The 72,089-nt window shown below is 35.1% G+C and overlaps 2 protein-coding genes and 2 non-coding genes across 10 annotated transcripts; 2 read left to right on the forward strand and 2 right to left on the reverse strand.

Annotated features, from left to right (window-relative positions):
- Window positions 1-4,479: 4,479 nt before the first annotated feature.
- On the reverse strand, window positions 4,480-6,179 carry LOC115950681 (60S ribosomal protein L21-1). Its single transcript, XM_031067906.1, has 2 exons — window positions 5,831-6,179; window positions 4,480-4,955 (listed from the first exon to the last, which is right to left on the reverse strand). Exons 1-2 carry the CDS (start codon window positions 6,065-6,067, stop codon window positions 4,698-4,700), a joined length of 495 nt encoding a protein of 164 aa, XP_030923766.1. The 5' UTR covers window positions 6,068-6,179; the 3' UTR covers window positions 4,480-4,697.
- Window positions 6,180-14,361: 8,182 nt separating this feature from the next.
- On the reverse strand, window positions 14,362-44,007 carry LOC115994443. Of its 7 annotated transcripts, none has more exons than XR_004093214.1 (19): window positions 43,472-43,905; window positions 41,887-42,007; window positions 41,590-41,690; window positions 36,432-36,585; window positions 36,194-36,332; window positions 29,685-29,778; window positions 29,130-29,264; window positions 27,528-27,628; window positions 24,463-24,576; window positions 23,429-23,655; window positions 22,246-22,301; window positions 21,972-22,157; window positions 21,752-21,875; window positions 21,456-21,514; window positions 16,367-16,512; window positions 16,077-16,241; window positions 15,024-15,333; window positions 14,838-14,907; window positions 14,362-14,654 (listed from the first exon to the last, which is right to left on the reverse strand). XR_004093214.1 is itself a non-coding variant. In XM_031118603.1 (17 exons), the coding sequence occupies exons 1-17, from the start codon at window positions 43,632-43,634 to the stop codon at window positions 15,031-15,033; spliced, it is 2,388 nt and encodes a 795-aa protein (XP_030974463.1). In that variant the 5' UTR covers window positions 43,635-43,905; the 3' UTR covers window positions 14,833-15,030. The 7 variants fall into 7 exon arrangements, 1 of the variants encoding a protein (XP_030974463.1); XR_004093213.1 differs by having other exon boundaries at window positions 14,362-14,658; XR_004093215.1 differs by adding an exon at window positions 43,914-44,007 and having other exon boundaries at window positions 14,363-14,658; window positions 14,838-15,333; window positions 43,472-43,585.
- A 74-nt stretch (window positions 44,008-44,081) lies between these two features.
- TRNAK-CUU lies at window positions 44,082-44,154 on the forward strand. Its single transcript has one exon. It is a non-coding gene; the product is annotated as a tRNA-Lys (tRNA).
- Window positions 44,155-44,675: 521 nt separating this feature from the next.
- On the forward strand, window positions 44,676-44,748 carry TRNAK-CUU. Its single transcript has one exon. It is a non-coding gene; the product is annotated as a tRNA-Lys (tRNA).
- The last annotated feature ends 27,341 nt before the right edge of the window (window positions 44,749-72,089 follow it).

A 72,089-nucleotide genomic window follows, 5' to 3' on the forward strand; every position in this document is an offset into this window, starting at 1 on the left:
TGAACTCGTCCATTCGTGGACTTTTTAACGAACTCATCCATTTATGGACTAGTCATGAATCCGTCTTCTTGCTGATTTAATTAACTCGTCCACTTGTGGACTTCATTCAAATCATCCTTATAGGATGAACTTGTCCACTTATGGACTTGATAATTTCAAAGTATCCTTATAGGATGAACTCGTCCACTTATGGACTAGTCATGAATCCGTCCTCTTGTGGACTTAATTAACTCGTCCATTTGTGGACTTTTCATTCAAAGCATCCTTATAGGATGAACTCGTCCACCTATGGACTTGATGATTTCAAGGTATCCTTATAGGATAAACTTGTCCACTTATGGTATCCTTATAGGATGAACTCATCCACTTATGGACTTGATAATTTCAAAGCATCCTTATAGGATGAACTTGTCCACTTATGGTCTTGATAACAAAAGTAGCTCAGTAGAGACAAATATACACAACTTGTGTCTGAATAACTCCTTTTATTTTTGGTAAATGCATGCATAAGTAGAAAATTGTTCTTAAAAAGGATTAAAAAAAAACTTGTCCTTTGGGCTTAAAAGGTACTGTAAGCAAAAATTCAACTAAAAGAAATAAACTAGAAATGAGGAGTGTTGCTTTCCCCACCGTCTTCTACTGGTAGTATTTCCTAAGGTGCTCGGTGCTCCACAAATGGTGCAACTTCTATCCATCCAATGTCTCCAAGTGGTAGGTGCCCTTTTTCTACCAAGAAGTGATTCTATAGGGTCCTTCCCAGTTAGGACGAGCTTTCCTTGGGTGGGATCTCTGGCAGTGCCTATTACCTTCCTCAAGACGAGGTCTCCAACCTTGAAGTCTCTGTGTTTGACTCAAGAGTTATAATGTTTGGCCATAAGGTCCTAGTATTGTGTGAGTCTTTGTTCAGCTGTCACCCTGACTTTGTCTATTAGATTGAGCTGTAGACACATAGCCTTATCGTTCTTTCTTTCATCATGATTACCCACCCTGTAGCTTGTGAGTCCGACATTTGTTGGGATGACTGTCTTGCTTGCATATGCTAATCGAAACGGTGTCTCCCCTATTGGAACTAGTATATGTGACAGGGTACTCATTTAGAAATGGACATGGAGTAAGCATCGCAAGTCATATGTCTCATTTGTCGTATGTGTACACACAAATTTCAAAAGAGACTTATCACACAGTCACAAAATAATGTAATAAATGACTAATTTATATTGATTTATATGAAAGTGAGTACAATTCTCTGATTTGATCTTTACAATGAAGGAATACAATAAACTCCTCTGATTTGATCTCCATGGTGTTTTATGATTCAAAAGGCTATGTAGCTTGATCTTGAATTGTGCTTTGATGTCTCCAAGTTGGATATGTGATTGGATGTATTTGATTTGATCTCGAGAGCCGTTGGATTAATCTTGAACTAAATCGAAAGAAACTTGAAGGGAAAATCCCTACTTTGATTTGAAGAAGTAGGAATGAGCCTTGATTTTGAGAGAGTAAGAATGCTCTTTTGAATTTAGAGATGACTCTATTTTCTCTCTAAGTTTCTGTGATTTTTCTCATATATGAGAAGCCTCTATTTATAGGCAACTCAATGGTTTGTAATTTGGAATTTTCTTTCTAACATTTATTGAGAGTAATAAGAACCTTACATGTGAGTCTTTTATTCTGACGTTGCCACATGGCTTTTTTCATTTGACAATGCCACATGGCTTTATGTGACTTGTGCCAAGTGTCATTTTTATGTGAGTCTTGATAATTTAAAGACTTAACATGTGGCTTAATTTCATTTGCTGGTTGCCCGCTATTCACACATCATCAATTAAACATTAATTTGTTCATAAATATTTGATCATGGTCAATCAAATGGTTGAAAATACATCATAAAATTTTGATTTCTACAATATGTAATATACAATAGTTATGGGGATTTTTGTTTTGAATTTGTATCTAAAATAGAACTTCTTTCCCTTCAGATAATACTATTTTTGAACATATATCTCAAAATAATTAGTATAGACACAATTTTTTTTTTTCACAACTTTTGAGTGACAAGTTATTAACAGTAAATAAAAAAATGTGTAGAGAGATAAAGGAAAATCCATTTTTGTATGGAGAGTGACCCATGGCCCAACTTGAGAAGTCCACACAAAACAACAAAGGAAACTAGCATCCTAAATCTAGTTGAGGAGCTCTTAGCAATCAAATGAACAATGTTTCATGAGGTCTTGCCAGGGGGACTTCTCAAACCACTCTTCAAGCTAATGAGCATGGAAAAATTAAGGATCACCTAAGCAAAAAATTCAGTTAGGATAAGGAAAGGCAACATTTGAAATGGGGACAATCATCACCTCCGCATTAATTACACCCACCAACCAATAATTTCCCAACATTAAATGCTAAGTAATCCGTCTAAATAGTGGAATATATAGCCTATGCCCTCCACCTAAAAATTGGCGTAGGGACTCACGCCCATAGTTGTCAAAACAAGAATTGTATTGTAAATCGATTTTTTTTTATATATATATTTTTTTATATCATGTTTTGTAAGTAGACATGGCAAAACAAGTCAGACCCGTTTGACCCAACCTGTTTGACCCGTAATCTGATTGACCCATTTAAAAATCACCCGTTTTGACCCGTGACCCGTTTTGACTAGCGACCCGACTGACCCGACCCGACCCGCCCGTTTTGCCATGTCTATCAACATTGAGTAGATTGAGATTGATGTGTAATTTTTTAAAAATATTTACTTATTCTTTTTTACTTAATATGTTATGTACTCCATTATAATTTGTCATTCTTTACTTGCCACCTTCATTTTCTCTTCCTACTTTAAATAGATCGAAGATTACACCAAGATTAGTTTCTAGAAAGCTGGAACAAGAGTTGCACCAAATTTGGGTATCAAGTCAAGTGTTTAGTGGTAATTGGTAACAATATCATCAGTGAGAATCTAATTATAGTTTAGGAACTCATAAACAATTGACAGATTGCATCTATTTCAAAAAAAAAAAAAAAAAATTGTTCGAAAAATACGGGTCAACTCGACCCGACTCAACCCACGACCCGATTGACCTGTTTAAAAATGACCCGTTTTGACCCGGGACCCGTTTGACCCGCAAACCCAATTGACCCAACCCGACCTCGACCCGCCCCATCCGTTTTGCCACGTCTAATCGTAAGATACACAAACACTTAATAAAATTATAAAAAAATATAGATATACATATATAGAAGTATATTCAAAATATATTCAACTAATGACCAATTTAATCATTACTTATGTAATAATATTTAGCAAAACTAACTAAATAAATCAAATTAACACATGTGTATAACAAAAACATTCAAATGGATTACCCTCAAAAGTGAGAACTCAAATATAAGATTTACTATAGCAAGGTTGTAAAGTTAAAAACTAATATTTTATTCTAACTTTTTAACTCTTCTCTCTCCTCTCTCTCAACTCACTCCCTTGCTACTCACCCAAAAAAATAAACCCTCAAACTCTCTCACCTCACATCCATCTTCTCTCTCATAGTTTACCTATCTATCTCCAGGCAATGGAGATCGGTGTGGCCAATTTGACCTAAATGGGTTGCCAACTCGGCAAAAGGTAGTAGATCTAGAGTGGCCAACTTCGCCCAGGAGGTGGAGATCAACTTTGCTTAGGATGGGTCACAGTGGGTTCGATTTGTTGTGGAGGGGTTTCAGTGGTTTGTTTAGGGCTGGCCAGTGGCTCTGGACTGTGGGTTTGCAATGGGTCACGGTGGTAGTGGGAGTAGTTTGACCAATTTGGGTTAGGTTGATTTGTTTTGGGTTCTGATCTGATGGTTGTTTATTTTGACCTGTTATGGAGGCTGGATTGGCTTCAGTGGTCAGTTTGGTGGTTGTTTCGATGGTTGCTGGTTGGTTTAGGTGGTGTGGGTTTCCCTGGTGGTCATTTGGTGGTGTGAATTTGAAGGGGGAAGAGAGAGAAGTGAGTTGTTTATATTATTTTATGCTACAGTTTATATTATTTTAATGCGTACATAAAGATATAAACTATAATGTTTGCGTTATAAAATAAAATTACAAAATGAATAGAGTAAGTTTTGAGGAAATAAAACAGATGGTTTTTATATCCCCAGATGTGAATACTCAAATGGTGAAAGTGCCACAATTTTCATATCCATTCGGTCCACCTTATTTTTCAGAAGAATAATGCTCCAGTCTATTGCCATAGGAGTAGAGTAACGATGTAAATAAGTTTCATTTTAGTAAACTTTCCCTTTATAATGATCATCATGCCATAAAATAGTTACGAAAATTTCAACCTTCACAGTAGCCAGCCATACATTCGCAAAATATAAAATCAAACTACTTACCTCCCCTCTATTATAATCATCCAAAGTAACAGAGACTAGAAATTTAAGGCACTTGGAAAAGATTTCCAAGAGAGTGGTTTCATCCACTTCTTCTAAAGCTGCAAAAGATGCAAATACTCCTTTTTCAACTCTATGCTTCGGGACAAACTTTAATACCAAAATAGCAAGCCATGAAAGTAGAATATTTCAAAAACCGTTTGAAATATGATTCCAGCATCCAACCAAATGAAAATAAACTAGAGTCTGCCAATGCAAAAATTCAAAATACTGTTTTTCAAAGTTAAGAAACTAACAAAGAACCGACCAAAAAACAGTAGCAATGGCCTAATAACCACCCTTAAGATCATTGACGACATCATACGGAATGGGTGTCACAGTTTCCAATGTTGCACCTTCCACCATGAAACCTGGTTTGGGGCCCTTTGGCTGTCTCTTTGTGCTAATGACCTCACCTTTAGCCTTTGCCTCAGCCTTCAGTTGATCATTCTTCAGCTTCCTTTGACGGAATTCCTCAGTGCACCTTGAGGGCTGGACATGCTCCACACGCACATGGATCCTCTTCCTGATTATTCTGTTACCCACCTGCATTCACATACAAGCATTCCAATTTAATTTGAAACTCTTCTAACATCCCTAGACATATGGTCCAGACTACAGTCAACAACAACTATTTTAAACCATCACAAAGTGACCGGAATGCAATTTGACTAGTAATGATCTATTGCACCATGGAGAAATGAAAGAGCAGGAAAACAATAATGAAGTTAATCCCACTACCACTTAAGTTGGTGATACACAGTTGAGGGTCCTAAATTAAGTGAGCACTCTGCATTGTCTAGAATGCCACATCTTGACATAGGCAAATGGAGTTCGATAAATCGTTCTCCAATAGCAAATCTTAAAGCTGCAACAGTAAATAACTCCCTATAATCAATATATTTAAGTGCATTAAAACAAAAGCAGCTTCATCGGATCATAATAGCACGATAAAATATCACAGGACAAATAACAGAACCATTTTGGGCCAATCACAACCCCTAGTGCTCTAAAATCAATAACACAAGCGAGGGCATCAGCTACACAGATACTAGCAGAAAATCAGAATGATATCCCACATCATCTTCCAGATAGATAGCCATATAAACTTCAAATCAACCAAGACCACAAAACCCAAAATATCTATAGTCAAGGACAGATTACAAAACCATTTTGCACCAATCAAGCCTATTGAGAACACAAGCAAATCATCAAACACAGCGCTGCATCACAACACCCAGAAATATAAACGACAATTTCTAAAGAAAACTTGCCATAATTTTATAATCATATATTTCAAATCAAACAAAACCACAAAACCCAGAAATCTAAAGGACTATTTCTACAAAACCCAGAAAGCTAAAAAGAAAAAGATTACTGATACGAAAAAAAAACAAAGAGAGAAAAGAAAGGAGGGTTACCTGCTTGTTGATCTCGACTCCAATGGCGCGCTTGGTGACATTCCAGACACGACCGGTGCGGCCATGGTAGAACTTATGCGGCATACCCTTGTGAATGGCGCCGTTAACCTTGACATCGACATAGTCACCGACCTTGAAGGTCCTCAGGTAGGTGGTGAGGGCAATGTAACCCTTCTTCCTGAAGGGCCTAGCAAAGAGATCTCGCGTCCGAGAACGAACACCATGACCAGCCGGCATTTTCTCTCTTTGTGTGTTCTCTCTCTGAAATGAAGAGGAGGCTACTAGAACCCTAATTTTGGTGCTTCGTTTTTTATAGCTGTGTCTAGGGTTTCAGAGTTGTGGGCTGGGCTGGGCTGGGCTGGGCTGGGCCGAGCTGGGGTCCACCGCTATCTTTTGTCTCTTTACCTATTTGACCTTCCGCTTCCGCACCAAAAAATATTCTTATAATAATAATAATAATAATAATAATAATGAGCTAAGATATTAAAAATAATTTGTCGTTTAGTAGAGAAGTTTGAGTAATCTTATTTGTAGTTTTTTGAATACGTGTGGGTTAAAAAGTATGTGAAAAAGTGTGTAATATTGTTTAAAAACTAAAAACGAGTTGCTAAAATGCTCTACGAAACGGGCCCATAAAAATCATAAAAATAAAGCACATGTATTTAAACTTTGACTTTTTGTTAACTTTTTAAAATTTTGACACATTAATTCGGTAAGTCTCACAAATTGACATCTCATGTAAATGCACTTTTAGTCTCTACATTTTGCATTTTTTCCATTTTAGTCCTTATATTTTATTTTTACAACTTTTAGTCCCTAAACCAATTAACGCTTGATATTTAGGTCCTTTCCGTCACTCAACTAACAGGAAAAGCTGACGTGGCTAACGGAACACCCTATTAGCTGACGTGGCACTGATGTGGCAATTAAAATATTATTAAAATTAAAAAAAAAAAACCTTAAATCTAATTTATTACTTATCATTATTAATTTTCATAAGATCATTACAACTTGTTCTTCTTGTTCTTCCCAATCAAACCCAGCAACAAGAACTCAAACTCAGATTACAAGAACACAACCTAGTAATAAGAACTCAAACCCAGATTACAAGAACACAAACCCAACAACCAATAACTCAAACCCAGATTACAACAACACAAATGAAAAAAGAAAAAAAAAAACTGAGATCAAACACAAACACAGACCCAGATCACAACAACACAAATGAAAAAAAAAAAAAAAAAAAAAAAAAAAAGGAGAGAAAAAAGAAACAGAGATCAAAAAAGCATCCAAGAACTCAAACCCATCACAAGAACACCAAAGAAAAGAAAAAAACAAATTATCATCTCTCACTCTTTCATTGATGAACCCGACTTCTCCCATTCATTCCCAACAAGAATAACTCTCTCAGTCTCAAGACCCAAACAACATGACCACTCAAAATCAAGATCAACTCTCACGGTTTCAAGACCCAAACAACATGACCCACAAGACAAACCCCAGCAAAACCCAAACAAAATAACCGATCTAAAGAAGAGCGCCGCCGCTTCGATGGTGGAGGTGGACTCGCTGGGATCTGAAGAAGAGTGTCGCCGTCGTCGCTTCCATGTCATCCTCTTTGACTTGGGCACTTGAAGTACGCCTAGCCAACTCACCCTCCACCGGATACTCCACATCATCGTCACAAGCGTCCTCAAATGGTGGCATTTGGTCATCATCACCCTCGCTTTCGATTTCCACCTCTCCATCAACACGTGTGATCATGGTCCTCTTATTTGGGCATTGTGAAGCTATGTGACCTACTCCCGAACAATGAAAACACTTAATATCACGATTACGAGTTTGGGATTCGGCTTTACCTTTGTTGACACCGGGAATTTCATCTCTCCTTTTTGGTTGTTTGGTTTTGGACTTAAAAAAAGCCCCTTCGTCTTTCCTCCCATTCGACCTCCATGAAGTAGAGGAGCCCAGATTTTGAAATGACCAAGTTCCTTTTCTTTTAAGCTACCATTCCACATTTATTGCCATGTGCACCATGTCCTCCAACTCCACGTAGTGTTACAACTCCACCACGTTGGCAATGTCCCAATTCAGTCCATTCAAAAACCTCGCCATGGTAGCTTATCTATTCTCCTCTACATTAGCCCGAATCATGACAATCTCCATCTCCTTGTAGTAGTCATCTACACTCTTATAGCCTTGAGTAAGACTTTGTAATTTCTAAGATAAGTCCCTATAATAGTGATTAAGGACAAACCGCCTCCTTATGTTGGCCTTCATTTCCTTCCATGTCTCAATAGGCCTCGCATGGTTTCTCCTCCTCTTCATCACAAGTTGATCCTATCTTATAATAGCATAGTCAATAAACTCAATGATAGTGAGTTTTACCTTTTTCTCCTCGGAGTAGTTGTGGCACTCAAAAATTAACTCCACCTTCTTCTCCCATTCCAAGTACGCTTCAGGATCGTTTTTCCCTTAGAACGACAATATCTTCATTTTGATTTTTCCTAGATTTCTGTCAGTCCCATCTTGCCATCTCGGATCTTTTCAGAAACCTCTCCCAAGCCTTTCTCCCCTTAGCACAAACCTGCCCTCACTATTCAATGAAGCTTGATCATCTTCATCTTTAAACTCATCCTCATGGTCGAGATCGAAATCATCCACATGCGCAACGCCTTTCTTGCCTTCTAGCATTAGGGACTCTTTGGGGACGCTCCTCACGCAAAGTAGCAATAACAGAGTCTTACCTATCCATCTGATCCCGAATCTCATTAAACACTACGTTCATACGTTCAAATTGTTGTTGCATAACCTGCAACATAAAGGATGACTCCTCCCCTCCTTCCTTGTTTGATGTGTTGCCCTTGGAAGACATATTTTTGAAACTATAGAGAAATGTTAGAAATAATTCCTCACAACACTCCCTCATGTGTTCGCACTCAAATTATGTCATTTACACTCATATTTCACTCTTAAATTGGCTTTTTCCTGATATTAATCTCACACACTCTTGCCTTTTTCCACTCGTAGCTTCCCCTTTTCAGTTTTTTATTAAACTAATAAACTTGATCAAGAAATTCAACTTGTAGTATCTAAACCAATACCGACGGCAAGAAAATATTATAAAAACAACGAATCAAAGGAAGAGGACAAAAAAAAAAAAAAAACAATATTTTGGTTTGAGAGAACTGAAACTACAAACAATTTTTTCTTTTCTAACATCTTTTTTTTTTTTTTTTTTTTTTTTTTTTTTTTTTTTTTTAACTTGGTGTACGGTTTTAACTTAGTGCACAACACAAAGCAAGAATAAGGAATAATGAACACAAACGGAACTAGATAGGATGATAACAAGAAACAAAGGATAAAAGGATAGTAAACCTAATTTTAGAACCTAGGCTCTAAAACCAAATGATGCGAACTTCAATCGACACACTTTGAGACCCAACAAAAAATATTGGAATACTTGCCTAAGGGTGTGCATGGGTCGGGTTGAGTGGATTTTTTGACCCAACCCACCATGGTGGGTCAAAAAAAATTCAACCCAACCCAACCCATCACATAAGGCCAACCCAACCTAACCCAATCCACATGGGTCGGGTTGGGTCAGGTTGAACCCATGGGTTTGACAAATTTTTTTATTATTATTATTATTAAATTGAGTAAAAAAAATATAAATATTAATATATTAAAAAAACTTAAAGATTAATATCAATGTAACTCCTTAAAAGTTCAACACTAATGACTAAACAATAATAGTAATTTATTAGGATTTGTGTGAACTAATTGGCTTTTATATAGGATAAGAAGAATTGGATATTTAAAAAAATTTATTAATTATATAATATATTTTTTATATATATTAAATTAGTATTAGTAGGAGGAACTGAGGAAATGTTGCTCTACAGCTGATTTTTTTTTAAAATTATTAAATATATAATATATATTTAAATATATATAAGTGCCCTACAATTGATTTTTTTAAAAAAAATTATTAAATATAAAATATATTTTAAATATATATTAAATATGGTGGGTTGAGTCGGGTTTGGCAGGTTTGTAATTTTATGACCCAAACCCAACCCGACCCGCTATAAATTTTTTTTTATAACCCAACCCAACCCACCAAGCCTTAAAAATCGACCCAACCCGGTGGGTCGGGTTGGGTCAGGTCGGGTTTGGCGGGTCGGTGGGTTTTCTGCACACCCACTTGCCCAAGGAAGCTAAAATTCATATTTTTGATAGAAAACCCCGACCCAACATATATAAATGAAACATGAACCAAAGGTTAAAGTAACAAACCTCGACCCAATGATTATAATTGAATCATGAACTGAATGCATAAATTTGAACGTCACAAGGAAGAATCCTTGATAAGTTCACAAGTTCTTTGAAGAACAAATAGAAGAACCAAACCTCACGTTTGTCTTGATTTTCATTCAAAAATTAATTCCTTGATTACAATAAGTGCATGCTATTTATAAAACATGGCTAAAAATAGGAAAGCAGATAAAAAAGGACTAAATAATAGAAGCCCAATTAAGGTTGATTTGGTTTGAAATTAGCACCTCTTCCATGCCAAAAATAGACTGAAATGGGCAAGGAAATCACGCCTATGGAAGGCAAGTCAATCAGCCAATTGATTGGTAGGGAACTAGAAAGTCAATCAGCTCCTCCATGTTAAAAATAGACTAAAATGGCCAAGGAAATCACGCCTAAGGAAGGCAAGTCAATTAGCCAATTAATTGGTATGGAATTGGAAAGTCAGTCAGCCATTAATCTACACCATTGCTACGGAAATTACACTCAATTAAGCAAGATCAGCTCTATCAATAGCTTGGATTAAATTTATTACATCTTCATCTTCCTTTGGGCCAAGCTTGGAATGCCCCGTTTTAGTATCAGCCCAAATCTCTTGAATCAGCTCATTAAGTGCTTATTTGATCTTCTTGGATTTTGCTCTAGTAATAGGCCCAACTGGAACATGCAATGGATCCTTTAATGGTGCTTGTTGATTCTCATCATTAAGGGTTAGTAGATTATTATTTTTCTTGTAATTTTCAATTTCTAGATTGTGACTAAGAATCAAAACCATGTACTTTTCTTAGATTATATCTAAAACCAAAACCATGTAATTTTCCAATTATTTTCAAGAGATGTACAATTTCAATTCATAAATAAAAATATGTACTTTTCAATTTGCTTCACGTATAACCAAGTTAAAAGTGATTGGAAAAAAAAAAAAGGAATGCAACCATCATTGTGACTACAGGATCTCTACCAATGGTTAAGCTTAGAAAATAATTGGTGTGATAAAATTGGCTTGTTAAATATCTATAACATTAGTTTGAATCTTGAATTGATTTCTCTTATGATTTTCCTTTAAAATGGTAATACGAGGAGAAGACTGGTAGTGAACCAAGTTCAATCGAATGTTTCAGGTCGATACATTTGAAAAAGGACAATGTTACTTTCGCTAGTAAAAAAGCAAAGGAATAACATGTAGGTTATTAAAAAAAATTTAAATAGTTATATTGAATTTAAAGTTTGTATATATCTAATAAAGAATCAATATTTTTTTTGGAAAATGTGTTAAGTTGTGATTTTTTTCGTAGTGTTTTGTTGGCTTTATTCCATACCAATTTTATTGTAATCCCATTATTTTATTTCCTTGTATTTTTGTGGGTTTTAATGTACTTGGGATGACTCATAAGTAGCTTGGGACCGCAGCACCTGAGAGTGGACATGTGAGGAGCACGTGAAGAATTTCAAAACTTAGTTACAGCGATGATGACTCCCGTGTGACTCATGAGTGGGCCTACCTATGAGTTACCCACTCGTTGCACTAATAGCCCATTTCTTTGATGCAACCTTCCTCCTTTGTTTCAACACTATACATACCCTCATTTCTCACGAAATTGTACGGAGAGTTTCTGAAGAAAAAAAAAAAAAAACCCTAGAAATACCATTGGAGAGTTAGTGAAATTGAGCCTACAAATTACTACTTAATACCCCTATATTTTCTTTACTCTTTTCCCTCTCCCATTGACTTACCTTTAGGAGATCAACCCATACACAACCTACATAATTACTGAGTGTTGAGTGTGTCTTGGACATTGGGAAGCATTTAGCTTAGAAAAAATTCTGCTAGAAAACGTGGTGGTGCAACCGGTTGATGTTACGGGATTTAGAAAGCTAGAAAAGAAAAGACTTCATGAAGTTAGTTGGTAGTTGAAGCTTGGAGGGCTTAAATGCAGTGGATAGATTAGGTTTGAAGGGTCTTTTTGTTATCCATGTACTCAACTTATTCTCTTAGAGTGTCAATTCAGATTGTCAGGCCATAGAGAGATTTTTACATTGAGTTCTCCTCTTCGATAACACATCCACTATTATCTTTGGTTTGCAATCTTTTACTTATTGCCCTTTACTTAATTGCTTTGTTCAATTATGTTCATCAGATTGGTAGTTCAGCTAATTAATTGGCTAATTACATAAATTTAATTGGGTTTAGCCTAAAATTAATTGGTAATTAAGATTGGGGGATCTAAATCAACACCTAGTTATTGGCTAGTACATTTCCAAAATGGATGGTAAGAAATTAGAGGCTGCATTTGTAGGTGCGATTGTGAATGATAGTCAAATATTCTTTGATGTGATTGGACCTCATACTCATGATCATGTGCTTGGCATGGGAGCTGGTATCAAGCTTAGAGATGTGTTTGGCCCAAGTTCATTTAGCCATTGTAGTAAGTGATGTCAAGAGTATAGCCTGAAAGAGAATGAAGATTTTATGTTTCATTTAAAAGATATAGAGTATAAAAGGTCTGCTAAGAAAAAAGAATTAGAGGGAATAATTAGTCAATTAAAAGAGGAGATGCCTCTTATTATAGCAAATGTTTTGAAATTGATGGGCTTCTTAATTCTATGCAAGCACCTACCACACAGTACTTTTTTTTTTAGTATAATCAATATATATATATATATATATATATATTTTGCTATTTTCTTGAGGTTGTTGAAATAAGTGATAAATTTGCTAGATATGGATTGTTGAATTTAGATTAAAAATATGTGATTGAAGTTAGTAACTCTTTGCCTATCCATTCAAAGTACATGATTTGTGGTTTTTTAGATTATGAATTTCTTAATGTTATGGCTTGATTTCTTTCAAACAGCTTATGTTGTAGTTCTCTTATATGATAAACTCTTCTATACACAAAGGGTAAGGGATGAATATAGGTAAGTAAAATAAAAAATCAACAAAAAACAACTCACATCAAACAACTAACATCAAAGAATTGACAATTGCAAGGCATAAGGTACGTAGGGTTTAGAATTTAGAATAGGAGAAAAAGAAAAAAGAAAAATAGATGGGTACACAACAATGGTTTTGGCTTACCTCAAATATTTTTTTAACTAGATATGTCATTTTGTTTTAAATATACAATGATAAATAATAGTTTGTTTTAATCTTCATATTTTATTTAGTTAGTTAGTGATATGACAGTCTCTCATTAAAACAAAAAAATATTCTTTTTAAAAAAACAATGGAGGTAAGCCAAACCCTACAACAGGTACTTGGCAAAAATTGGAAATGACTTAAAAACTGATAAAATTCAAAAACCAGCCGATTCAACCGAAAAATCAAGAACTGGTGTGGTCGAACCAGTTATGACCGGTTGGGTTGAATATTTAGTTAGTTAGTGATTTGATAGTCTCTCATCAAAACAAAAAAAGATTCTTTTAAAAAAAATAATGGAAGTAAGCCAAACCCTACAATAGGTACTTGGCAAAAATTGGAAATGACTTAAAAAATGATAAAATTCAAAAACCAACCGATTCAACCGAAAAATCGAGAACTGGTGTTGTTGAACCAGTTATGACAGGTTGGGTTGAAAACTTAAAACTACACCCTTTTTTGACTTTTTCCCAACCTAAAACTACATCGTTTTGGACAAGAACCTAAAAACTAACATAAAAACATAATATTTAAGTTTATTATGTTAAGGATGATTGTTTTTGTAATGTTATTATATTAAATTCTTTAAAAAGATGTTATATATTGTATTTTTTTTAAGGAAACATATTTATTACTATTGGTTTGTTAGTTTTAGTATATTAAAAAATTATTAATTATTTATATAATTTAAATAAATAATAATTAAATTATTTATGATATCATCAATTTGACCATCGGTTCGGACCTCGATCTGACCAAAAAAACCAGTAATTAGTTCTTTTTTGATTTTTTCACAGTACTGGTTTTTAAAACCTTGGTATTTACCACTTAATTTTTTTTTTTTTGAAATTTTGAGCAAATCTTGACATTAAAAATATCGAGTTTCACTAAAAATATGCACATTACTGATGTTAAGTTCTAGTCAAAACTTGACATCTACCATGACTTTTGAGTGGAGTTGTGGTGTACCTTTGTATTAGAAGCTCTTTCCCTCTCCCTTGTGTTTGTGTGTGTGTTTGTTTCTAAAAAAAAAAAAAAAAAAAATCAAGTTCCAAAATAAGAGTATCTTTTTACATAGTTTAAAAAGTGGACTATTTGGCTATATAGTTCAAAAATTAAAACTAAACAATAATTTTTCCCGTGTACTGTCTATGTTGCATCATTGACAAAAAGTTTAGTTCTTCCTACCAAGTTTAGTTATTCCATTTTTCTAACTTTCTAAATGCTGATAATTTGGCAAAATTCTTTGCTAGATGAACGTTTCTCAATCATTACAATGGGATTCAAAAGATAATCCATTAATGATAATAACATCATTTGTGGTGCCCATGTCTGTAATTTGAACTTCGCTTCCTCTTCCCCTGCCATCTACCTATCAAAAATGAAAAAATTAGCAGTTGCCACAAAAATATATTAAAGGGTAACAACCTCATATTTTTATATAAAATGAAGCTAGTAAACATTGCTCTCTGTCTCTGTCTCTCTCTCTCTCTAACATCATAAATTCAAGGATATTTCTGGAACATTGAGAATACAGTTCATCATACTTACCCTTCAATAATCCAAGTCTACGATCATCCGAACACATTGAAATTCCAAAACACATGACTTTACTCACTCCCTGTATCAGAGTAGTCATTTTCCTTAAGAACAGCAAAACCATTAATCCTAATGATAGATTACAGAACATTACAATAAAATTGAACTAAATGACTGAAAAAATTTGTACTCATCAACCTAAGCATTATGAGTAAAGTGACACATTGACCTCAACGGAGGAGTCCGTTAATATTATATCTTTTGAATTATCAGCTTTTGGGTGATCAGGACTATCAAATTTTATCCTCACATGCAGGGGTTTCATGAAAATGAGGTCTCTCAAATCCTTGTTTGATTTTAACAAGTGAATGCACGACTCTCCTCCTGTTCTTACAGTTCTCTCTGGTTTCAATATATCCACTATCCGTGCTGCGTATTTCTCCTGATTGTCCTCTTCTAAATCTGGGTTTTTTCTTAGTTTTAGATACAACACTGCACAAATAATAACCTGTGGCATTTTTAGGAAAGAAGATGGTCAGTACTAAGTGAACAAAAATGGAGTCTCAGAAAAGAACAAATACAAAGTATGAACCCAAAAATGTTACATCCAAATTTTACATTGTAATGGTAGACAAACGTTTTACAAGCCATATTTATAGTATTATATAATTGTATTACAAGATGTTAATTGAACCTCTGTTCCATTTTTGACCTTTTTGAGAAGATCGTCCAAGAGAGGAAGACCAGGGAAGTCATAATCTAAAAAACAAAATAGGTTTTGGAGTACAAATAATTTTTCTCACACCATATTCTTTTCACCATTTTTATTATTCATCAGATAGACCCAACAAAGGGGAAAAAAGATATAATCATTTGAGCTCTGTTTTATTCACAAGTAATAATTGAGCCAATATAGAAGTAACAACTAATTCATTTGACAGTTCACTGCATCCAACATCGTTTAATTGAATTGAAACATTCACTAGTCAGTAATTCATTTTACAATCAAATTTGAAGCAGACAACAAACTGGTTTTACTTGTCAACCAACTCAGCTGATTAGGTTGTTTCTAAGTTAAATATGGTTATTTCCGGATTCACAATTTATGGGATAGATGGTTCTTTTGCTCCAAATTCCAGCATTGAGCACAGTTGGCAGGAAAACAAAGAAAATTTCTCATTGCTCTTTGATTCTGTTGCTTTCAAACAATTAAACAAACAAATATAAATACAAACAATTGAACAAGCATACCTCACTTGTTCCTGGACTTGTATTAACAGCACAGTTAATGTGAACCCTTTCATCTTGAAATTTATTATCCTTAGTTATATTATCATCTTCAACAGTCAGTTCTGTTTCAGGTGTAGAGAAGGCAAGACTATCCAACTCGTCATACCACTGTTGGGCAACACCAACCTACATTCATTCAAAAGCTGAACTCTTAAGCAACAGGCATAATAGGAGTATGACTAACAAGTTTATGAAGGACCAAAAAAAATATTTCAGAAAATAAAGTACTGCAAAGTAAAGAGAGAGAGAACCTTCTCAGATGATCCAGCAACATCCTCTACTGCTGAGACTTCAGTAGCAGCTCCTCTTGCCTGGTGCCATATACATCCGTCTTGTAATGGTTCTACAAGCTCAGTATCCACAGGGATATCCACATTTAACTGAATATCAATCCTACCTGCCACATATAGGTGAATTCAATGATCACCAATCAGATTAAAATATATTGCATAATTCGAACAATGAGAATATTCTAGATGAGAATCACAAAAATTCTGACAGGTAAATTTACCATTGACATGCAAGTGCTTATTACTTATGTGACAAGCCAGTAGCATGATCTCCTTATGTGAACAAAACAAGTGCTTATTTAAAAAATACTGCTCAGCCAAGGTAAGCACTTTGACTTGATTGGCTGAACTCCCAGAGGAAGAAGAAGAAAGAAACAACAAATTTCTTTAGGGGGCCATCCCCACAACCCAAATTAATAACTAGCACTTCTAAATTGAAAGTTGACCCAAAGAATCTAGAAAATAAAATGGTAACTTGATGCATATGTAATTGGCAATATAGTTTGCTTGTTCAGTGTTTGAGATCCAAAGTTAAAAGTTCGAGACTTGGGTTTTTAGCGATGCCATGCTTCATGGTTTTAGCTTAAGGATTGTTTGAGTTCTTTTTTTGTGTGTTCGGAGTTTTTTTTTTTTTTTTTTGGTGTATTACATTAATATGTTTTTTTTAGTAAGAATATTAGACATATAATGATAAGAAATATGACTTTTAACTTTCGTGATTCTTGCTGTTTCTATCATAGAATGGTTGTACTTCTATTTCCTCTTTTAGTTTTTATTGCAATTATATAAGTAGATCCGATTCATGCGTTAGTTCTCTGCTGCATTGGTGTTTTCACTCCCCACTCTCCACCATAACAAAATGTTTCCATTATATCTTAGGAGTAGTCAAAAGAAGTACTGCGGGTCCAAGTAAGAAAAAATTAACTAAAGTAGGACATACAACAATGAAACAATTCACTCAACAAGATCCATTCAGATAACAAGCATTTTCAATTATGATCAATTTGTTAAACTAGGCTTCACAACAAAATAAAAGATGATCTTTTAACGATTTTTTTTTTTTTTTTGGATAGGTAATAGATAATTTCATTAAAAAAAGTACATCTTGTTCGCGATGATGATGAACAAACTGTACTTGAAACAAATACAAACAAATCAAAGAGAAACGGAAGCAGATTGAATGAAATCAAATACGGAAATACATTGCGTAAATCCCCAAGTACAAGACCATACAAACAAAGTCCCAACTAGCAAAGACTTCAACAGATCTCTCAAAATCGTCAAAAGTGTGGGTATTTCATTCCCTCCAAATTAGCCATATTAAATAGGTTGACACCATATCCCAGACCAAAGAAAAGTGTATCCCCAAATAATTCTCCCATGCAAAAAGAAGAGAAACAACTGTCCTTGGCATCACCTACTGCATTCCAAACATAAGAAAGATTTCACTCCATAAGGCATGAGCAAATTTACAATGAAGCAAGAGATGATCCACTGTTTCTCCATCACAACGGCACAAGCAACACCATTTAACCAAAGGCAGGTTCCTTTTTACAAGGTTATCAATAGCGAGAATAATATCTTGACCTGCTGTCCATAAAATGAAAGACACTCTTCTAGGTACCTTAACACTCCAAATACACTTCCAAGGGAAAGGAAAGGTAGGAGTGTTGGATAAGGAATTATAGAAAGAGCGCACATCAAAAACACCATTCGAGGTTAACTTCCAACAAATCTATCAACCCCCTCACCCCTTGGCATTTTGGAATAAATATGCTCGTAAAAAACATACACTCTCTCCACCTCCCAATCATCAGGAGCACAGTGGAATTGAATATTCCAACTCCTACTACCATCGTCTGATGCAATAGTAACCAACTTAGAAATCCAGACTTCTTTGTACATCGAAGGGGGAAATACCATGATTTTTAGTACGAAAGCAAGCATTGATGATTTTTGTAATTTTTTTTTTTTAGAAGACAAGTTGCATTATGATAGATTCAAATGATTGAATAGAAATGTATCAAGAAACAATCTTTTTATATCTTTTCTTTTGTTTATTTTTTGAAAAAAATGAATAGGCGTTAGTTCTATTTTCACAAAGAAATTTAGTTTTGAAATTTAGTATAATTCTTATTTTTGAACATGTGTGTGTGTATATATATTTTTTTTTCATGTTTTGGCCTCCAATTAAAGCACCTCAAAAATTATGGACACTCACTTTGTATTTTTGTTTTGAGATTCAACCTTGCTGTAGAGGGCTGACTGTTCCCATATGGCATGGATCATAACCAGATAATCTACATGGGCATCATGAGGTTGCCGACTATTCCTCATGTGATGAGGACATTGCTGAATAATCTAGAAGGCAATGAACCTTCTTTTAAAAATATGTGACTAATTATTTTATGGTTAAAGTCTGTTATATTTTAAACATGTGATTAATTATCGTTTGTTATGATTTTAGCATGTGAGATTAATTGTTTTTACATGTGCTAGCTATATAGTTTGTTAAGAGGTGGTTATTAAGGATGATGTCTTAGCATAACCAACTCCTTAGTGTATAAATAGCAACTTTAGTCATTGCATGAGAATTTTACTTTGAAATCAACATCGAGATAAGAGTTTCTCTATCATTTTTCATCACTCTCTCTTTCTTTGAAGCCTCAAATTTTGTTGCATTATTTCTGGTATTAGAACTTAGGCTTTGATTTTCCTTCCTTGAATGTTGCAAAATCTGATAAGAGCCTTCAGAATTCAGCTAGCTGGGGATTCTGATTTGATTTCCCTTTGTTTTGATCAAGTTACCTCCTTGAAGAACTCTGTTTGGCCAAGCATATCTGAATCTACTTGAGAATTCTGATCAGATTTATTTTGTCTTGGCTGAATACAAGATCTTCCGATTTGATTTTCACTTTGATTTCAGTTGTTCTAGAAATCCTTACTTGAGAAACTAAGCACTACTTGTTAATTAATAATGGGGAGTAAGAGCTTGACAGAGTAGGGGATGAAGGAATGGAGAAGACCCCAACCGTGGTACTTTTTACTACTCACGTGGAACAAAATGAGGATCAACAACATCAGCCTCAAGAAAATGAGATTGAGCAGTTGAGAAGGAATATATTGTCTTGACCAAGATGGTGCAACACTTGCATCCTCCCAGTGTAAGGAGTGATGAACCCATTGAGAGTCCCTTTGGACTTCCTCTAAGGAAAAGATTCATTGAGGTATGAGCACAAGTGGGAAAACAACATCAAGGTTGAACTGCCAAAATTTCAAGGATATTTTCATGCAAAGTCAATACTCCCTTTGTCCAATATTGTTGATCTTGATTAGAAAATCCAACTTAAAAAGAACATCATTTAATTCAGTGCCTTTCAAATAAAAAGGCACAAGTTTCCAAAACTACTCTCCTTAATTGAAACTCTATTGGAAGAGAGATATTGAGTTTATTGATTTTTTAAATAAAGGAAAGGGTAAATTAGGAAAGTTATCAATATTGTGTTCATTAACTTTTAAAAGAGTGCCATATTTTGGGCCATCTCAAGAAAAACCAACCCCCCCCCCCCCCCAATCTTTTACACATAAAGCACCATTCCAAAATGATTATACCCCTCTGCCATAGATTATCCTTTGTCAAAATCCTCTTTAGAGCTACACGCCATAGTTTTCCCTTCATGGGACAGGAGTTTTCAGTTTTCCAAATATTTTTCCATAGAAAGTGTGATCCAACCCATCTAACCACCCCCCCCCCCCCCCTGCAGCCAAACAGTCTCATGTGGTGTCTTTGGAGATAACAGAATATGCAGTGCTTTGAGAGACAGGAGCAGAGTGGAGTTCGACTTCACTGTCCTTTTCTATCAAGGGGATCTTAGAATTTATGGACTTTTGAGTTTTATCTAACTGCTTTTAGTTTATTTTTCTTTACTGTTTTTGTGCTTCCTTTATATTTATATATATATATATATATATATATATATATCTCCCACGAACCTCAGTAGTACCTAATTGGGTTTTCAATGAACCCAATGCCCTTTAACTTGAACTCAACCCTTCACATGCATGCGCGCGCACGCACACACACACACACATGTCCAAAGACCTTATGCATAATTCAAAACAAAGACTTATATTTTCTCCAATTTATGGTTTTACCTAGTAAAGACAGAACACTTCCAACAAATATTTTCTGCACTATATTTTTCTTATATATCAAGTTGCCTAGAATCACATAATTGGTAACTTGTATTACACTTTTTTTTTTTTTTTAATAGGTGGAAACTTGTAGTACACTAATATAATAATGCATGCCATACAAACTCTAGTATTACTAGAGTGAACCCTGAGGTGGGATGGAACCACCAGATCTGTGACAGAAATTTAGAATAGTCCTCTCTATTTGCTATGTAGCAATTTTCTACATTTAAATTAAAAACATTAATTAAGAAACTAGCTAACATAACATCACATCCATTGAATAACTCACACCCCACTTCAGAAATTCTTCCACTCTCTCTCTCAATCCAACAATTACTGTAATTCCCTTTTACCCCTCAATCTTAGAAACTATTTCCCGATGGATAGAATGGAAACTTAGCAGTTATTTTGTATGATGAATAACCGTGGAGATGGTAGGATCAAAATCAATGTGTGCACCCTTTTGTTAGTATATATGACTATTAGAGCCTTTTACAAATACAACCCTTGGAATTTGACGTGAGTGTCAATTTGGTGCTGAGACTTTTGATTTGAACAATTAACCCCTTGGACATTAGGTTTGTAACATATCAAACTCTTTGCTAGTATTTATTTTTTTCATCAAAGGTGATTTAATCATGTTATCTGCACGTTGTTTCTAGCACATCATCAATAATTTTGAAATGCCATTATTACTACGTGCACACCACATACCGGGGTGTTAGTTGTTCAAATCAAAGTCCAAAGGCAAAACCCTTAAATGTTATGTCACTTGGCAACTGCCTAGGCAATTGGTAGACCCATCACCTAGCCTTTGCTAAGTGTTTTGGCAACTATAATTCAAACATAATACCTGGCAGCAATCTGAAACATTGAAGCTGATCAATCTGTGCTCCACAAAGTCCATAATTACTGTCAAAGCAGCCAGAAAGTTGGGGGGGGGGGGGGGGGGGGGAGGGAAATATAAGTGGGGTTCAGAATAAAGAAACTCAGCACACTGCCATCACATTAGACAGATATTGGATTGAAAAAATAGTGAGTTTAGCGGGAACCATATCTGCTTTATATTTGCATTTGTAAAACAAACATGGCCAAATATTTATAATGAAAAAGCCTCAACATTTTCAACATAAGTAAACATATACTTACACAGCATAAACTCTCTCTAAAGGGGAAGACAACCAATAAGGTAAACCAAGGATCCCAAAATTTGAAAATTGGAGGTTTGAAAAGACACCAGAATCTCCATCAACTTTCAGAATCCTCTGTCCAACTAGAGAAACACATGAGATGAAATAAGAACAGTACACAACCCATCGAATAAGTTCATAAGAAAGGTAGATGGTCATAATCCAGTAAAAACTGATACCTGTGTCACAAATGAATATGTGATTCTGCAAGGTTGTTAATGAAGACATGAGACGAGCATATGAAAGCTCCTCTTGTGAACAGGAAGCTTCAAACTGTGGTTGCAACCAATCAAATGGAATCCGTTTCAAAAGGGACACTTTCTCCATGATCCACTGTCCACAGGTTTCCAAAATCTTTGGAAATCCTTCGTAAGAATTTTCATGAACTAATATTAGACCTATAAGTTGACACAATTAAACAAGAAACCAGGAGGCAAGAAACTAATTCCAAACCTTTTACAACTTCTATATCTCCTGAAGTCATATCCATGATCCAAAGAGTTTCAAAGCTGCAAATAAAACCAATTTATGATACCCACCCTTTTAGAATTACATAAATGTATGGTCGACAACAAATATGTAGGCCAGTAACTGAATATATTTAAGACATTTATATCTTATTTTAGTGGAGACACATGGACACTGAGCATAATCAGCATGCTCAAAATTATGTTCTATTTGCAAACTTCACACAGGACAACATACTTTTTTGGGCAGTAATATCTTTGCACTGCCTTAGCTGGACCAACATTGGCTAATTGAATTATTGATATGTTTTCACTCATGAAAATGAATATCTATGCTTTTATCCTTTCCCTTGATACAATTGTTGAGATATCTAAAAGGTTATGAATATTTGTGTATACGTCATAACAGTGTCAGTAAGAAATTTCTAACATGTTTTCTACTGCTGCAACTAGTAGATCCAAAAAAGAAAGGCTATACTCATATACATTGCTCCCAATTTTATGCGGCTTTGTAAAAGGTAGTTAGTTAGGCAGCCTTATCTCCAATTTTAGAGAGACTAATTCCTGGACACAAACCCACAAGACATTATTTAAACAAAAGGCACTTGCCATAAAGTCTGACCTCAAAAACAAATTAGTACAAATACTATTTTCCTCATCACTACTACTAATTCTGAGAATAAAGCAGAAAATAATCTCTCTTCATAGGCCCCTCACAACTCCCCCAACACCCCCCCCCCCCCCCCGCCCCCCAATTCACCTATGTTGAAAATCTTTTTTCACTTTTGAGCCTAGATGTAGAGGCCCCTGGGACTGCAGCAGTACAGTACAGACAATACTTCAGATTCTAGTCTCCAAAAATGAATACATAAACAGCTGCTAAATTCAGAAAATAAAAGAACTAAATCCTTGCCCTTCGCCACACTAATAAAATAAAAACTCAAATTAAAAAACTGTGCCAACCCAAGAATACTTATAACTAGACTTTTAAAACCTTACAACCTTTTTTTCAATTGGACTTACATATTGATCTAAATAAAATAATTCTTGAATTGACAAAATTTTGAAGTAGCAACAAATTAGTCTTCCAAGGTTGCAGCATTTGGAGAAAAGAAACAAGTAACTACAATTTACTGTAGAAGTTATAATTACAAAATAGTGTCCTTTACCTGCGGTTTATGATTATTAAAGTATCATCCTTTGATTTCATCAGATGCCAAGGGAACATCAAAGATTCAGAATCCAAATCTTCAGATTTTGTATCGTCACTTCTTCCTAGTCCCAGCTTGTTCATGATCCAGGTCCATAAACCATTACTCTTTTTATAAATGTTGCTTGTTGGATAGAGAGTCTCTAAAATTCTCTTTCCCATATCAGCTCTCCTGATGGCATGGTTCTTAGTAGACAGACAAATGCAAATAAAATTATTAGTAAAAAAAACGTAAATAAAATGTCTTGTGAGAAAAGACAGCATCTCTCATTTAACAAAAAGGGCAGTCATATAGAGAACTAATAGTGAAAAGCAATTTGCTGAGCAAACCTAAAAGAATTTGTGAATTCTAGTTGAGAAGAATTTAAAATTACTATGCCTCAATTATTACTCTTGGTTTGCTATGTAATCTATAGTTTGTAATCTACAGATAATGCAAGTATACATTTTCTAGTACTTAACGAGGAAAAATACAGAATTTATCACTGGTAATAACAAATTTCAGTGAAATATTAATAAGAGTTAATTTGCCGTGAAAAAAGCATCTAATACAAGGCACAAGAAACCTGTTGCCAATCAGAAAGTATTCACAATCAGAGGACTCGTGAACTAATAAATTAGGCAACAATATCAGATTATATGACCTTATTGATATCATTACTCATTTACTCATTCATGTGGCAATTGGTTGATCAACCAGTAGTCTTTATTACCTTACATCTAAGATGAAAAACCAAAAAACTGTGGTCCATTTACAATAAGTAGAGAAGGATTAGATGATATCTGTTACTTTTTCCTCCAAAAGTCTAGCAGAATCCATCAATAATCAGATAGTTGGTGCAGCAGAGTTGTATAAAAGTTTCAAAAGGCGGGGTTCTTAAAGAAATTGTCAATCAGCACAGTTTTATCTGCCTAGAATATATCAAACTCAAGGGTCTTGATACAAAATCTGTCATATCACAATTAGCTATTCAATACGTTCCAAAAGTATACCTCTGAATCCACAAAATATAGGCAATCATCTACAGCATGATAAAATGAAGCTGCTGGACGGACCAACTTCGCAGACTCAAATGCTCCATCCTCAAAACCAGGGGAAGAACCAATCTGACACATAAATATCGAATATCAGAATATAGATTTAATATTTATTTATTTATTTTTTTTTGAAGGGATGAAATTTGGGATGACCAGAACCCAAGGGAAGGAAAAATAAAAGGGTAATCTGAATGCATCATGAAATTTAAAACAAAATAGAGGACTGCATAAAAATTACAAAAATTTACATACTAGGAACTTGGATTGCTTGGTATACAAAATCAAATGAGTTTGACTCAGTAAATGGTAGAACTGCCTAACAAGGGGGGTCAAGTCTTAGAGGAGTGGATTCCAGCAGAAAACAACCCACTGGTGTCTTGCCCCAGCTCAGAGAAGGGCATTTCTGAGGAGCAATGTTCTGTGGGAGGAGCAAGCCACTTTACAGAGAAGCTTCCCTGCCTTGCAGGAACAGCTTCAGGCTTCAAATAATTTCAAAAGTTTGCTTCTCTTATTCTAAGATAGTCTAAGAAGTAGTTCCTCAAGTGATCCTTTTGGTCGTCTCTTTCTTAGTTTATTAATCTCCAGCACACTAATTCTCTTTATAGAATCCTTCATGTCAAGAACTGGTCTTGCTTGCTCTCAAGTTGTCCACATATCTTTCTGATTCTTCTCCTTCTAAAAGAATAACAGATCTGCCTCTAGTCAACTAATCCCATTACCCATATAACTTGAAAAGAGTGTGTCATATTAGAGGAGAATGATCAGAAATGTCCTTTAGTTACCAAAGCCCCAGTCTATTTATAGTAAATACAGGATTTTTGGGCCAACAAATCACAAGATAGTTTTTTTTGATAGGTAATAAGACTTGTTAAATGAAATGAATGTGTTCACGATGATGACCACTTTGAACATGAAACAAATACATAGAACTCAAGAGCTAAAGCTAACAAAATGCAAAAAATCAGGAACGGAAAGACATTGCGTAAACCCCAAATCTGAGCCCACTAAAACATAGTACCAAATAAAAGAGATTTTAAGAGATCTAAGGGTCTCTCCTTATCTTCAAAGGTACGGGTATTACGTTCCTACCAAATTAACCACATTAAACATGCTGGAACCATATCCCAAGTAGTTGATAGGTGCTTCCCAGATCAATTCCTTCATGCAAAAAGAAGAGAACTAACCGTCATCGACATCACCCATTGGATCCCAAACACTTGAAAAACTTCACTCCATAAAGCATGAGTAAACTTACAATGGAGTAAAAGATGGTCCACAGATTCCCCTAAGTGTGATGCTTAGGAAGTCTAGATGTGATTCCTAGAATTTATCTATTTTCTTTAATTTTACTATCCACGATTACTGTTCACATCACTGTTCACATCAACCCAAATCTTGATTTTAACCTTTGTTTTCATTCCCAAACCCTATTAATCCTTGTCCCCTTTGAAAACCCTATAAACCCTATTGTTTTATAGCCTATTCCCACCAAAACCTAACCATAATCCTTCAAAACCCAAGCTATACCAGATCTGCCTTGGTGTTCTAAATCAGAGTTTGTTGTTCCCCCTTGTCCTATGTCAATCTCACTCTTACCAACGTTGACTTTCAAGCCCATAATAGCTTCAAAGAAAATCAACACCATTCAGCATCACAACACCAATCACAAGATAGTTGGCCCTTGATTTGTGTTGATCATACAAAATAGCTGAAGGCTAGGACTGCATCGGTCACTCTGCCTATCTTCATTTTGAAGTATTGGCCATCCATTTAAAATCAAATATAAAATTAAATTAAAAAAAAAAAAAAGTCTAATGAGAGTAGTGACCATGGGGAGGTATTTTTGTCCTCCAAATGAACTTCCTGGCTCAAATTTTTTGAAAGAACTCAAATAATCAGTATCAAAAGTTCAGTAGACAACAGTCTTCAAACCTATACTACTGTCTTTTGACAGTCAATTTTGCACAAATGGTTAGTTGCTGAATGCCTATAGTTGAATAAAAGTAAAGGTGGCTTTGTAAAAACCAAACTCGTTATGTATTTGTCTTGAAATTAAAAGAAAGAGTTAAATTGTGTATATTATGACAAAAACTTGAGATAGACAGCTCTTCTTTAAAGACTCCCACACGTCCTTTTTCATTGTAGTTCTCATGAAAGAATATCATACAGAATTTAACCAGAAGAACAATCATACATTACATATGGAAACATTCCAAGAAATCTAGAAGCACTTATTTGTTTGAATATGCTTAGAAGTTGAATTATTTTGCCTATGAAAAAGAATTTGAATTATATTGTATTTTTAGACAACACTATATTTACAAGTATGACTTCTATTATTTATTATGTATTATTTTTATTTTATAGAAGTGTGACTTTTATTGTTTAAAATAATCTTATACATTTAGTAGCTATAAAATCAACAATTTAACCCTTATGGATAATTTTCTACCACCCCCACCCCCCTCCAAAAAAAAAAAAAAAAAACAAAACCCTTAAACATTGATAAAAATATTTTTGGTTGAAAATAAGAATTTTATTTTTCTAAACTAATTCAATATGGTTACTTTTTTAGAGAAAAGTTGAATTACATATCAGATTAGTAATTTCCATACAAGATACGTGAGAATTAACATTCCTACAAAAAAGTGTGAGTATTCCCTAATTTTATGGTAATTGAGATGATCACAGCAATTGTAATTCTTCATAACATTGTCAAATCAAATGAACAACTCCATTTTCGAGAATTAATAATTCTCATTTTAATTTCATATTTGCAACAAACCCTTGTTTTATCATTAAGTTACGCGTGTAAAATCTGTTTGTGCATGCATGCATGTGAGGGTCCTGTCCTGTGAGAGTGCAAGTGTGTCTGTATGCGTGCATGGGCATATGTCTGTTATTTGGGATATCCATTTTATTTTGTTACAAAAAACCAAACAATAAAGCCACCAGTAAATGAAAGACTAAAAACTGAATTGCATTTTGACATGAACCCATTTAAAGGTTTTCATACATACACAATCCAAAATCTTTCCGTTGCCATTTATTATGATTATTCGATGATGATTGCTGTCTGAAAGGAAGAGACGATTGCTGCTTTCATCTGCAGAGATGCAATCTGTAATAAACAATGGCAGATTTTGAGAAAATTAGATAAGTATTTTATTGCAGCATGAAGAACTAGTAAAGATTACATCACAACTTCTGGTCTAAACAAGAAAAATTAAATCAACTGAACCAATTTTCATTATTTACATATTATCTCAAGATTTTGCCTTGACGTGATCTTGATTCAAAACCTAATTTAGGTTCATTAAAATCTCAATGACGGTGAAAAGTCATGTCAAACTGTTCAAATAACAGGTATCAAGTTGATCCTGAAATATGTTGAACAGCAGCTTGAAATAAATGATATCACCATGTTCTTATTAGTTAATCCAAGCCCTGACTAATAATCCTAGATTTAAGTGATTTCAATTTTTCTATTTCTTGGTGGACAAGAAGACAATAAATTTAAAAAGTCAACAGGAAAATCATCACTAAGATAAAGTGTGTTTGGCATGGCAACAGCTTTTTTTATCAGCTTTTAGCTTTTATATACAACTTTTTAAAACCTTACTTTTTCGAAGTACAAGAATACTTTAGCACACTTTTAGCAAAAAGCTAAATAAGCTGATGTCAAACGCATACAAAATGGCGTTTGATGGTTACCATTAGAATAGGACAAAATTCTGCCTCTTTTATGAACACAAAAGCAAGTCACACATGTGAGTACAAACACACACACACACACAAATGTCAAAATTCTTTCAAGCCTCCCCACACAAAAATATACACTTAGTTCAATAACATATTGTACAAGCCACTTTTTCAAACAAAAAGAAAAGGCAAGTAGTATAAAAGGTATCTTGAACACGCAAAGTTACGGAACCACAACTTCCGTTTCCTAAAACAGAAAGCCCAAAGTACTATGATAGCTACCATGTCTGGTTATCAACATAATTGTCAAAATTCCTTCAAGCCTCCTAGTGGCACTTATGCGCTAGGTCATGGTACATAAATACATACAACTCTTGAATGTATGTAAATATGTATATAAAAGACCGAGTCTTCTACATACGATATAACAATAACAATCTTCCAATCATGCCACAATAAGAGGATGAGATGGTCATTAAAGGTAGGACAAAATAAAAATATCCTATGAATTGGTTGGTCTTATTTTTTATCAATGTGAATAACCAATAAATACTCAGGGATCTCCATCAAAAAGGTAGTCTATAAGAATATCCAAATTCAGATGTAAGTGGAAATTAAAGCAGTGATCAAGAATGATATCTTTTGCAAGCAGCATCTTAGGAGCCAGGCTTCCCTTTAATTTTTATAAGGGAAATAATGCCCTGGTATGCTTAATTCAGAAATCTCTTTTCGCTATTCGTTTGTATACTCCACATGTACTAGGATAATAATACCAAAAAAAATAATTAAAAAGAAAGCAGAAGAACCCTAGTACATATGATGAATATCATGAAGATATTCAACCATATTCATAATATGCCAAAAGGCAAATGAAATCAAATGGAAATTCAAACAACAAATCATGATTTGGAACATTGTACCTGGGAAGTACAGAAGCAAATTCCGCAAAGAACATAAATACGGTTCCTTAGTGATCTCAGCTTTCTTAAACCAAGTGCTTTTCAAGTTGTGGACAAACCTAGACTCATCAGGTTGCACACCAAACTCCTCAACAGCTGCAAACAAGCACACATATTGAAAATGCGTTCATGTAGATCTCCCATGCATTTCAAAAACATAAAGTTGTCATATCAAGTAAACAATAATAGTATATATAACAATTAACCAAGAAAAACAAAAGACAAAAAAGAAAGGGTAATGCATTAATGACCCTGGTATTTGAATTCTTTTAGTTTGTTGAAACATGAAAACTCATTAAAAGCAGCCCAAGGGGGTGCAACCAGGTATAGAGAACGTAAGCAAGGGCAACTCCACCAGAGAAGAAGTACATCAAATTCAAAGGAGGTATTACGTAACAAACCAATTTATAATATACTTTATAATTTCACATTAATTGGAGGATGTTTCTGCTTAAATTTTTTAATACAAGAAGTACAAAGTGCTACGGCGTGGAAGATAACAGCAAACATGCATACCTTTGTTAAGAATTCCAAGATCTAGGCCCTTCTCATGGTAAATGACTTTACTCCTAGAATCTTTAAATAGAATATAACATGCAGCATTTGCCACCTACATACATTAACCAAAAATAATGATGTAAATGTAATCAACAATCAACAGCACTAAATCATCTACAGTTTAAAAAAGAATAAGGCAAATTGCAAAGTACACTCCTAAAGTTTAGAGTTGCTTGGATTTTACACCCTAAAGTTTAAGAAGTTGGATTTTACACTCTAAAGTTTGGTTTCGTTGGCAAAACTCCACCCTCTGTTAGATTAGATTGTTAAGTGACACATTGGTGTGTTGATATGTTTATTTTTTTGCCACTGTTTCACTTAAAAAGAAGAAGAAGAGTTGGCACAAAGTCGTTTCACCCAAACTAAAAACACAAAACTCTAGTGCCAGTATGACATCGTTTTAGTAACTCAACCTATTCCCAAATCCAAACCCCAAAAACCATATCATAACCCATCCAACTAATTTAATGATCTCTGAGTCCTTTGATCTCTCTCTCTCTCTCAATTTAACTATACTATAAGTTGATGATGATGAACATTTATTAAAATTTATTTCTCTAAAAGAATTGGAATTTGATGGGTTTTGCATGTGTGTTTTTGCTAGCTAGGGCTTTGATGATCGGATTGGAAGAGAAAGGACAGGTGATGTGTGAATAGAGATTGATCAGCGGGGTGCACATTACCCTGCGAATGATTGAATTGGGGGTAATGTCAACGTGGCTATGCTTATGCTAAGCTAAGTGGAGCTTTGTCAATTGCAATTTGCTTCAATTCTCTTCTCTGTCTCTTTTCTTTCTTTTGGTTGGGGTCTTTTTCCATTCTTCAAGTTAAAAGGAAAATAGAAAACGGAGGAAAATTTTCACCTAACTGTCCTCTTTTGCAAATTTCTTTGAGCTTTACGACAACACTAGATGGGTTTTAATTTGGCTTCGTGGGTCTACTCTGAAACAGTGTCATACTGGCACCAGTTTTTTTTTTTCCTCTAGCTTGGGTGAAATGTCTCTGTGCCATCTCTTCTTTTTGTTTTAAGAGAAGCAGTGTCGTTTTAGGGCTGATTTGGCTATAAACACACCAACGTGTCACTTAACAGTCTAAACTAACAAAGGGTGAAGTTTTGCTAAGAAACCAAACTTTAGGGTGTAAAATCCAAGCAACCCCCAAACTTCAAGGGTGTACTTTGCAATTTACCCAAAAGAATAAAACATAGAAAGAAAGCAACAAAGCGATTTCCTTGCAGCATTCTGCTCTTACCAAATGCCCCACATGAGACAATGTGAGATCGCTCTCCAAATCGTCACACTAACACCTACTAAACTTTCCTTGCCAGCTTGCTAAAGCTCCACAACATCTTTAGGCATAACCCTCTGAACCTCGAAAATAGAGAATGCCATACTCCAAAGTTTGTGAGCAACAGGGCAATGGAGTATATTATCGATAGTCTCCACATCCCTCTTATACATACAGCACCAATCAATAACAATTATTTGACACTTCTTGAGGTTGTCAATAGTTAGAATTCTCCCCAAAGATGTTGTCCAAATGAAAAATTGACATTAGGAGGAACTTTAGGCTTCCATAGACTCCTTCAAGGAAAAGGCGAATGGGGTGTAAAAAGTAATATCTCATAACATCTTAACCTCAAAGAGATTCTGTGAAGGATTCCAACGCAGAGTATCCACCCCACCCTGCCTTATCTTCCCTGAATAAAGGAAATCCATAAAAGAGGCCACTGACTACAGTTCCCAATCATGAACATATCTAACAAAGTAATATCCCAGTGGGTAAGAGTCCCAATCATACCTTAAAAGACTGCCACTGCAACATCCTTGTCTCTTGCAATACTGAATAGATTTGAGAACCTCTCTTGTAATGGTTGTCCATCATACTAGGAGATATGCCAAAACTTAAAAAAAAAAAGTCATTGCCTACCTTGAAACTAGTAGATTGGTAAAAGCCTTCCCCAACCCTTCCTTATGAATTTGCAAAGACTACCCGTATGGACCTTGAGTTTTGTTTGAGCACCGTCTTCCCCACATGCTTTCATATTTGTGCTCCACCACTATCTTCCACAAAGCCTCTCTCAGTTGTGTACCTCCATAGCCACTTCCTTAACAATGCCTGATTGAACAAAACTAAATTCCTGATAGCCAAAACACTACTTTGAAGGGGCTCACACACACATCTCCAACTAACCAGATGATACTTGAACTCCTTACCAAATCCACCCCACAAGAAATCTCTTTAGAGCTTCTCTACCCAACGAGCAACCCTATAGAAATAGGGAATAGTTAAGTAATAGGTTGAGAGGTTGGATAAGGTGCTCTTTATTAGCGTCACTAGGCCTCCCCTAGAGAGACATATTCTTTTCCAACCAGCCAATCATCATTCCATCTTATGAAGCATTGGAATTCCACACAGCCTTTTCTTTTAAGGCAAAATCCTAGAGGAAGACCCAGATTTCTCATCAATAACTTAGAAGCCTTGCAACCTAAAATACCAACTAATGCTTCAACATTCGACCCATCACCTATTGAATCCAGCTTGAATTTCCCCAATTTTATCTTTAGACCAGAGACTGCTTGTAAACACACACACACTATTCAAATCCCACATTTGTTCATAGTTAACCTCAAAAAATATTGACATATTATCAGCAAAAAGAAGATAGGAAATCGTGATCACAATATAAGATAGGCATCCCACAGTGAATCCCAACAAGTAATGCCCTCGCACTGCCCTCTCCAACAACCAACTCAAAGCCTCTATAATGGAGATAACAGATCCAACAAATCCCCTTGTCTCAACCCCAAGAACTTTGGGGAAAAAAAAAAAAAACTACTCAAACTCTCATTTACCAAAATTTAAAATCGAATTATGGAGATCCATACATAAATCCACCTCCTCCACTGAGGACTAAACCCAAATCTTCGCAATATATAAAAAGATTGTACCTAGTGCACAAATCTCCCACTTTTGTGGGGTCTAGGAGAGGTCCTAATAGATAGCCTTACCCCCAACTTTTTTTTTGGAGATAAATACAAAAATTCCAATGCACATGATCGTAGGATTTCTCCAAGTCTAACATACACAACAGCCATGGCACACCAGATTTCAACCTACTATTTAAACATGCATTGGCAATAAAAACTGAATCCAAGATCTGTTTCCCTCTAACAAAAATGAGTTAGACACCACTTTCTCCAACACCATCTTCAACCTATTAGATAATACTTTGGCCATGATTTTGTAGACCCCAATGATTAAGGCCAAAAATCCTTAATCTCTAAAGCCCCTGATTTTTTTTTTTTGGAATAAGAGCAATGAAAGTGGCATTGATGCTTTTCTCAAACACAACATGTTCATGAAAATAATAGTGAAAAACCTTCATGATGCCCTGCTTCATGATGCCCTGCTAATGCTCCAACAAGACTAGAAGAACACCATTGAGAAATCATTTGTTACTAGAGCTTTGTCACCACTCATGTTTTTTACTGCATCAAAAACTTCCTCTTTTGTGAAGCCTCTATCTAGCCAATTGGCCTCCTCTTCCTCAATGGAAGAGAAAGGCAAACCACCCAGCAAGGGACGTTGATCTCCATCTTCAATGTATAATCATTGATAGGAAGCTACTACTTTTCAGTTAATATGCCTCTAGTTTGCGAATTCCTCTCCCCATTCGCAAACAACCATCCTCTGCCTTGAACCCCACAACCCCACCATCCAACTATTTATTATGCCTGAAGAAAGCGCTAGTTGAGTATATAACTCATTGGCGGTGAAAGATGATTTTACTATAGGGCTCTTTTGTGTTTAAGCAATGTCTAATGAGCTAATTTTTGGTTTTTGGTCAATACCAACTATATAACTCAATTGGTGGCTAAAGATGATTTACTATAGGGCTTTTTTTAGTTAAAGCAATGTCTGATAAGCTATTTTTTGTAAACCACTTAAATATCTAAGACTTAATCAACCCAATCCAAGATTTATTTGGCCTGAAGTAAAAATAAAAATAAATCTAAATAAGCCCACAAAGGCTTGGATAACAGGGAACAGGATCCTACACAATCCAACTAATACTGCCCAGATCCTCGTGCGATTTGGATCATTTGGGTAAAATGGGGTCATAGGATGATTTGAAATGAAATTGTGACTTCATTCTAATTCAATAAAATATGATATTACTAGGATAAATAAGAGGTGGAAAGGAGGTTAGCAAATGGAGAAGGTTGTATCTCTCCAAATGGGGTAGACTTGCTCTCATAAAAAGTACTTTATCCAATTTACCAATTTATCTCCTTTCCCTTTTTTCCTGATTCCGGCGGATATAGTGAATCGTATAGAACAACTTCAACGAAATTTTCTTTGGAGTGGTTTGGGAGATGATTCAAAACGTCACTTGGTGAATTGGTTTAAGGTATGCTCTCCTATCCAGTCTAGGGGTCTAGCAATTTGAAATTTAAGATATTTTAATGAAGCGCTATTGGGAAAATTGTTGTGGAGATTTGGGTATGAGAGAGAAGCATTATGGAGAAGGGTTATAAGGGTTAAATATGGAAGTGAGGAGGGAGGTTGGTGCTCTAATTATGTTCCAGGCTCCTAGGGCGTGAGTTTATGGAAGACTATTAGTAGTGGCTGGTCTACTTTGGAGGCAAGTGATAGAGATGAAATATGGATGTGTATGGGGTGGCTGGTGTACCAGATCTGTTTTGGGTCCTTATGGTGTTGGTTTGTGGAAAAATATTAGTCAGGTATGGCCTTCTTTTTCACATTACATTCTGTATGATATTAGTGATGGATCAAGGGTGAAGTTTTGGCATGATCGTTAGTGTGGGGAGACATCTCTTGCAGCCAGCTATCCTAAATTGTTTCGATTTTTCCAAGATAAGGAGGCAAGTATGGCTAAGCTTATAAAGTCCGCTAATGGGGTAATTTTTTGGGATGTAAGTTTCTTTAGGAGTGTTCATGCTTGGGAATTAGAGGTTGTGTCGAGCTTCATGGATTCCATTTATGGCTCTTCAGTAAGGGGTTTTGGTGAGGATAAGATGTGTTGGAAACTAGATAGAAATAAGGGATTCATGGTTAATGATTATTATAGTTTTCTAGTGGGCTCTAATGATAGTTGTTTTCCATGGAAAAGTATTTGAAAGCAGAAGATCCCTTCTCAAGTGGCTTTCTTTGTTTAGGGAAATGCTTGACAATTGACAATTTATGAAAATGAAAGATCTGGATATTAGATTTGTGTTATATGTGTAAGAGTAATGGTGAATCAATTGACCATCTCTTTCTTCATTGTTCGGCTGCTATGGATTTGTGGTTTATGGTTTTTGGTTTATTTGGAGTAAGCTAGGTTATGCCGCAGTCTGTTGTAGGGCTCCTAGCTTGTTGGCAAGGCAGGCTTGGTCGTCATTGAAATGGTCATATATGGTTAATTGTTCCCCATTGTTTAATGTGGTATCTTTGGAGGGAAAGAAATAGTAGGTGTTTTGAAGATAATGAGAAATCCATACTAGAGCTCAAGTTATTTTTTTGTAGAATTTTATTGGATTGGTTGGTTGCTTTGCGAAACCAATATTTTGCCTCTTTCCGTGATTTTCTTGATTCTTGTAATTTTTGTACTTGATTGTTCCTTTTTTATATTAATAAAACTTATTATATCAAAAAAAATTTGGTCATCATCGTAATAATGTTATCTAGATGGTTGTCCCTCATTGTTTGATGTGGTGCATTTGGTGGGAGAGAAATGGGAACATTCTGAAAGGGTTCAACAGCCGACTTGAAACTTTTCTTTTTTAAAACACTATCGGATTGGATGTCTATCATAGGAAGTCTTTCTATTTTTTTGGTTCATGATTTGATGGATTTGAAGGATGCTTGTAATTTGTGTATTTGATTTTTTTGGTTCCCTGCTGTATATTTCCTCTATACTTGGGTGGCTCCTTTTTATGACTTTGAATAAAATTTTCTTTACTTATCAACAAAAAAAAACTAAGGTGATCTTCTTGTATATTTGGTACTCTATATATCTATATTTTAAATAATTATCATCTACTTAGATTTTAAAATTTTTTTTTTTATATGATATGGAACCTATAATCATGGATACATGACCCCACCCGCCATAATCATGTATCAACTATCAAGTTATCCAGGGGAACTCCTCATGGGGATCGAACCTAGAATATCTAGGTCTACAACTCATCCCAAGACTCCAACCACTACTATGTACCTTAAAATCTTGAACATCTCTCTTCTCTGATTCCTTATACTCTCCAACTTATAAAACTATGAACATTGCATGCATGACTGGAGGTCTTTACTAATGCCATTTTACCCAACAACTAGGCCAGGAAATAAAGTTCAACCAGAACAAGTTAGCCAGCCTAATACAACATGATGAATGCGACACTTTTTGCACTCAAAAGGTCTTAATATAGCCTGAAAATCTGAACAAAGAATTTATACCTCACCTCAGGAAATGTCTTGTTAGACAATAAAATTGGAAATGTGATGTATTCCTTCATTATCAGTTGGACTAGGTGACTTTGATCAATAGGAGAGCAAACTGAACTGCCACACTGAAGACCCATAATATGAAGCTGAGGGAACCTAGAACAGGGAAAGAGGGAGGAGGAGTCAGAAGAAACTTTAGGATAATAAATTCACCCAACTTAACTGGAAAGAAATAACTATGTGAACTTATTCTACCTTTGCTGGAGTGACTTTACTTTTAAAAGCATAGAGAGAGAGTTTGAGTCAATTATTGAATTGTCAAGAAACTGTCCAGCAACAACCAAGAAGGTTCCAACTCTCTTGAAGGAATCCTTGCTTTCACCAAAATTCAACCAACAATGATAGGGACCTGTGCACTTGTATGTCAAGAAATCAAATATAGGGAAGCAGGAAAAGGAGTATACCAGAGTCCAATTAAATTTACAAACCCAATCATTCTAGACGAGAAAAACAATTTATTGATATCTATCATATCTATTTGTCACTTCAGCAAAATAAGATAAATAAGGTACACAAGAAATTTACATGAGTATCTTTCAACAATTACACTCTAAAATATATACTATCAATAAAATCAGGGAAAAAAAAGAGGAGAAATACCTACAGTAGATATACATGCTCTCAAAAAGAAAGCTTAACACAGTAGAATGCAAAAGGCCATTAATGAGTCGTTCTCCAAATATTCCCCATAAGACAGTGTATTTCATTCCAAATATTAATACCTTTTTGCCCAAAATGCTCATTCTAACAAGCTCTAATTACAAGTATTTATAAAAAATATTTCATTGAAGTTCTTATTTTATAAATTAATTTTAGTTTTCTAATCAGGGGATAGAATAGAACTACAATTTCTGCAACAAAAAATTAAAAAATAAAAATTAATGAGTAATGAAATTTTTATTGCTATCAAAAAATAGAGTATACACATAGTATGCAACTAGCGACCATACAATCAATCACACAAATTACATGAATCAATCAAAACAATAACACATCATAAATACTAACTATGCAAAACTGACATCCAATCCAATAAAGTCCTAAAGATAAATAATTTGAGATCAAGCATATGCAGGGCAGCCATCCACAATTGAACATGTTGAAGATGCTGAAAACAACCAGCCAACAGGCTAACAAGTCATCCAGCATCACCCAACAAACTCCAAATAAACCCAACACCACAGACCGCAAATCCACGGCAATAGGACAGTGAAGTAAGATATAATCTAACTATAATTTCTGCAACTCAATAGACAAATTCAATCTTAGTTTTTCTCACCTTTTCTCCCCTTTTTTGCAATCCTAAATAAAAACTTCCCTTTTCTCTACCAAAACCCTAGCCATTTTTGAACGTTTCCTTTCTTGCTAAGTTTTAAACCTTAATTCCAAAATTCTCTTAACCCTAAACCAGCCACAACCTACCCCTACATTGCCTTATGCTCTCTCCTCCAAAGAAAATGACATCACTATTTCCTCTCAAAGCAGTAAAGAGGCCACCTCAAACTTTCTGTAACACATCAACCTCCAAAACTTCCCAACATCACAAGCACTGTTGATATATTCCCAAGAAGCTATTTTTAATGTCCTGGAATGTGAGCGGCTTGCATGACCCCAATAAAAGAGTGGTGGTGAAGAACATGATAAAAGAATGGAGATGTGATGTGGTGTGCCTTCAAGAAACCAAAAAGGATTATTTTATTTTATAATTAATAAAATTTTATTGAAAGAGAAAAGGGCAAAAGTCCAAGTACACAGGAAGTATACAAGAACTACACAACAAAATTAAAGCCTATAATTACTAAGATTGAGGAACTCCAAAAAAGAAGAACAACTAAGATCCCCAATATTTTTTAACCAATCAAAATGTGAGGTCTAAGAAAAAGAACTTCAACACGGATTCAATACCTTCAAAGACCTAGAATTAGGCTTCTCCCAAATGCACCACAGACATAAAGTAACAGTGTACAATAAGTCTGCTTTGATGGCAATTAAACCACTACTCCAACAAGCTAGAAGATCTTTCTCCAAGTAAGGCATGACCCAAGAGACACCAAATAAAGCTTAAACTATGGCCAAACACAATGTAGGAGAAGACGGTTAATAGTCTTGCCTTTCTAACCCCTTACATTTTCCATTATGAGACACCAAATAAAGCTTAAACTATGGACCAAAAACAATGTAGGAGAAGATGGTTAATAGTCCCCCCCTTCTAAGCCCTTACATTTCCAAACAGTTCCTTAATCCATTTCGGCATTTCCTGAAAATAATATTTGAAAGCTTTAAAATTCTTAGCAGTACAAAAACCAGATAAGCCTTGAAATTATAGCTACTAGACCAAACTTTCACCTGTTCAGCAAAGCCACCTGCATGCACCACATATTCTCAAAGTTGAAGGACTCCCTTTCTTCAAAACCCCATAATCCAACATAATAGGACAATGATCAAATATCAAGCTATAAAATAATAGCTGCACTGTTGTCACTTGCACATTTTAAATACGACTTCAACTAGAACTACACATAACGTCTTTTCACTTGGTCTAATTCTTCCTCAAGTTCTAGAATTGATCGTTTTCTTTTCTCCCACCATTGGGATGAGTACTTGTATCTCTCAAAGAAGCTTACCTAGAGTTTTATAGGATCACTTTCCTATTCAGTTAAGAGGGAGGGAATCAAAAAAATGGGTGTATAGACCTTTTCGTTTCGAAAACATGTAGTTAAAGGCAGAGGGCTTTGTGGACAAGGTGAAGTCTTGGTGGTAAGCTTATTGTTTTCAGGGGACTCCTAGATATATTTTGGCCATGAAGTTAAAAGCACTGATATTGGATTTAAAGCAATGGAATGAAACGAAGTTTGGCAATTTCACAACAGGGAAACAGAATTTATGGAGGAAGTTGACTGACTTGGATGCTAAAGCAGAAAGATTTCCTTAATTGGGTGAGGAGAAATTAGAGAAGGAAAGACTCTGCACAGATATTAAAAAGATTACACTGTTAGAAGAAATTAGTAAGAGACAAAAGTCTAGGGTATTGCATTTGAAGGAAGGTGACTGTAATACAAAGTTTTTGCATTGCATGGCCAACTCTAATCGAAGATATAACAGTAGTTCAATTCTTCTGGTTCATGGGGCTTTGGCATCTAATCAGGATTGAATTATTGACAGTATCACTGAGTTTTATAGAAGTTTATACTCGGAACTGCAAGTCACTAGACTTTCCCAGATGTGTTGGAATTCCCTAGACTTTCCACAGAACAAGCATTATGGTTGTAAAAGCCTTTTGAAGAAGCAGAAATGCATGAGGTTATAAGGGGCTTCAATGGAGATAAATCTCCTGGACCTGACTGTTTCCCAGAGGTTTTTTTCCTATCTTGCTGGGATATTCTCGAATCTGATCTTCTGGCTGTGTTCCAGTATTTTATGACAAGAGCCAATTTGAGAAAAGTCTAAATGCTACCTTCATCACACTCTCCCCAAAAAATATTGATGCGGTGGAAGAGAGGGATTTTCGCTCTATTAGTTTAATTGGGGTATACAATATCATTGCTAAGGTTTTGGCTATTCGGTTGAGTGTAGTTTTGGGAGATATCATTTCATCATCTCAGAACGCTTTCGTGTTGGAGAGGCAAATTCTTGATTCTGTCTTGATTGCCAAAAAAATGTCTGGATAGTAGATTAAAATCTGGCCAACCAAGAGTACTTTGTATATTGGAGGTAGAGAAGCCATTTAATGTGAACTGGAGTTTTCTCATTCTTTTGTGAGAGCGTTGTGGTTTTTCAGAGAAGTGGAGGCAATGGATTTTTCTTTTGTTTATCTCTAGGAAGCACTTGCATAGGTGTGGTACGGCAACACGGCAATTTTTGAAAAAGTAGGACATGAGTATGGCACGGATATGTATATTAATTATATATATTTATATATTATTCAATAAAAGGAATAACTTGCAGATGAAAATTACTTGGAAATAACTTGCGGGCAGACTTCTCTTGTTGTTTGTTACCCCGAGTTATTTAGACTTGGCCGCAATAAGGATGCTAGTGTGGTAGATTTTATTCATTTCACCAATGGGGTTCTTCATTGAGGTCTCCAATCGATGCAGGCAATACAAGATTGGGAATTGGAGTCCTTGATGACTTTCATAACTACCATTTATGGTTTGGAAATTAGGCGGATTGGAGAGAATAAGACGTGCGGGAAACCGAATAAGAAAAAGGGCTTCAAGGTAGGTGTTTATTACCGACTTTTGGACTCTGATATTGATACTGCTACTACTATTCATCTTTTCCCATGGAAAATCATTTGGAGATCCAAAGTCCCTTTGAGAGTAACTTTCTTTGTATGGACTACAGATTTGGGTAATATTTTGACCATTGACAACTTAAGGAAGAGAAAGGTAAAGATCATAACTTGTTGTTATATGTGCAAATGTAATAGTGAATCTATTGACCACCTTTTAATACATTGCCCCATTTTTTTTGGTTTGTGAGTTTTCTGGGTGATGCCAAAATCTATAGTTGATCTTCTAGCTTGCTAGCAAGGTCACTTTGGTCGTCATTGAAATTGTCACATTTGGAAGATTACCCACATTGTTTGATGTGGTGCATTTGGAGGGAAAGGAATAGCAGAAGTTTTGAGGATACAAAGCATTCTATGCCTGATCTAAAGTTATTCTTTTCTATTGTTGATTTATTAGATGTATGCAATTTTTGTAATTGATTGTTTCACCCCAGTATATTTCCTATATACTTAGGTGACTCCTTTTTTTTGATATATATCTTTCTATTACTTATCCAAAAAATAAAAATAAAAAATTCTTTACAAATTGTGATAGTTGAAAAATGGAATCCAAGCACAAGAATTGACAACATTTGTTATAAGCTATCATTGTTTGACAGTTAATTAACATGCTTATAGAATTGCATATCTTTAGTAGTAGATTTTAATGGTAATGAGCAAGAAAGACCAATGAGAAAGCAAAAAGGTAAATTACATATAAAAAGTACTAGAAATCTAACCAAGCATGAAAGAGTGATTAAATTCACTGCATAGCAGTCAAAATTAAGCTAAGCCAAAGCTGATCAAAAGATTTAACGCTGATCTGTTGATATGCACAAGAATAGCTCTACCATACCAGATATGAAGAAAGGGAGAGAATTTATAAAATTAACAATCCATTGGTGTATCTCTTTTCCCATAGAAATTTTTTTTTAAAAAAATGTCCTTTTACCTCAAATATATTTTTTGATAAGTGGAAAAATTAGTAACTCTTGAGAAGATATACTATTTAATCTTTACAAGAAACAGCAATCAGCACATTACCCAAGCAAATTCGGAAGAAGGAGATAAATTCAATACCTTCAAGCTCATTTAAAGTGAAGTTAATGAAGGAAAAAAGATCACTTTCAGGGGGACACTCATGTGATACTTCTGTTATCGTTTGAGAACCTGAAAGAAGACTGTTAATCATAAGTTAGGAAAGTCATTAAAGCTACACTTCCACAGACACACCAAAAATAAATATAAAACACTAATAATTCACAAATATAAAAATGATCCACAAAATTATTGAAGATGTCCATGACAGATAGTGAAATTGTATATAAAGTAAAACAAAAGATACAGAATACTGTAAAGAAATCAAGATTTAATTACCGCTTGGCTTGACAATCACTCTCTATTATCTTTCTGTTGATTCTTTTCGAAAAATGAGGTAGAGGGATTGCAAACAACGCCGAAAAGTTAATAGCTTTTCTAGATTGTTGATGATAACCACCTAGCAAAAGGAAAATTGCTATAAATCTTAGATTGACATCTTTCACTTCTATATAAACAGATTGAAGAGCTATAACCAAAAGAACCAAATGCAAAATTGTTTCTACAGAAACAACACCTGGTTCTTACTCATGACTGACACATGTTAGATATATAACACTGATGGCTTCTAAATTTTCACACAATAGAAGGCTTAGACCTTCTACCAAATCAAGTTTGAAAACCTAATGAAATGGGATAAAAAGAATAATCACAGGCTAAAAAGAAAAAAAAAATGAAAGAAGAGGGAGAACAAATTGAGGTTAAATTGCAAAAATGCAACCTTTTTTTTTTAATTTTTGATAGGTAAGAAAATTTTGTATTAAAAAGAAATTACTCCATCAAAGAGATGAAGTAAACAAAGGAAATATGTACAAGCAACAAAGGAAAACAAAAAAACTTATGTACAAGAAGAAAGTGAATCTAAAAACAGTGGAATGGATTTTGCAGAAGTAAATCCCTACGCATGAGACCAAATGCAACCTAAATTATAGGGGTCTTTGCACTTACACCCCAAACTATTAAAACTTACAATCACCGTCCCAATTTTAAAAAAGCTTGAAATTGCACCCTGAAGTCAGATTGAGTTTAAAACTAACGGTCACATGCAAGTCACCTTAAAAAAAAACAAAAAAGAGTAAATTTCTCATTTTACCCTCACACGGTAAAATTACAACATTACCCTTGACAAAAATCCCACAAATCAGTCCACCTCTGCCGTCCATTAAACAACATTTTCTCCAAAAACATATGAAGGAGGATGGAGGTCACAGAAATAGAAACATAACAAATTACATTGCCAGTCTGCGAATCACCCAGTTGTGCTTGTGGTCGTAGTGAATGAGCTCAGAGGAGAGCAAAATACTTTTTTTTTTTTTTTATAAGTAACATAAAAATTTTATTAAAAAATAACACAGCCCAAGTGCATAGGAAATGTACCATAGGGGGGCAACAACATCAAGAAACCAGATTACAATGATCAAGCAAAACAGGAAGGAAAAGAGCAGTCAAGTTTTATGATATGATCATCAGAAGCACAAAGCTCCTAGAACAAAGAGCAGGCAATGAGATATAGCAACGCAACAAGTAAGTAGCTGAGAGCTGGGACATGATGAACTATCTCTCAAAATCAATCAATCTATCCGAGGTTTGAGAAAGGCCTATTAATAAATATTATACTCTGTTAGAATTAAAGCAGGCCAGCAACGCTAGACTCAACTTTCCCTCTACTTCTTGGGACTTGGATTAAAGAAACGTATCAAAAATCTTTGCACAAGAAGAGAGAGAGAGAAAAAAAAAGGATCACGTAAATTAATTGACTAACACTTGGTGACTCTGCCAAATTTAAAAAAAATTAAATTAGAATGTAATTCAAAATTTATGAAAAAAAGGGAGTTGAGAAAGAATACAATTATTTTTGACTTACTAGTGCTCCAGTGCAGTCCTTGGCGAGAATTGTATGGCCTTCGTTTGAACAGTTTCAAAGTTGAGGAAAGAAAAAGTTGTTGAGGTTTCATGGTTCCAGTTGAACTCTCAAAACCTGAAGGAGGAGGAGAAGGAGACAAACAACAACAATTGGGTGAGTACATGACTACATGTTAAGAAAATGTTAAACAGAGAGAGTACTACAATAGTCATTTTTGGATTATCTAATAAAATAAAATAAAACTCTGGCATGGCATTTCATCAAACACCTTGCGAGCAACTCGTTTATCCAACCCAATTCATTTTAATTGCAAAATGCAGTCGTTCACGAAAGTCGAGTGGAGTTTCTCACTCAACATATCTTTTTTACCTTAAAAGATTTCGCATTTTCTAAGCGTCCAAGCAACAAATGTAAATGGTGATTTATCATACTGATACAATACCTTAGACGAGTAGGGAGAGGAGGGACGTTGGGGTTCTAAACTTCTCAGGGTTTTTCAGTTTTAACGCATCTAAAAACAAAATGAAGGAGGAGAAAAATATAACAACAGAGGCGAAAGTTTGCCCTTATTTTGTTTTATAAAAACTGTATAGATTGGACAACCAAACGGGCCCGTCTAGCTCAGTTGGTAGAGCGCAAGGCTCTTAACCTTGTGGTCGTGGGTTCGAGCCCCACGGTGGGCGCATTATAAAATCTTTTATTCAATCCATTTTAAATTTAACTCGTAAAGTGCATTCTAAAATATGATTTCTTTTTTTACAAAATTGTGCTCAGCATTAGAATTTGAAAATGGAGGACAAATCTTTTATTCAATCCATTTTAAATTTAACTCGTAAAATGCATTCTAAAACATGATTTTTTTTTGGCGAAAAGCACATTTTAGTCCCTACATTTTCAGGCGATTCTCATTTTAGTCCCTAAATTTTATTTTTACCGCTTTTAGTCCCTAGCCTGAAAAACGCTTCTATTTTAGTCCCTGTCGTTACATCAGAAACGGATATTGCAGACGTGGCAAACGATAAAGTTAAATAATAATAAACTAATGTTCACGTGGCTTAAATTAATAATAAAAAATGTTTTTTAATACCACGTCAGCATCTAAATTAAAAAAATTAATTTATTAATTTTAACTAAATAAAAAAAAAATTAAAAACAGAATTTGATAAAGAAGCAGAAAATAATCCATCTCCAGCTCGTCCAAAGGGATCGTCTAGCTCAGTTGGTAGAGCGCAAGGCTCTTAACCTTGTGGTCGTGGGTTCGAGCCCCACGGTGGGCGCATTATAAAATCTTTTATTCAATCCATTTTAAATTTAACTCGTAAAATGCATTCTAAAATATGATTTCTTTTTTTACAAAATTGTGCTCAGCATTAGAATTTGAAAATGGAGGATAAATCTTTTATTCAATCCATTTAAATTTTTTTTTTTTGATAAGCAATCCATTTAAATTTAACTCGTAAAATGCATTCTAAAACATGATTTTTTTTTTTTTTTTTTACAAAATTGTGCTTAGCATTAGAATTTTAATATGGAGGATTGATCCAAGTGCTGATCGAAAAATGGAGGTATGGTCCAAGTGCTGACTTGTACCTTGTACTGGTACATTTTTCGATATTTTTTGAATTTTGAGCTTCCAACAGCTACTTTGAGCTTGAACTAGCCGTTGTGAAATGCATGATATGGCTAATTTCTAGTTATAAAATTGTTATTTTGATATTACTAAATCCAAGTTATTGATTTAATTACCCATTTACACAGGATAATTCTAACAATTATCTTAATTTATTAATATCAAATATTCTAATTTATCTAAACAGACACTCACATAATTCTTGTAAACCTCATTCAATAAGATTGTGACAAATCATTAATTTTAAATTTGTTATTTTAATGAACCAATTAAAATCAATATTTCATATTCCTATGTGATTAAGCCCAAATCATGTGGATGCATATCAGCCATTGAAATTTGATTTTGTAATTTATTTTAATTACACGGTCCAATTAAAGCCCATGGCATATCGTTTCGATCCTTAAGACTTAAAAAAAAAATTTATGTGAAGTAATTGCATATCTTATTTTCAAAATTATTATTTTACCCTTTGAATGTGAAATAACCATTTTCCCCCTAGTTGAGGTTAAATGTAGATTGCAACATGGGTTGTCTACCAAGTGAGACAATTTTCGCACCGTATTTTCCTTATCAATACCTAGATTGGTATATAAAAGCAATTGTTTTGTATCGCTCCAAATACTAGCCCCATATCAAGTCATTTCAACCATATAGGTGAAAATTTTGGTTCTTGACCAATAAATATAGACCAAGCCAATACTAAATTTACATCCAAAAAACAACAATGATGCTTTAGTGAGCAACGGTGCAAGAGATTAATTGCTACTGAAAAACAGGGCTGAAACCAATTCTTCTCTCTCATCAATTGTCTCTCTTCTTCTTTATATCATATTGTCAACCAAAGGCCTCTCTCTCTCTCTCTCTCTCTCTCTCTCTCTCTCTCTCTCTCTCTCTCTCTCTCGTATGGCTCAATGCATTTTTAAATCATTTATTATCTTGTTATTTGTGTCATTCTTTATGTTATTATTATTTAAGATGTTGAAATGGAGTCTTAGATCTTGTTGGCACTTGAGTAAATGGTTTTGGCAACTTTGGAGTTAGAGCACTCATTGGTGGTGGTGATGGTTTTGGAGGTATAATGTTTGATAATGACAGGCTTGGAACAATATTCTTCAATGGGCTTTGGACATGGACAAGTAGAGTTTGGTGGTGATGGGCTTGGAGTAGCAATCCTAGTGGGTTTGTGTTAGGAAGAGAATAGTTTAGTAGTGATGGGTCTAGAAGAGGAGTCAATGGTGATGAAATTTGGAGGGTTAAGTGCATAACATAACTGTGGACACCGCATTTTATACCCCTTATGACTCAGGCCCCCGTTCTCCAAATTCTAAAGCTCAAGGTTAGTTCAGGGCCCAATCAAATTGAAATTGACTTGAGGAAAGTGTTTATGGAAAATATAACTTATTTTTGGACCAAATAAACTATTTTTGGAAAAGAAAGACCATGGAAACCCTAGGACATGCGTACGTGTATATGCACACATGCTTAAGCTCTGCGTATGCATGCTTCATGCATGCATGTGCATACACTTGCATGTGTGCACATGCTAGGGTTCTAGAAACTATGTAAAACAAATTTTTTGCATTTAAACTAGGTTTGGAATGAATCCCACATTGTCTGGGAGCCGCCTTAAACCCCTATTTTTCGATTATATAAAGCCATAAAATTGTACTTTTTCAAGAGGAGAAATTCCAGTGGGAAAAACATATAAGATTTGCTAGAAAATAGTGAATCAAAGAGGGAGTTTTTCACAAAACATCCTCGAGTCAAATTTTGCTTGATTGAGACATTTTCTGGTCTTGATCTTTGAGTTCTAAAGTTTACTAACTTATTTTGATTTGGTTGTGACTAGATTGACTAAAGGAAACAATCAAAATCAAGCTCTAAATAGTCCTAGTGTTGAGGTAAAGTTTCTAACTTTGACTCTTCACTTTTCTTTGTTTTCCTAGGTTTCTTTACGTTTCTATATGTGTTTATATGTTTATAACATGTTTGTTTAGCCTAGGTTTACTTTGTGTTTGTGTTTAAAGCATATTAGGTTAATAGATTTCTATTTTCAATGTTTTTGTTCTACAGTTTCTAGTGAGTGTTCTTGGGTGTGGATGCGCACGCATGCTATCTACATGTGAACTCATCCACGTAGTATGCTTACGCATACAGTTAGGCTGTGTATACATACCCTATGTATGCGCATGCATACTCTTGCCCAGAAACCCTAATTTTGTTTATGTTTGTTTTTCTTTTGTCTTATTCACATGTTTTACCTTCTATTGAACCTGTTTTATTTGTCCTTGAGTCTTTGTCTCTTTGTTTTATTTCATTTCGTTGTTGTTTTATCTCTTTGATGCCTATTAGAGTTTTAGATTGTTTGGATACCATGAACATGCATTTGAACATGATCATGCATTAATGCGTGGGTGTTGTAATGCAATAAGGTAAGTCATGCATTATCACATGAACATGCATTTGTTTGATGAATATGATAGGGATGATAAACATGCTATGCTTGATTGAATTTCATGCTCTTGATGTTTTAACATGCTTGTCTTTACTTGCTTTTAATGTTTTTGCTCTTAGAGAAATATGCTTACATGCCATGATAGATGAATGCTAGGTTTAGGGATGATTATGCCATGTTGATTGCTTTATATGCATGCTAGTGTGTGTGTGAGTTATAATAACATGTCAAATATGCCTTTAACGAAATTAAGATTTGGAACACAATGAGTGGAAGCCAACCCACGAGTCATGTGAGATTGGGTTAGGTGCCTAATACATTCTTATCCCTATACCTAAACTTTAGACATGTGCTCTGGTAAAAATCAGTCATTCCACAAAAGGTGCTATCTTTATGGTTCTTGGACCTAAACTAGGTGGCAACATCATTTTACACCCTCTGCCATGGTCCACCCTAGGCCAAGGCGTACTCCCTGAAACATGATGGGGGGATGACAGCACATCGCGGGCGCTTGCGCCCACAATAACAAGAACAACAAAAATTTGGAATAAAAACTATTGATGATAAATAATTAAGTTTTTTTTCTAATTTCTTCATATATATTTTAATCGTTAATTGCTTCCATCCATTATATTATTTAATTAGAGTAGCTAACATATTTATCAATGATGAGAATTGTATATCAAATATAAATAAATAAATAAAAATACAATGCACATTGAGTGTATCAAGATCCAAATAATAGGCTTAAAAATTAGGAAAAAAATATTTTACTCCTATTACGCATGTTAGGACATATGTGATTCACTTGTTAGGAACATATGTTACTATTTTATGTAATTGGCTAATCCTTTCACAAAACACATTTTACTTGTAATTGGGTAGATCTAGGATGTGTTTAATACTTCAAGAAACTGTGTTTCAAGATCAAGTGTTAAAGTCATGCAAATCTGTCCAAGAAACAAGCTGAAGAAGTGTTGTTCATTAAAACTCGACGGCTAACTATCTATCGAGACCTGTAGAGTTGTTAAAGCCCGTGGCTCGACAGCAGCTCAACAGGGTATCTGTTGAGGTTTATGAAAAACAGAATATCAGTTCTGTTTTAACTCCAATCCGTATTTATGTGTTTGGGCTTTCTTTTCTCACAACCCTAGACATATAAAATGATTATTTTAAGGGCCGTCAAAGTGTTCACAAGTTACACAAGTGTTGAGCAAAGTTTGTTCAAGCAAATTGTGACCGGAGACAGAATTTGCCCTAGTTCATCATTCTTATGAAGAAGTTGCTGTGTTTGTGCACCGTAGGGTTTTGTGACCAAGCATCTTCTTGATCTTCATCGTTGAACTGAAGAACTTTGCAGTCAACAATTTTCTCTGGTTGGTGATTGAAGTCGCGTACTAGGATCCGCGCAATTGGTTAGTCACTTACTGGGAGCCGTGCATTAAAAGGAGAAATTGTCACTACACAACAAGTCCAATTGGGTATTGGAGTAAGGGTTTAACTGTAAGTTTGTATAAGATACTAGAATTCCTTTACTTGTAACCGCTTGTTATGATAATAGTGGAATTTCGGGAATGGTGACCTTAAAATCATCCGGTGAGGTTTTTGCCGTGTTGGTTTTCCCCATTCGTAAACAAATTACTGTGTAAAATTTATTTTCTGCTGCATACTTAGTTTATTGGTGATTTATTTGTGCTACCACGCGTTTACATGTTAATTAACTTAATTAATTCACTTGGCTAAATTAATTGGTTAATTTATCACAAGGGGTAAATTCGTTTTTGACCTATCAACGCAAAAACGGTAAATTAGACACAAAATTAAGACTTGACATTGACAACTTAATTATGCACTCTAGAGGAAGTAACAAAGTAAGGTGCCCTTTTGGGATAAATATCAAATCTTCTCGATTTTGAGTTTTCAAACCTCCACATATGTTGTCTCACTCCTTAAGTACCTCTAAGAGGAACTCATTGCTTCCCTTGGAGTGCTAATGCATGTAGATATGATATCTAAAACTCTTTTTATTTGTTTCTATAAAAAACATGCTTTTATTTTGAATATTGTTTAATGCTTATGTTTATGTTCTTGGATGTTTTCATAAAGTCTGTTTGGATAAGTTGTTTTAAAACGTACGTTTTTAAAAAACAGCGTTTTAAAAACATGCATTTTAAGAACATAGCTTTTAAAACCACTAACAAGTGTTTGGTAAAACTTGTGAAAAACTGTTCTAAAGTTACTATATTAGGTACAAATTACCAAAAAGAACTTAACTATATTTCTTTTTACGGTGATTATAGAAATTTTTATTAGCTTGTGCAAAAGAGAACATAATTAACAGTATATCATAATCCATTTTGTGTACAAGACACAAAGTGGAATACATGTGTGAATATTAGAATAGAACTAACTACTAAGAGACATGTGTGAGGACTAGGATACAACAACATTTCTTGCAAATGACACCAACCATTGAAACTTGCATGATTACAATTGCTGGTTTTCATTCCTTCAATGGGACTCAAGCTCTCAACTCGTGGTATTTAAGTGTGGAGGGAAGTGTTTTATATTTTGGTGGTCCTTAACCAAGAAGTTTGTCGAAGCAAACATTCTGGGGAAGATGTTTGAAGTTCTATTTGCTTAATTGTTTAAGAATTAAGCAATAGCTAAAGGGCAGTTTTGGTATTGTCAATGTCTAAAGTGTTGGGCGGTCATGGTTTTTGGTTAAAATTGCGCGATTTGAGAAAAGCACGTCAAGTCGCTTTTTTAAAATGCAAAATTTTGCAATTTTATAAATGCAATCTAGTTAAAAATGCAACGCTAAATGATTCTAAAATTCCAAACTGAGATTTAGCCATGCGTTTTGTCCTTGAAAACGCTTATCCAAATGTACTCATAATGTTCTTCATATGTTCTTGTATGCAAGCGTGCTAGATTTTAGAACTTTGTTAGTTTTGATATTAAACATGTTTCTAGGCTTTTAATTCAAATAATGTGATCACATGTTTAGAATTAAGTTTTTACGCCTAACTATAAACATGTTTCCATGCCTTTTGATTCAAAATAATTGAATTACATGTTTCAATTAGGGTTTTCACCTACAACACACATAATCACCATGTTTCCTAATTATTTAAATGTGATTGTATGTTTTAATTATGGTTTTTCACCATGCTTATTTGAATGCTTGTTTCAATCTTGGATAATGTGTTTTTGGATGATATGACTTGCTATTTGGATGATACAATATAACCATTGACCATCAGAGTATAGAAGATTGGTTTCACTTGATAAGATGGGTGCCTAACACTTTTCCATCTTGTAACACAGCTTCCGAACTTAGATAAAAAATTCAAAGATTAAAATATTTCCTTGTACTTTCAATTTCTAGATTGTAACTACAATCAAAACAATGTATTCTTAGATTTTATCTAGAATCAACACCATGTATTGCTTTAGTTATTTTTGAAATGATGTACATTCAAATATATTAATAAAAATGTTGTATTTTTCATATGGTTTCTTATTTTTCCTTAAATTAAAATAAGTGGTGACTCCATTATAAAACCCCTCAATATAAGGGGGGAAATATAATAAGTGTGCGTTTGGAAAACGCATTTCCTGCCCATGTCTGCGTTTGGCGTTTTACATAGTGGGACCCACAGTTACAGTGCTCTCCAAGATAAATGTAGCCAACTTCAGAAAAAACGCAGAAAAAATTGGCTGAACGCACCGTTCTAATAAAATTGGGCATGCATGTACTGTTCATGACCCACAACTCATTTTGAAAGACATTGCTACAATGGTTCTAAACGGTGCATTTTGTTTTTAAAACCTGGGATATTCCACATGCACTGTTCATGACCCACGAAACAACAAATACAGAGGAGATTTCTCACAAAATGGTGCGTTGGATTCTCATCTACGCCAATGGCTAATTTCTCAGAATAGTGTTCTTTCTCTTAACTGCTGTGCCAGAGATGTCTTCAATGTGCTTTAATGCTTCATCGTCTTCCTCTTCAATGAATTGCACCTACCCACCAACTAATAAACCATCAAAACAAAGGAAACATGGTAATACCATTAAGCGGAACAACAAAACCCGATCCCCTCTATTCTTCTTTCGCTTGAGCCCACCTTCTCTCCGCTTGGGACGTTATTACTGCCACTGTGGGCGAGAGACGCTGCATTTATCTGTAAGTTGTGCCTAACTTCCCATACTTTCTAATCTGTTGGTGTTTTGCATTTATTTGTAAGTTGTGTTCTGCATTTAAGAATCAATTGTGTTTAACTTTTGTGTGTGGTTTTTGTGTTTTCCATGAAATTAAGCTGTGGGTTTCTCTCTCATTCGTGTAATTTTGTATGTTTCTCTTCCTGCCTATGTTTGTATTTGAACTATGTGAGTTTAATTTGCATTTTTCATGTTGGCATGTAACCGATTATGATATGCATATGAATTGTTTGTCGAAATGCCACGATGACTATAGAATCCCGTTGTAGCAAAAATGGTTAAGGGGAACGATCTTGAAATTCTAAGATCTAAGGTTGGTTTAGGGCCCAATCAGATTACAAATTGACTTGAGAGATGTTAAAATGGAAAATATAACTTTTTAATGAGCTAAAAATCTATTTTTTGAAAATAAAGGCAAAAAACCCTAAGCATGTGTACGCAGGCACGAACTTGCGCATGCAGCATAAAAGCCTACGTACACAGGTAAAAGTCTATGCACGTAGGTAGGGTTTTAGAAGCACTAAAAAGGTAAGTTTTTTGCATTAAAGATTGAGGTTTGGAACGAATCCCATATCGTTTGGGAGTCGTTCCAAACCCTCATTTTTACAATATAAATAGCCATACATGGTACTTTCAAAAAAACACAGAAATCCCACAGAAAAACACTAAGATTCACTAGAAATAGTGAATCAAAGAGGGAGGTTTTCACAAAACATACTAAAGTCAATTTTATTTTATTAGGGTATTTTCTGGCCTTGATCTTTGAATTTTAAGATTACTAATCACTTTCTTATTGGTTTGTAATAGATTGACTAAGGGGAACGGTCAAAAATCAAACCTAGGAGCTTTTGCTTTGAGGTATTCTCTTTTTAAACTTTTTCCATTTCTGCTTTTAGTTTATGTTTTAATTCATTTCTTTGCCTTGTTTATGCTTATAACATGTTTGCTTAGACTAGGTTTATGTTTTATTTATATTTTAAGCATGTTAGGTTGTTAGAATTTGTGTTTTGAAACCCACGTGCGCATGATCAAGGCTACATACATAGGCTTGATTATGCGCACGTAGGGTTGTTCATGCGTACGCATGAATCCATCCAGAAACCCTAGTTTTGTTTTCTTCTGTTTTTGCTTCTGCTTTTGTATATATACTTCTATTTAGACTCATTTCCATGCTTTTGTGCTTTTTAAGCTTCTATTTCACATGATAAATTAGATGTTTGACTTCACATGCTTAGATTAGGGTTTGTTTTATGTAGTCTTTATCTCAATACTATAAACACGCATTCATCCATATTACCAAAAGTGCTGAGTTGCTGCAAGGTAAAAAAAGGTAAGACGTGCATTCACATGAACATGCATCTTTGAGTAGGGTTTTGTTTAATGATAGATGTGAATATGCTTATTTGATGGGTTGTGCTTTATCACATGCTTGTTTGAATATCTTAATACCCATGTTGTTGCCTTAGATGATGTAATATGATGTGATTCCATGATTAGATGTATGATTAGGGTTTGCGATGTGATGAGGCATGATTAGATGTATGATTAAGGTTTGTGGTGTGATGAAATGCCTTGATGCCATGACATGTATGCTAGATGAATGCTAGGGTATGCCATGATAGATCTATGGTTAGGGATGATTGATGCCATGTTGTGTGTTTAGATGCATGTTTGTGTGTGTGTGTGTGAGTCAGATAGAAATATTAAGTATGCCTTTAATAGGGTTAAAACATAAGACACAATGATAGGAAGCTAACCTTAGGGTTGGGCGGTTTTGGGTGCCTAACACCTTCCCAGGACCGTACCTTAACTCCAAACCCATATATTTGGTAGTAAGATTAAAAGGTCTTTCCTCGAGAGGACGCTATATATATGGTTCCTAGGTCATTGCAAAAACTAGGTGGCGACTTCAAAACCTGTTGTGTCCATAATGGGTTTAAGGACAGATTTGCGTCAGGAGTAGTAGTAACCTGAGAAGTCGTAGACAGCTGAGTGGAAGCAGGAGGAGGAATACAGGGGTCAACGTCAATGACGAGAGATTTGGATAGGGTGAAAGAACCAAGTTTAGGCTTCTTATTGCCCCGACGGCTAGGAATACTTCCAGTATCAAGTGTCTTGGATATAGTCTTCCTTTTCTCCAAAGTTGTTGGATGAGACTGAGTAAGGACGTCCCCCTCCATCTGGACGGCTTCATCACTTGCAAGGCCTTTTCCCTTGTTCTCCTTCGTTGTTGCCATTCCTATACAAGAAAAGGAGAGAGAAGATTGCCAGAGTCTAGAGAAATTAAATAAGAATGAACAAGCAAAAGTGCAAAAAACATAAATAACTTATGTCGACTAGTAGTGAGTTCGTGAGCTAATGCTACCTCTGTAGGAAGAGGTCCAAGACCCTAAGTTGATAGACGGTGGAATGTCACTAAAGAATGGAAGGTTCTGTCAATAAAAGAGGGTGCTTATTGGATGCGGTTCAAATAAAATTTACTCAATGAGGGATGAGCTACCACTAAAAAGAGAAAGTAATAAGAGTTAGATGAAGATAAAAAAATATTCAAGACGAGACAAAAGTAAGCAGCATACCCTAAGCATATAGACGACCCATCTCACTCCCTGCCTACCTTAACAGGGTTTCTAGCCCAATACCCAGAGACGAAGAAGAACTCCGTCTTCCACCTCTTATCAGACGTGAGAAGGGACCTAATTAACCTATAGTTAGAACCCCAAGTTGAGAATTGGTAGAAACCAAGGGATTGGCTTATCTCAAGGGGCTTATAACAATACAAGAACTCGTCGACAGTAAGAGGATGATTCCCATCGAAAGCCTCTCTCTATAGTACTTGCATAGCCATTATGGTCCTCCACCCATTGGGGTTAAGCTGGTTTGGTCCTATACCTAACCTATGAAGGAGTTCTCTAGTAAAGACATTCAAAGGCAACCTAAGGCCCCCTAATAGCTAAGCCTCATATATACCAACGCCAAGAAAATTTGGGGTACAACACCATTCACTAGAGGTAGCAAGACGAGGATTGACCTCGTCAAGAATTTGGTATTTATCTCTAAGCATGTAAAGTCTCTTTTCGTCTACTCTAGATGGAATGTTCACATCATAATTATATATGATGTCCACCTCTGCACTAGGAGAAGGAATGGACGGTTGAACACTTGTGGACGGTCCAGCAAATGACCCAGAAGTTGCCCTCCTCCTTATGTCCTCTTAGGGGACCTCTAGAGGGACTCAAGACAAGTATTGCTCGTCCGTGGAATCACTCTCACTACTACTACTTTCACTGCTACTACCACTACTATTACTTTCGTCATAGTACTCGTCTATCTCTCTCTCATGCCTATCACTAGATGAGGACACTACAATCTCAGCCATTTGTAAAGAATTCTAAAGAAGAAAGCCTACAAACAAAGAGAAGATGATACCTGATTCTAGACAGAGAGGACTAAGGACAGAAGAGAACTTCTATACGAGGCACGAAGGACCACTGATGTTAGAGAAGAAAATATGAGAAAGTGAGAGGGTAAGAGAGGGATTGAACTATTTATAGGGGACCAAGTGGGTCACTAAATTGACATGAGCCAACCAGAAAATGCCATATGGAAATTTTTTCAAGGAATGAAGCGACGCGACCTTCTGATTTCTCCAAATCATTTGACGCCATGTGTATAATTCAGAAAAAAAAAGAAAAAAAAGAAAAAAAGAAAGGAAACAAATACGATGAAGGCATGGATGACTTATGGACAAGGGGGCAACTGATGATGGTCAACAACAAGTATTCTTCATCCATAGTGGTTGTCCAATATCAACAACATCCAAAATAGCCCCAAAAAAGGTAAAAGGAGTATGCACCACAAACATACAATAAAGATTCACAAGTAGGAAATCAGTCGTCCAACTAATGTCTGGTCATCCATAGAGAACGTGGTTGTCCATACCATGTTAGAGTATGGACAACCAATAAACGCTTAGAAACTTTCTGAATGTTTTCTACGATCTCAAATGGTTAGACCACTAACCCTCACTTCAGAACGTGGGGTGAATTCTTTGAAATTCGCTCCATTCTCCCCACTAAATCCACACATCTCTCACAATGTCAGTGGCTCCTAACAAGTAGACACACTCCAAACTTTCTATAAAAGGGCCAAGCCTCATCCAACTAATATACGTTTTTTCACTATTTCTACACTTAAAAGACCTGAGGTAGAGAGAAAACTGGCTTAACCATTGGAGGGTCCTTGGCTGGTTCACCCCAATCACCTTTGATAGTTCGTTTCTTCCTTTTCTAGTCATCCAACCGCCATTGAAGCTGGAGCATTTAGCCTACTGATTTTCGTGCATCATCATTTTCTATCCCCTGCACTTTTTTGTCTATTTTAACATAAAAACCTATTTTTAATTTTATTGCATACTCATTTTTCAAAATTGCTCACATCAAATTATCAATTTTACACTATATTTCATTTAAATATCAATTTCTCTTTTGGAAAAAATTGTTTCTCTTTCTTCATAAACAATAATCACCATCCACTTTCTTCCTTCATCATTAGGATACGTAAAGAAAGAATTAAAAAAAATGCAAAATTGATGTAAGATATAATCTACTATTAAATTTTTGTAATTTATTAATTTTGGTATTTTTACGTAATTTTCATTATTTTGGGTTTAGGTAATTTATTTTCTTGTTTTTAGGTATTTTTAATGTTTTTTATGTCAAATTTGGTTCCTATTAGGTATTAATTAGGACTTATTTTTGAATATATTTTCTTGTCTATCTTGTTTTACAGAACCCTTTAATAGGTCTCCAAGTTTGTAAACATTTTTCAGAGATTATTATTAATAAAATTCAGACTTTTGTCTATTGTTTTCTCTAGTGGACTCTAGACCTATTACTTTGTGGATTCAAAGGACCCCTCATGAATTCAAAGTTTACTACCAGAAACTAACAACTTAGTCTCTATTCCATTAAAAAAATAAATAAATAAATAAAAAAGCATTATTTTTTCTCTTTCTTCATATACAATAATCACTATCCACTCCCTTCCTTCATCTTTAGGATATGTAAATAAAGAATAAAAAAAATAAATACAAAATGAATAGCGCTAGTGTAAATTTACACTATTACTATTTACATTTCTTTAGAGCATTCACATCAGTCCGTGTATAATAGAAAAAGTGTGTAAAATTTATACATTTTTGCTTAAAAATAACCCACATCAATTTGTGTATAATTGTATAAATTTACAAGTTTGCTACATTAACTGTTTAAATTTATACTGACATTATTCATTTTGTATTTAGTTGTTTATTATTTATTTATGTATCTTGAGGATGAAGGAAGAAAGTAAATGGTAGTTGTGTGTGAAGAAAAAAAATTAAAAGAATCAAGAAAAATTTCAATGAAATGTAATATAAAATAAATAATCTGGTGTGACGTGTTTTGAAAAGTGAGTATGTAAAATAGAAAAAATAGTTGTTATGCTAGACAAAAATTATTGCACTAACTGATGCAAATGCTCTGAGCTTGACTAGTGTGGGTGATTTTGGAGCTTGAATATATAAAATTGAGCCTTTTTTTTTTTTCTATTTTGCATTATCTAATGCAAAATGCTCTACATAATTGATATATAAAACTTGAAAGTTGAACCAAAGGGAAAAATAAAAGCCTAGCTCCAATAAGTCTTTGACTCCTTTTTAGTAAAGTCACCATTAATTTTATTTTATTATATTTGCACTATAAATTGTTTTTTTACACATGATATTCTTTAACTACTTTTTGTTTTTTCATTAAAAAAAAAAAAAAAAACTACTTTTTGTTTACTAAATGTAGGGACACGATTATTTAACGACCCAAGAATGGCATTGGGCTCGTAAGTAAAGGGCCCTAACAATATGATTTGTAGAGAGTGGGTTTGAAAGACAGAACTTTGGTCACAGGTCAACGGTTTAGTCGTGGTTTTTATGGAAGCTTATATATAGGAGGACTTTGGCTTGACTAGCTAAGCATTCCATTGGTATGGGTTATAGGATTTAAGTCCTCGGATTGCGTCCGAGAAGCACAGTATCCTTCCCATTCCCCCTTTTGCAGGATTTTTCCCTCCCTCTGGGGATCCCCTTCTCCTTCGCTTTCTTTCCGTTTTATACTAGTGTTCATTTCCCCTTTTAGTGTCCACGTGTAAGTTTTACTTTCTGGGGTGCAGACCTGTCCTGTCAATCCATATCTAGAGTGGTTGGGGGCGGTTGGAAAAGTTAAATAGCATTGTTTGGAGTATGGGCCTGTCAGATGCAGGATTCTGTATTACGATGTTGGCAGCTTTCTCCCTTGTCCTGCCCCTGTACTGAGTTTGTCCTTTTCTTCGGGCGTTTTGTGAGGTACTGAGCATAAGATCGTCCTCGGCCATATCCTTGTACCTTTTTTGGGCCTTCGTTATGCGTCCTCGGCAATAGCTCTCTTCGACTTAGGCCTTGGGCCCTAATGTAGAGTGGGCCTGGGCCACGAATTCTCTGGCCCCACACTAAGCATTCTTTAACTACTTAAATTACATTTAATAAAATTACTATCACTTTATTACTCTATATTTTAAATCCTTAAGTCTCCATTATAATATCTTGATTATTCTTATATTCTTCTAGAATCTAATTGCATTGAATATAAATTTTAGTAAATCCTTACTAAAATGAATGATCAATTCCCATTAAAATTAAATTTATCTGAAGATGATATTTCTCATTTCTAATCGAAATTTCCCATTAAATTTATCTTAAGGTGATATTTCTTATCTCTCATTGAAATAATAGATTCCATATTAAGGAATCATTTATCTTAGATGATGTTTCTTATCTTATCTCTAATCAAAATTATGGATTCTGCATTGAAAAATTATTCTCCTAATAAAACTATGGGATATTTTCTTTACCAAAATGCGTTCTATGTTCATGGAACTTTTCTAGAAAAATGTTTTTCCCAAGAATTGAAAATAACTTTCTAATAGACATGGATTTTCCTTGAAATTAAACTGCATTCCAATCCTCTAAATTTTTCTATTTTCTCTTTAAAATATCATTTCCACCACACACTCATGAAAAAAAAATACACTTTCTAAAAATATCCTTTCTAAGAAATTTTCAAAATTATATTTTCAAAAATATCTAAGAAAATATTCCATTTTCTAAAATATCACAAAATCCAAAAATTAAATTCCTTTTTTTCTAAATAATAAATTTTTTTTTTCAAAATCCAAAAGAATCATCTCATATATATATATATATATATATATATGAATGTATTCCAAAAATCCCTTTTGGAGAGATAAAGAGAGAATTTTGTTACTATGATTAATTGATTATAAGCACTTCACAGGTACAATTTCCAACAAAACGTAAGCTTCGAAACACTCATGTGTGGTGGAGCTAGGAATTTTTGTTTAGGGGGGCCAAGTTGCAACTCTAATATATTTATCAAGACAACTCCACATACACATATACATATGCTTTTTTATTTGATAAGTTATATACATACACACACCAAACAATAACAAAAAGAGCTTAGTAATTTCAATCAAAATTATGTTTGGTGGCGACCTTACAAAAAATAAAATTCACTTTTACTATTTTTATAGTGAAATTCTTAAAAAATTTCATTTTCGATACAAATTATCAAATTTTATACTAAAGTAAGTAAAAAATCTTTCAATTGAACTAATGAAATTTTCAAAAATATGAATGATCCAAAACTTGGAGGAATAAGCTAGGCTTCAAACATATTTGAAATTATCTTACTCTAACTCATTATGCAATAACTAAAGAGACATTTCATGTATATTTTTCACAATTCTAGTTTTAATGAGTCAATGACTTGTTAATTGTCATATAACTGGTTGAAAAAGATATAAATTCAAATATGTTTGGTGCTAAACTTTATCAAATATTTAACAGATATAAGAGCATATTTTACAATAAAAAATAGAATTGTGAAAAATAATGTTATGTCTCTATAATTGTTAGACCGATTTTTTTTTTAAGAGCATCATTGGATTAAATCAAATATTTAGGGGGGCCAACTCTTATTTTTTAGACTAAATTTTGAAAACATTAAAATAATTATATACATATTTAAAAAAATTTCAAAATTTTGGGGGGGATTACACATAGCTACGCCCTTGTGTTCAATACAATTTTTTGATCAAAAGGAAGAGCTAGTTATAGCGTATAACACTATAAAAAACGCGTTTTTAAGCTATGTTTTTCAAAAACACAGCTACAGGGGGTAATTTGAGCTGCATTCACGCAAAACGCGACTCCACCCTTGGACGTATAGCTGTGCTTATAAAACGCGGCTATAGACCAGCTCTAAAGCCGCGTTTTATGATGCTGAGGTTGCGTTTAGCTGGATAGGACTCAAGCTGCGTTTTTAAAAACGCAGTAATAGACCTATCCGGGGATTTTTTTTTTCTTCAATATATCCCAGAGCTGTGTTTAATAAATGCAGCTTAAACTGATATAGAGCTGTGTTTCATTAAACGTAGCTTAAACATGTCTGGAGTTGCGTTTAATAAACGCAGTTTAAACATTTATAGAGCTACGTTTGATTAAACGCTCTAGGTTTGCTATAAATTGAAAAAAAAAAACCCTAAATTTCAACACAATTGAAAATAACCTTTGAAAAACACTCTCAGCTCACTCTCAACCTAGCTCCCAATCCCTAATCTCGCCGCCGTGCTCTCAACCTTTCGCCACCATGCTCTCAACCCAATACCCACAAACCTCACGCCTCTTAGCCTCCCTCATCAATCGGTAAGCTCTCTCTATCTCTCTCTCTTTCTCTCTCATAGATCCTTTCTCTCTCATCGATCCTCTCTCTATTTGTAGGAATCGTTTTTCTATTCATACCATTTTCAGTAAAGAGGTGAGTTCATTCGTCGAATTCACCGATGCAAGGAAAAAGGGCTTTCCAACGGCTCCAATCAAAACCCATTTCAGGCACACTTCGATTTTCCCCCAAAGTTTATTCATCCTGATCGAAACCCATGTGAAATTTTGTTCATTGAGGATGGGTATGATGCCCGATTGTGTGTGCGTGTCAAATTTTGGCTTTGGTGGTGGCTTTGGGTTTAATAGAGTTGATAGATTTGTAAATGGGTATCATGCTTTTTCTTCCTTTTTTTTTTTGTGTTTAATTCTTATTGGTATATCCAACTCTTAATTGTCAAGATTTTTTTATTTATTTTAACTACATCACAAACATAGACACATTTAAATCTTACAAGAATGACAACATAGTATTTAGAGAACACGTTCCCCTCAGACATTAACTAAAAGGGGAAGGCCATAATAGGTGTCATACTCTTAAAGGAAATTATGCAAAAATAACAGGTTCCAAGCTGATGTAGCAAGGGAAGCCTAATACTTAATGACTAAATAAAATTGAATATGATTTTAGTGGGTTAAAGACCCACAACTTGTTTAAGATAGAATGAGCCCCCAGGAAACCCTGGGGAATTGTCTTCTGCCACAGTAGACTTCTCAAAGTAAAATTTTTTGTAGCACAAAACTTGTTGCGAGGCACATTTGGCTATTGTATTTGCCCTGTGATGATTGGTTTGCTACTACTTGGAGTGATGAATTCAATCAGATTGAGGTTGTATTTGAGAGCACTAGGCCAAGCTTGTATGTGTGGAAATGTGGGCTTAGTTTGGTATATAAGCAAGAGGTGGAAATGTTCACCCAAACAATATGCGGCATTAATCCATAACTTTTGTGGGTTGTGATGGTTCCCATGATGAATTTGACAATTTATGGAGAAACTGTGATGACTATAACGAAACTGAACCTAGTGCAATTTGCAGCTCTTTTGAGGAAATTGAAAGTTACATCTCCTCAATCAATGGTAATGATCTTATTAAATATCCTTATGTTACATACTTACAAGCCAAATCCTATTTTATTTTATGTTCTTTCTAGTTGTTTAGCTAGGTTAGTCGCTAGCAAGCCACTTGAGTTCATTGCAAATTGTCTAAGCCTCTACATCATCATCACTTACAAGAAGCTTAATAACTAGTAAAACCTTATTAGCCAAGTTGAGAATATTATCTACATAAGAAATACATTCCCAAGCTTCACTCAATACACTGCTATATTGCTTTAAGGATTTTGCTAAGGTAAATGCATGGTCCAATCCTAGGTTAGCATCCTATTTGTAAGTGCTTGAGTATTATTTCTCTTATGAACAGTGACATATAAGTAAAAAAAAATGCAATTAAACTCATTCCATTCAAACACAAGCACAAAGCAAAACTAAAAACAACTTTAGCAACCAAAAGTATCCACTAGAAAGCAATAAACTTGAAAAACGATAAACTAATACCCACTTCTCTCCAATCTCCACCAACCATCAACAAAGAATAGTGATTAATATTAAAAAAAAATAAAAACCCAAATTAAAAAAAAAAAAAAAAAGCACAATAAAACCCCTAAACCTTAACTCTAATTTTTTGGCCAACTACTACTCTCAACTCTAATTTTTCTCTTCCTGAAAGCTCAATTAGCTTTCTCAACATGGCTTCTGAAAACTGTGTCCAAATAAGGAAGAGTAAAGAACACCCTTACATCATTAAAATGACATCTTGGTGTAGTTCTACGCTTCCTTGGTGCTGGTGGGCAAGGCAATATCTCTGGTATTCTTGTTGCTTTAGCTGTTGGAGGCCTACTAGCCCTCCTTCCACTTGTGGCTTCTTTGAAAAACCCATCACTTTAAGAATCCAAACTCAAAACAAAAACAAAAACAAAAAAAAACCACCCTTTGAACTGAAACTGAATCAAACCCAATAAAGGAAAGACCTTTATGTTTTGATAAAAAACAAACAAACCCAGAACAGAACAAACCAAAGTGAAGAGAAAGATGGGGTATATCTTCTACTGGTTCTTAGTTTTGATTTTGCTTATTGTGGATTTTTGGGTTTGGAATGCTACTCCCTTTTGTGTGTTGTGGACCGTTTCACGAGAGACGAATGGTAGAAATTTTGATGGTGTTGAAAGGCCTATTTGTGTAATTAAGTAATTTTTTTCCAATCTTGATATGAGTGGTTGACTATTTTAGGCAACATCCTTTCATCTTCTTTTTGTGACTTTTTAGGTCTTCTGAGCTTGGGATTTTAGTCCTTTAGGAGTAGGTCAATTCACATTTTGTGTATTGATCAACATCCTCTTTTTCATAACATTATTTTACTTATAAATCCTTCAAATATTTGATCATTCCCCTATCATCTTCATTATTGTTTCTTCCCCTCTGTTTCTCTTTTCCTTCTACTATCTTTCTCTAGCCACATTTTTAAAAACGCAGCTCTATAGCTGTTTTTTCGACCCCCTATAGCCGCGTTTTTACACACCCACAGATGCAAGACCTATAGCTACGTTTTGTTCAAAATGCGGCTATAGGCCCGATTTGGGTTGCGTTTAAAATGCGGGCATAGGCCAAGACCTATAGCTGCGTTTTTCCACACCTATAGCTTCGGGATCTATAGCTGCGTTTTGTAAAAAACACAGCTATAGGCCCAATTTGGGCTACATTTAAAACGCGGTTATAAGTTGGACCTATAGCCGGGTTTTCTACAAAACGCAGCTATAGGTGCTGAAGCTATGGGTGTGTAAAAATGTAGCTATAGGGTGTAGAAAACGCAGCTATAGGGTGGTCTATAGCCGCGTTTTTAGAAATGCAGCTCTAGGTCCTGCAGGGGGCTATAGTCACACAGGATAGGCCGCGTTTGGAAACATGGCTATAGCCTATAGCTGCGTTTTTCAAATGCAACTATAGCCCTCTTTTTTTGTAGTAAGTAGAGCATATAAAGCATTAACATTTATAAACAATTAAGGAAAAGCCAGTCTCATATATACAAGATAGAAATTCTACTCTAGCCTAATCTATGTGTATATGTGTGTGAAGCTCCCTCTTGAAAACTTGATACATGAGCTTGCTAGCAAGTCCAAAAGCAGTACTACCATTACCATGTGATATAATTAATACGTGCAGCATTGAGTGTTATTAATAGCAATTAGCAGCGAGTAGTACAAATTAGTATTTATAGTCTCAAACAAAAACTCTGGGAACCGAATCTGTGGGTTTGCAGTCTGTCTCCCTCAGTTCTGTTTTAAGGCCCTTTTTGCCTCCATTTGCCAGTGGGTGTATTCCATGTGTTGGTCCCGACATGTACCCTCGGTTCTCCCTCTCTTTCTTAACAGATATCCCATAACGGCTCTCAACATCTGATGATAATGATGATGATGAGTGACATTAATTATTGTAAATGACTACTGCAAAATAAGTATTACACCAATATATTAAGTAAAATTAAACACAACTCAACAATCTCAATCAAATTTAAGCGTGTTGCTATATATTAATGATTTTGTTTGTGCAGGGAGAGATGATGGCTGGAAATACCTTTAATAAGTTGTTCATAGAGCTGGCCATCTGAAGTGAAAGCCATCATGAGTTGGGCAGGCCAAGAGGCAGATTGTTACCCTTGTCAACCTGCTTGAAGTGGAAAACCTTACCATAGGCCTTAACAAGCTTTTCCATGTCCCGGCATGAACAATACGCCACTCTTAACCTCATACTCACGAGAATGCTAGAGGTACTTCTCCTCGTCCGGCAATGTCAAGAACAGGTTCTCTGATACGATATACTCCACCCCAATAAGCCTTGCATTGGCATCAGGACTATCGTATATGAGGCACTGCTGGCCGCACCTCCTCATTTTGGTGTGCACAGTAATGGTGCACCTCCACTTGCCGGCTCATGTCATACGCATAAAAATGAAACCTGATCAAGGACCACGTACAAGATTATTAATAATATATTAATGTTACTTATGAATATATAATAGCATACAATCAAAAATCACAACAATTAAAAAACCAAGGTTTTGTTTATAACTATATTCTAACTTTAATGGAAAAGAATCAAAAGATACAAGTATACTTCACATCCATATTTCACATCCATATACTTCAGTATCTAAGCATTGATAAGTTTTTTTTGTTTGTTAGTTTGGCATATTTTTCATTATATCAAAGACAAAATTAAAATATAATAACGGTACACATAAATAATTATTCCTAACAGACACTTGGCTTGAATAACAAGAACTCAATGAATGTACCTAATGGCAAGGGGCCTTGAGTGCACTGGCAGTAAAGGCGGCCTCGCAATTGGGCATATTTGTGGGAACCTTAAATAGGCCCACAGTTGCACCAACAAAAGTGCACCTCCAATTTGCATCGCATCCTTCTTTGATGCACTACAAAGGTGCCTATAGAGCCAAGTCAATGCTGCACTACCCTAGCTATACCGGCTGGCGTTGCTGATTGGGTTGAGAAACTACAGAGGCAAGAGTGAGACCTGGTCCACTGATTTGTCCATGAACAACAAGGCCCCCATCCAAACAAGTAGGTGTTAGCGGGCATGTTGCTGCACGACTTCGTCACCGGCGTCCGCAGCTGGGGGAGTAACAAACTATGCGTCAAGCCACTTGTATCTTATCCTCACCCCAGCAAGGACAGACTTGTTTGAGTTCAGTATCATGGGCAGAGGTTCATGGCCTAACAAATCTCGGCACACCACGTTCCATTGCAGGTTTGTCTTCCTAGTGACAGGCAACCCATCCACCGGAATCCCAACATCACCTCTATATCTTGCAAGGTGATACCCATTTCTCCATAGGGTAAGTAGAACGTGTGCATCTCCAGATACCACTGCTCGACCAAGGCTGTGATTAAGGCATAGTCGACCTCTATATCAGGAACTTTGAATAACCCAGTCAAATCTACCACATCTATGTATTGTATGATATGTGGGTCTAGCCTACCCTACAACAGTACACATTTACGGCGTCGAACCTTTATGACGCCAGGCACCTCCTGCACATGGACGAGCATTGTGTTAGGTAGTGCACATGAGGTAATTATAAAATGGAGATGTATTAATAATACAACTACATATCTCGTTGGTGGCGCGCCTCCAAAGCGGAGTTGACCAATGATCCGGCTGCTAGGTCAACTGGGTACCATCAACGGGTCCAAGCTCCACTCTATTTAGTGCCTACATATCTGCCATGGCAGCAAATAGATTGTTAGCAATTATTAAGGATTCACTCTATGACAAGTAAACCACAATTAATATAAAATAAAAGCAATGATACAGTAAGACATATTATGAGCCCAACAAGACGCTTTAATGTTGAAAATGTATGATAAAGAAATAAAAAAATAAGGTATGATAAAGAAGCTTTAACGTTGAAAATGCTTGCTATCCTCCATTTATGTAAGGCAATGACCTAAGTAACCAAGTCCTTATCTTTAATATGCTCAATTTTTTTTTTCCCCATTCACACAAAACCACCTCAACATCTACTGACTTGTAAGTGTTGCTCTCAAAACCATTATTATTACTTGCTCCATCTAATTTTTTGTTTCTTTGATTGGACCAAGCCAAAAAAAATTGTCCCTGTCCCTTAGAGCTTTATAAAAAAAAATAAATAAATAAATAAACTCAAGTCTTCAACCTTCCAAGGCAAAGATCTTTTACATTTAAAGGCAAGAGTGAGCAGATTGTATAAATTCCTATAATAGAAAAAATTGGGCAGCAAGTTGGCATAAGAAAAAATAATTTACATCAAAACAAAGGGAAAAAAATTGTTAGTTCAGAGACTGCAAGTCTGAAAACAAAGAAAGGGTGAAGCCATGAGTTATAAGGCAAACATCTTCAGTGGGAATGTACTAAAAACATGTCCAACTAGCAAAAAAGCTGATCCACGAATAAGATTTCTCACTACATAGAAGCACTATTGCATGCTTATTTAAATATCCAAGTGGAGACAACTACTAGTCCATTTTTGCAAGTGCAACCAAGATAAAATAAACTACTAGTCCATTTCACACAAACTGGAGGGAAATCAACATTGGGAAATGGCTTTCTACTATACAAAGGTCTAGGCAGGTGATCATTGTATTAAGTTCTCAATTGCCCAAGCTTATTCAAACCCATCTTTTATCATAATCATCCAATTTAGCTGCATTTAAGACAACTAAAATCATGAACTATTCAAATAGAATAAAAAACCATTATTTTTGTAATTTTTTAAGGGACAAAATCTATTTCTGAGATTTTAAGTCAATCCTAGTTAAATGCTTTATTCTGCCAAATCCTGCAAACCTGACCCCATTGTACAATTGCTCTAAAACAATTGTCAATGTAATGTGTTTGAACAGAGTCTTCTACTTATCCATTGTTTTCAACCTTGTCTTTTCGTTCATTTCTACTTATCAATCTTAAGAGCACTCACAGCAGTGGTGCTATATAGGTATAATGCTATTTTTTAGCTCTAAATATCAAAAATCCTTCACGCAGCAGAGGAGCTAAATCTAAAAAATTTAGCTCCTCAGCTACAGTGCACATCTATCTTTAGATGTGCACTGTAGCTCAAAGCTAAAAAAAAAAATATTTTTTTATTACACCCTCTCTCCTCTCTCTCATTAAAATATTCAATTCATTTTCTCTCTGTCTCTCTCTCTCCGGCTTCTCCTCTTTCCTCTTTCTTCCTCAAATTTTTTTTTTCTCTCTAGCTCACCGGTCTCTCATCTCCCTCATCCCTCAGCTCGCCGGTCTCTCCAGCTCGCCGGTCTCTCCATCTCGCCGGTCTCCGTCATCCTCAGCTTGCCGGTCAATTTTTTTCTCTCTAGCTCGCCGGCCTTCCTCATCTCCCTCATCCCTCATCTCTCTAGCTCGACTGCCCAGCGCTGACCGAAGCCCAGCCCCGCGCCGACCACTCCTCACACTGGGCTGGGCTGAGCTTCGGTGGATTTTTGTACTCGTGCTCATTCCTTTTGCGCCGACTGAAGCCCATTCCTTTTATGCTCGTTGTGGATTTTTTTTTTTTTTTTTTTTTGCTGTGGACTGTCGATAGTGGTGGTGGTGGTGGTGGAGGATGTTTGTGCTGTGTGGTGGTGGTGGAGGATGTTTGTGCAATGGTGGTGTGCTGGGTTTGTCTCCGATTGAGGATTTGGGTTTTTTTTTATTTTATTTTATTTTTTTTATTGTGTATTGGTGGTGTTGGTGGTGGTGGTGGTGGTGGAGGATATTTGTGCTGTGTGGTGGTGGTGGAGGATGTTTGTGCTATGGTGGTGTGCTGGGTTTGTCTCCAATTGAGGATTTGGGTTTTTTTTTTTTTTTTTTTTTTTTTTCTATTGTGTACTGGTGGTGGTGGTGGCGGATGTTTGTGCCGTGTGGTGGTAGTGGAGGATGTTTGTGCTATGGTGGTGGTGATATATTATTTTATTATAGTAGAAATATTACTATTTTATTGTAGTAGAAATATTATTTTATTGTGATGAATATATTATTTTATTATATTGAAAGCTAAAATAGATCCATTGCTGCAGCATGTGTGTAGGTAAAATAGATAAAGTAACTTTTGGTGGAGCTAAATTGCTAAAAATTTAGCTCCACTGCTGTGGATGCTCTAACATTCTCATTTTAGTTGCATTCAGTTAATAGGTATTTTATGACCACACAACATTCCTGATGCACTTTTATACTTCATCTACCCACTCTTATTCTATGATTTACATAGGACTAAGTGTTATACTTTTTAGATACCGTCTAATGAACTCAATGAAACTCCAATAAGACTCTTGAGAGCTTCTTCAAAACCCTACACCTAGATTAAAGGGAGTGAGACTGTGAAATATACTTTTTTAATAAGTAATTTCTTTAAAAAAGAGCAAAAAGGGTGCATCCCCTATTACATGGGAACTACACAAAAGAAGAGCCTAAAATAAAAGAGAGACCAAATCAAGGTTGGATATGCTGACATATACCGATAAGAAAACCGTGGACTTGGCAGATACTTACAGTTCTGCTAATGCACAAAAGAAGTCTTATAACTATCATACGGAAGACTCACGTTAAAAACTGATTTAATGCTTGACTCCTAGAAACTGGATTTTCAAAATTAGGTAAGCTTTGTCTCCACCAAATTTTGTATGTTGGCCCTTTTTTTTATTTATAAGTAATAAAATTCATTGAAAATTAATAATAGGGAAAATAAAAAACAAGGCACACAGGCAGTGTGCTAAAAGCCAAAAAAAAAAAAAAAATACTAAAACTAAAACTAAAAGGGAATGAAAGTACAAAAATAAAACTAAAAGGGAATGAAAGTACAAAAATCCATCATATCAGGAAAAGAAATGAAATTAACCACATCCGAAGTATTTGCCCATTCAAACGAAGTCTGAATGAAAAAGAGCTTCAACTCATGAATGACCTTTCATCCCCTTCATAATATGTGTATTCCCTTCCCTCCATATGACTCATATAAGACAATGGGGATCATACTCCAAAGCACCTTAGTTTTGGGTCTGTGAAACTTCTGTGACCAACTAGCTATAAGTTCCACCACACTACTATGTATGTTGGCCCTTGTAACTGGATCTCCAAAATTATGTTAGGCTTGTCTCCATCAGATGTTGAATGTTGGCTCTACACACTTCTAATTGTCATTGTCACCAAGCAGAAAACATACTTCTTGTCAAAACTGGAGTCTTTCTTAAAGATTTGATTTGATACACTGTGTGTGTTTGATATTTTTTTCCCTCTTTTCGTGAAGTTATCTTCACTTCTCAAAGAAAGGAAACATATAGTCAAAAAAGGAATAAGCAACTGGATCCTTTTTCACATGGCTGCACAAGTTTCTATCTCTTCTTTATTATGTACTTGAATACTCAGTTTTAGCAATTTCTTGAAAAGATAGAATTGGTGATACAATTGGTTCATGAATAATGTTAGGGTTTGTTACTTTAGATCACTGAAACCAATTCTGTGTGTTTTCCACCTTACACGGCTCCTTTAATAACCTACTGTCAGTAACTGGTCTTATTTACAGTTTAAGAATAACGTTATTTTCTAACTTGCTTGCTGATGCACGTTGGATAATAAGTGAACCTGTGGCATCTATTCTGTCTTATGCAGTGATGAGGAAATATATATTGACTTATTTGTTTTCTGTTGATAGGTTTTATTCATGATATCCAGTGAGCCAGCTCCGATGCTTGAGGATAAAGAAAAATGGTTGGTTTTAAGTCTATTATATTCACATATTCTGTAACAGTTATTGTCAGTGCTAACTTGCTAGTTTAGAAGCGCCTATGTGAATACAAAATGCAAAGCATTAGAAGAAAAAACACTTCTTACTCTTAAATATGAAATTAAGTGCACCTAAACATGCACACCTTTTTTTGCCTAGCATTTAGAGCTAATATATATTTTTTAATTAAGAAATTATGTAATTTAATTGAAAATTATGGCCGGATCTAAAACTAATTATAATATACTGTTGATTAGTTATACCAATTCTTTTCTTACTGTCTAATATACCGAACACAATTATGTTTACATTTATGTATCTAAAACTCTGGGATTCAGTTGAGAAGAAGACACCAAAAGTTCATGGGACCTTTTTTTTGGGGGTTGTTGTGGGGGGGGGGGGGGTGTGTTGGGTGTGGTGAAGGGAGCTGCTTATAATTTTTTTTATTAGTAAGTTACACAAGATTAGTGGGACTTGTTCCCATGATCTCACCGTCCATTATATTATTATGGGATTTGGAGGCTCATTGGCTTTTAAAATTTTGTTGGCCTTTTTTTTTCTTTTTTTTTGGGTGGCAAAAAATCCAAAAAATGTTTACCAGAACAAAAGGGACATGCCATTTAAAACAGAATAGCGTGCTCACCTAGTAGACCCAAAGAATGACACATGCAAAATGTGCACTTTATTTTCATCATGCATGTGCTTGTGTTTTGTGCCTAGAAGCCCTAGCCTCCACAAGGCCTTTGTGCATGAGTGCACCTGATAAAAATACTGTGTGCTAGACCATAAATCTTTCTTATCTCTATATTTTCCTTTAAATTTGGTCTGCATTTGTATGATAAAATATTATGTTAATCCTGTATAATCCTTATTCAATCACCTTTGGTCACGTGGTGGATTTAGGGTTTTAATGGAAAAGAGGAAGGGTCTTGATTTTGGTGTATGGAAGAGGAAAAAAGAGCTGTGTGGTTAGGTATCTACAGGTTAGCCTAAGAGTTTTGTTTGTTCCAGGAATGTTATCAAGGTCAGGAAACAGTGGGTGAGAGAGGGGCAATGGTCTTCCTCTCCTGCAGCAACATAGAGAAGAATTTATGTCGGTCATCTCTATGATATTTTTTTTTAGACATCTTAAGAGCTCATGCTTATAACTTCCCAAAGTTATAAGCATTGGCGTTCCTCAAATTTGAGGGGTTGTATTGAGAGATTTATTTCGACATTTCAGGAAGCAAGGATTGATACATTTTGTCTAGAAGGGCACTATATGAGACAATTTGACTGTAAGCACTCACAACATGAGTACTCTCTTGTTAAAGCACACCCACTACAAAGAGCTAGTTTTAAGATGCAAGCTGCATCAAAGAATGGAATAATCTACAAAGTAAAAAAGGAAATTGGGTTTGATCATGTGTACCTATGGCAGCCATCGTATCCAGTGTCTAAAAGAAAAACTCTATTTTACGAAACAACTTACAAGCAGAAGCAGAGGAATATTTGTTGTTGTAGACCTTTCACAAGTTCACAGTGTAAACAACACAAGTATTTTTGCAATCACAATAGACATCTCAGTCAATCATTCGCAAAACAAAGGTGAGAAAAATGACAAATATCAGTTCAATTCAGCAGCTGTGTGTGATGAATTTAGGTGTGAGTTGTAATGACTAGTGACTACTTTCTGCCCCATGCATCACAGGCTTCAGCCGGAAACAAATCTTACCTATAATAAAACTTATCCCATCTCTACTTTAAAGCAAAATAAACGCATTTCATTATGCCAGTTACATGAATATAGTTGGAAGTAACAGTATCAATCTTCTCCACCAAAAAAATAAAATAAAATAAAATTTCCTCCTTTTTTAATACACAGGTAAAAAATGTGCTTTTGCTCCAGGGTAAGCGAAAAGAACAGAATACAAATTAGAGAAGAAAAGGAACAGGGCAGAAGGACAGCCAGTACATGGTTTTTCTATTTAAAGACTGACAAATGGAATCAGGTTCTTCAATCAAGGAAGATTTATTTACCAAAAGCCCCTAACCCGCCACAAATCAATAATTCAAGACTTATGAAATATTTTGTATGTGTTTGGATCCGGATGAAACTGTGTGCGGTTTGTTTATTTGTTTGTTTGTTTTTTTTTTTCACGCATTTTCAGCTTTAAGAGAC

Source organism: Quercus lobata, chromosome 6, assembly GCF_001633185.2.
Source record: "Quercus lobata isolate SW786 chromosome 6, ValleyOak3.0 Primary Assembly, whole genome shotgun sequence".
NCBI classification, from domain to species: domain Eukaryota; kingdom Viridiplantae; phylum Streptophyta; class Magnoliopsida; order Fagales; family Fagaceae; genus Quercus; species Quercus lobata.

Bases quoted from the DNA above. Each gene is read 5' to 3' on its own strand.
- LOC115950681 (XM_031067906.1), bottom strand. From the start codon at position 6,067: ATGCCGGCTGGTCATGGTGTTCGTTCTCGGACGCGAGATCTCTTTGCT. The intron at 4,956-5,830 runs GTAACCCTCCTT...ATGTGAATGCAG, and splicing joins GAGTCGAGATCAACAAGCAG to GTGGGTAACAGAATAATCAG.
- LOC115994443 (XM_031118603.1), bottom strand. From the start codon at position 43,634: ATGTACTCACCCAATTGTTGTTGTTTGTCTCCTTCTCCTCCTCCTTCA. The intron at 42,008-43,471 runs GTAAGTCAAAAA...TCCTTTTGCTAG, and splicing joins AGGACTGCACTGGAGCACTA to GTGGTTATCATCAACAATCT. The intron at 27,629-29,129 runs GTACAATGTTCC...TGTTTATTACAG, and splicing joins TTTGCTTCTGTACTTCCCAG to ATTGCATCTCTGCAGATGAA.